The following is a 72089-nucleotide window of genomic DNA, read 5'->3' as shown; positions in this document are numbered from 1 at the left end:
ATTAAGTTTAATGCATGTTATTAGTTGCCAGTTAGTAGGTGATTTCATGCAGGGTCACTACAGTGTAGATCAAAGCTTTCGATCTTGGCCGTTCGGAACGTGGCATGCATGAAAGTATCGAAGCTTTCGATCGTGCTCTATAAATAAGGGAAAAATTTCTCATTTTCAAATCATTCAAAATCCTCTCTTCTCCCATAATGGCTCGATTTTAAGGGCTTTGGGACTCTTTTATAAAGATTTGGAGTAGATAGTAATATTTTTATTAATAACGGATAGTGTCCGTAATAGTAGATAAGCAGCGGAGTTTTGACGAGGTGTCTAGAGGTCGTAACAGTGCTGTGCCCAAGCCCTGGGGAATTCGACATCAACGGGCTGACGACGGACGAAGGTATATCTCTAGATGTTTATAGAAAATAGGGAGTATGCTATAGTTTAATTAAGGCTTTTAGAGCATGTTAGATGTTGCATGATTATTATGAATTGTAGTGTTGCATGTGCAATTCATTTTGAGCTTGGATCTCCTTCGAGATAAGCCAGTGATATAGGATGCTCAGCCCTTGATTAGGACGTTTTGACACTGAGAGTCACCATGACCGACGGATCTATCGGACTCTAGTGCTATAGGGATATTTGGCCCATGTCCAATTAGGAGTGAGTGGTTGCATCCAGTGGTTTGATTCCACGAGATTATAGCTCATATCCTAGGCACCAGTCTGAGTGGATTTTCGATTCGTTACCCATATATGATACCCGTTCATTACATTGCATACATCATATTTGTATGTTCACCCATACTAGCGTACTGAGCATTTTATGCTCACGTTAAGTTATTTTTTGTTGTCTGGACACCCCATTCGATGGCGAAGTTGCAAGTAGTTCTCCTAAGGATTTGGAGATTAGGTCGTGACCAAAGGAAGGATTGAAGGATTAGCCATTAAGTTCAATCTTACTGGTATTAAATTATTTAATTTTCCGCATTTACTTTGATTATGATTCTTATTGTATAATTTCATTTCTAAGTCTCTAATTAGTAGGTGATTCGGGATAGGGTCACTATATTTATGGTATCAGATCATCCAATAAGATTCTTTGGACATAGTATTGACATTAGGCGTTATCCTTGTATATTAAAAGTTGGATACAATGACGATAGCAGTAAAAAGAGTTGGAATAGCAGGGTACTTAGGCTTTCCCAAGAATGTCTTTGCTGAGATTGGCATCAGAGTTTTGCCTTATGTGGATCCCAACACGATGGAGCTGGAAGAGAAGATCTAGATTTAAACTTCAGGTATTTCTCGGGATCTATTGGAAAGTGGGAAGACATAATCTTTTAGATTCCCTAACATCCATAGATACACCTAAAGACTCTCCACAAGTAGTTGAAGAGATTTTCAGAAGATCCTGCCAATAGAATGCCTCATGAAGCTTTGGACATCTCTAGTAGGATAACATATTTTAGATCTTATGAACAATAAGTCTGCTGACATGCTTGTATTGATACTTTCGTGTATGCCAGACAGGAAACTTCACGTTCAAGATCAGAAGACGGAATGCAAGATTTCCGCATATAGTCAAATTGTAAGATTTTTGTATTTGGGTTTTAATATTGTATTAAGAATTGTTGTAAATAGTATTTCAGTTTTAAGCATTTGAATCAGATGTATTAATTATTACAAACATTTTGATCTATCAGTTATATCATTGTACATCTTCTGGTGTAATGTAGTAGTTGAATATTATGATTACATGGGATTGTAATAAAGGATTGTTTAGAACCTGAATTTTTGGTTTAAGCATTGTAATCTTTGGATTTTCTTGATTTTATTCTAAGTGATTAGTGATCAGATATTCAAATGCAAGAGAATTAATTGTATAACATTTGTATAATTGGGTTAGATTATACATGTTTTCAGTCAAATAGTTCTAGATACATTTCCTAGAATATTCTCTTGGGTCATTGACTTTTCCATGAATAATGTTTTTTATCAGGGAAGAATTATACCAAGTATTGTGGAATGTATGAATTAGCTAGATGAAAAGGAAGCGCAACCCTATGTCGGCATTACTCTGGAAACCTTTCGTGTTTCAGGGGGAAGGCATATATGGGGGAGACTACCTTAGCCTAGTAATTCTATAGCAGTCACAGAGATAATTTGACAAGTTGAATACTTTTATAAGGAATGAGTATTGTATGACTTCGTCAGAGATACAGTTTGAGGTTTTATGCTGTCATAATAGTCAAGAATGAATATTCCTCGTAAAACGATCATTCTGAACAGATTGGTTATGTAAATTTTCAGTTGATAAGTTCTAGAATGATCTGAGGAGTTTACTGATTTTAAGTAATTCTGGGAGCGATGTATTTCAACAGGGGATTTGGTCATACCACTTTTAGTATGATTGATGAGACGGTTTTTCTAGACCAGTAGATGTTTGACTTGAACTTGTGACAGATCTTGTCAAGATACGATGATAAGTTATACCAAGTGTTGTAGGATGTAAGGACATGTTTCTAGACGTTGAAGATGTGCGATCCTATGCCAACATGTATTATGGAAGCCTTTCGTTTTTCAGAGTTCTGATTTATTCTCAATCAATACATGCTTCCAATCAATTCAGATAACCAAGTAAGCATGTAGTTCTTAAATCTATAAATCAGATCAAATTAAACATGCTTTAAGAATAAATAAATCAATCAAAAGGACTCGATATACCCCGCTCGCTCACTTCTATTTCAGTCCAAGAACTAACTTCACTCTGATACCACCTGTTGTGGGGCCTTGGGTTGCCAATCTCAAGCTTAAGGCAATTAGTAAATAAACATGATTAATGGACCAAGGATCAGAAGTAATCAAAACAAGAATTTTTTTTTCAAGATGAGGTGCGCTCGAGCGGCATTTTTTTGCCGCTCGGGCGCCCCAAAATGTCCAACCTTTGGGTTGGAAGAAATGGGGTTGCGCTCAAGCTGCTGTTTTCTGCAGCTCGGGCGCTGCCCTGGGCAGATTCGGGCCCTGTTTTCCTGCAGCTAAACCTTGACCCTTTGATCTCTTCAAATCCTTGATATTCAAGAAAACAATTCATACATATATACATCAAGTTCTAAACAAGTTACAAATCTTTGATACACCAAACTAGTAGCTTAAAATCCAACAAAACATCAGTATAAGGTGTCCAACAAGTTCTTCAACTACAACAACTCATATGTTTTCTAACATGCTTGACAAGGATTTAAATCTCATCATTTCCGCTACAAACCTGAGTCCACACTTTTATCTCGATCATCTTCTCTCAGGGTTGTCTTTGACCCGTTCCAGCCCTTCCTATTGCCATGCACACATACAAACAAGACAACAGCCGGAAACATCTGGTGAGAATACAATTCTCAGTATAAAGGACATAACATGCAAGATTAACAAATATCGACTTCAATATATAAGAAATAACTTGCATAATTCGTAAACAAACATCATTCATTGAGATTTAAAGTCGCTTCATGCCTCAAGATTTGTATACAACCTTGGTTTTTGAGATTTAAAGCCTCTGTAGGCCTCAAGACTCATATCTAATCTTGGTTAGAGATTTTAAGCCGCTCAAGGCCTCAAAATTCACATTTTGAACCTTGGATGGATCCATACTCGATAGTACATCTCCGATACGACAACAAAGATAATCAATATAATCAAAGATCCACTACCTGTGATGGATGAACAATTCTAGTTCTAAAACAAGAACATATAACAAACAAGTATGTGATTTTTCTTCGGGAATACTCAAGAAATCATCGATCTCGAGTATCATATCCCTTTCAATCGATGTCATCTTATACCTTCTCATTTCTTCTCGGTTCTTGAAGGATTCAAATCTGAAATATATTGTCAAGAACACATATATCACAATTTATTCAAACTCACAACTCAATCTTCATTCAACCTTCACAATCAAATCAACTTCAAACCTAGCTCAACTTCTTCTTTGGTTTGAAGGCTAAACTCTCGAGTCGTCAAGATTCAACATAATCTGAAATAAAGTGATCATAAGCTCGATATATTTGCAATGCATTCAATCATGTTCAGCTCAATCAACAAGATATCAAATCAGCTTCAATTCATAAACCGACGGCGTAGCGACTGAAAATCGGTAACCGAAACGATATCAAACACAATCTAATATACTTCAAACCAACATATATCAGAAATATATCATTAAAATCTCAACATATCATCAACATATAGGTTCAAACACATCTGTACAATCATAATAAATACAAACAATCTCCGTTCTTCGATCCGGTTTCGAATATATAAGATATAAAAACTCAAGAACACCAATTCATGCTCGAATTCTGAATTTTCCCAACATAATTTCGAAATAAAAGAATAATAGAGAAACTTACGTCACTTCAAAGCTCTCAAAGAGAGGATTCAAAAACTATATTCGAAATTGAAATCGACCGGATCAAAAGATATCGAGGTTTGAATGTCCAATTCAAGGAAGAAGATGGTGCTCTCGGTTCTTACTCTGAAATTCTGAAGGAAATATGTATATACACGTGAAAGGCTGAATAATCAAATGGTTTAAAAGATATATTCAAGCCAAATTGCAATTTAGTCCATGAAACTTCAAAAATTGAAAAAAAAACATCGGCCCTCGTTTTAATTCAATTTCAATCCTAAATAATTTCAGAATATTAGAATTAAAATCTAAACTCTAAAATTCAAAAATTAAATATACTCGGATTAAAATTAAATAATCTCGAATTAAATCAAATAATTCGGGCCTTACAAATACTACCCGGGAAAGTCAAATGCAGCTGCAGATGCCTTGAGATGAAAGATTTGTTCTTTATCTCTTTCTACTATCGGTGTTTCTCAGTTGATCGATGATTGTTGCACTTCTGGTTTGGAGTTTGAAATAGATAGGAGGACTATCAGAGTGTTTTCTATTCAAGCTGAACAAGAGTTGTTTTTGAAGATCAAGGAAGCACAGAAGTTTGATCTGAGCATCCAGATTTCGGTAGAGAAAGTCAGATTAGGGCATCAGTCTGAATTTCAGGTCAGGGATGATGTTTTGTTGGTGAATAATTGTATTGTTGTGCCCAATGTTTCGGAGTTGAGGCAGTGTATTCTTTGAGAGACACATTGCAGTCGGTTCAGTATTCATCCTGGAGGTCGGAAGAAGTAAAACGATCTGAAGAATCAATTCTGGTGGAAAAAGATGAAGAGCGATGTCACGAGATTTGTATCCCGATGTTTGAACTGTCAATAGGTGAAAGCAGAGAGGAAGCGACCGGGTGGTCTGTTGCACAGTTTATCTGTTCCTAAATGGAAGTGGGATCACATTTCGATGGATTTCGTCATGAAGCTACCGCGATCTGTTTGAGCATGCGATGCTATTTGGGTAGTGATAGAGAGATTGATGAAGTCTTCTTGCTTTATTCTGTATAGGATGATGTATCGTCACGATCAGATGGCTGAGTTGTATGTTAGCAACGTTGTGAGATTGAATGATGTGCCGAAGTCAATAGTTTCAGACCAAGACCCTAGATTCAGTTCGCACTTTTAGCACAGTCTTCAAGAGGCACTTGGTACTCGATTGCATCTGAGTACAACATATCATCCTCAGATCGACGGACAGTCAGAGTGGACTATCCAGACTTTAGAGTATATGCTTCGAGCAGTAGTGCTAGACTTTGGCACTAGTTGGCAGGATTATTTGCCTCTCGTCGAGTTTTCTTACAACAACAGTTATCAAGCAAGTATCGGTATGACACCTTTTGAAGCTTTGTACGGTAAAAAGTGTTGATCTTCTTTGTTTTGGGACAATGTGTCCAAGTCACCTGATTTGGGGTCGGATATGCTTCGAGATATGGCAGAGCATGTAAAAAATCATTCAGACGAGAATGAAGTCATCTCAAAATAGACAGGAGAAGTATGCGAATATCAGACGCAGACCTCTTAGTTTCGATCAGGGAGACCGAGTATTCTTGAAGATTTCTCCTTTCAGAGGCACTGTTAGATTTGGAAAGAGAGCAAAGTTATCTCCGAGATTCATCGGACCGTATGAGATTCTCGAGAAGTTAGGTGATCTTGCCTACAGACTTGCACTTCATCCATCTTTATCTGGTATTCACGATGTTTTTCATGTCTCTATGTTGTGGAAATATCATCCAGATCCTTCTCATATTCTTCAGCTTGACGAGGCCGAGCTTGACGAGACTCTAAGCTACTTTTAGCGACCGATTCAGATCCTTGACCGAAAGGAGAAGCAGCTCAGAACCAAGTCGATTCATTTGGTGAAAGTTCGGTGGAGCCATCACGGAGTCGAAGAGGCGACATGGGAGACAGAGTCTGATATGTGACAGCGGTTTCCAGAGTTATTCGGATGACGTGAGTTCTTCTTACTGTCTTAAGTTTTTAATTCTATCTTATGTGATTGATTCTTATTGATTTCGAGGACGAAATCTCTTCTTAGAGGGGGAGAATTGTAACGCCCCAAATTTATCTTAATTGAGTTTATTTGAGATAATCGGATATTATAGAATTCAAGAGCCGATTTGATTTTGATCAGGGTCTATTTTGCAATTTTTGGAATTTTTAGGGACTAAAGTGCAAAATTGAGATGTTATATTATCTTGAGTCTTGAATTGGTCTTCTTCACTCCTCCTCCTCCTCCAACACTCCATCCACCATTGTAGAAGGGAGAAATGATTCTTCAAGCTTTTCTTCTTCGGTTTCCGGTCGATCCGTTCGTTAGAATTTAATTTCGAAGGAAGATTCGTGATCCCGGTAGCAAGAACTTCGTTCTATCGTAAGTATTTCTCCGATCAGTTATACTTCAATTTTTCGATGTTGTTAGAATCGAATGAGTTTTGGTTATGATGTTCTTGAACTAGTTCTTATCGTTTATTCTCAATCGGTTTTGAAAAAGAGCATCATTCGGAATTGTTATGATTTTTGGAAGCCTATTTCGAAAAGTGAAGTTTTGTGATGTGTTGGATTTGAATCAATATTTTTGTTTTGGTATTGGTTTGAGTTGATTGCGATATTATACTGTTGTCTATGTTTCCGATTTGATCAGAATATAGCCGTTATGCCGCTGGTTTGAGTTTTGGAATTTTGATTCGTTTGAAATGATGAACCTTTGGAAGTTGGGTTTGATTGTCGTTGTTGATATTCTTTTTCCTCCGTACAGATTCGTTTGAAGTTGTTGAGCCCAGAGTTAGCAGAAGTCGATCGTCGAAGAGTTAGACGAAGAGCGGTAAAGAGGTTTACCTTGAGAGTTTGTTTTAGTGGTTATGTGGTTTTTGATATAACCTCCTTTTGTAGAGTATCCAGAGTTGGAGCTTTTGAATCGAAAGGTACAAACAGACATCGTTTAGGCGGGATAGAACACTCAAGACAGATGGTTCTTGATTTTTCCCTAAATCACATACTTGCATCAATACTGGTTCTAGAGTGGGGAACTTTTATTTTGTGTTTGAACTCTTGTTATTATTTTAATTATGGTTTAATGCTTGTGTTTCTATATGCATTCATCTCGAACCAAATCTTTGATTTCAGCGGGCTGTACAACCCTTTTTGTTTAGACGTTTTGGGGGCTGTATTGCGAGTGGCCTGGGTTGCAGAAGTTCACCTAGAGTCAGCATACTTCTTATAGTCGCACCAAATTCTAGAGGAGGGAGATACGTGGAACCACCTTGATCGGGAGAGTCGGTGAGTTGTTACGTGATCTCATCCTCGGGATCCCAAAAGAATAGCAGAAATTCCTTGTTTATCAGAGTTGATATCCCGGTTTTAAAGACATGCATTTCATTCGTATCAACAATTATTATGTTGTCTTTATAACATGTTATTGATATATTACTTGTTATTTCTTGTCATGTTGCTTTTACTGGAAATATCATTCTCACCGGAGTTATCCGGCTGTTGCTTTGTTTTGTATGTGTACTTGGCAACAGGTGGGGCAGGACCAAGTCAGAGATCGCATGGCTAGGTGGTTGAGTTGATAGAAGTGAGGACTTGGTATTTTAGAAGTCGAATATGTAGTTCGAACTTGTATGTATTTGTATTCGGATTGTAATAGCTAGAACCGATGCATGTTCTATCCTTTTGAGCAGTCGATCAACTCTAGTACTTCATGTATTGTATTTTGACAGCTTGGTGTTTCAATCCATGTTTATATTAGTTTGGTCTATGGTTATTGCACCTTCCCGAGCTTTAGGATTGCTTTCTGGAAGTTTTTAAAAGTGCAGGTCGAAGGGGAAGCGCGCCCGCGCCACCCCTGGGCGTGGAGGTTCGCATTTATGCAAACCAATCGCGCGGCCGCGCAGCCTTTTGGCGCGCCCGCGCGAAGGGTTTGCATAGATGCAAAACTCTCGCGCTTCGGTGGTGCGGCCGTGCGAGAGGTTCATTTTTTAAAAAAAAAAAATTTCTTTCCTGATTTCGGTTTAGATGATGTTTATGTTTTCTTTGTCGAGATTAGATGATTAGAATCAAGGTCCTCACACCAGTTATGCTAATATTCACCGCAGGCCACTTCAGTTCGAGTCTGGTAAATATGTTTTTCTACGAGTATCACCTTTTAGGAAGGTGATGAGGTTCGGTCAGAAAGGCATGTTGTCACCCCGTTTCATTGGCCTTTCCAGATACTGGAAAAGATTGGAGATGTTTCATATTGTTTGGCATTACCGCCATATCTTTCCAATATTCATGATGTCGTTCATGTGTCGTTGCTTCGACAGTATATAGTTGATAAGTCACATATTATCCAGCCTACTGATGTTCAGCTAGAGTCAGATCTATCGTATGTGAAAAGACCACTCTGTATCCTAGACAGGAAGGAGAAAGTTCTTCGGAACAAGACTATACCACTTGTGATGGTATAGTGGCAGCGCCGAGGCGTTGAAGAAGCAACTTGGGCAACAGAGAGCCACATGCGAGCAGAATATCCTGAGTTGTTTGCTTTGTACTTTTGATTACCACGTAAAGATGAAATTACAGTTGTTGTAATAAAACATGGTTTGATGTTTCATATTGTTATCTTAAATTATCTTTAGATTTTATTTCGCGGATGAAATATCTAAAGGTGGGAAGAATTTAGTAATTCGGATTTCATTTTAAGATAATAATATGTTAAACATGACTAAGAGTGAGTATTTAACCAATTCCAGAGATTAATTTGACTTCAGAATTAAGAATTGGGCTTCCAATGTTTGGGCCAGTTCAGACGATCCGAACTTAGCAGTTCGGGGGCTCCGATTGTGCCTTGTTGACTACGGAGTTAAGGGACGATCGGATGATTCGAACCAGGATCGGACGGTCTGAACTCCCTTATTCCAAGCAGGCAGGATTACTCAGTCATGGTTTTTGACAAGTGTCAAGCATAGGACACTTCGGACGATCTGAAGTGGAGATCGGACGGTCCGAACTCGACGTGTTTCACATGCAAGTTATGAGTTGGATCGGACGATCCGAACCCGATTTTGGAGGATTCGAACTTGATTGGAAATTTTCCTATAAATAAGGGTCTTCAGAATTCATTTTGAATTACGAATTCCCGAGTTTCCTTCTTCAATTATATAGTGTGAGATATACATTTGAGGGCCCTATCGGTTATTATAGAAGTTCTGGAATAACCAAGGTGTGGTTATAGTCATCCGGGACTAGCGACTCCAAAGGGCTTTCTACGGACGAAGGTATGGTCCGGGAATCTATTCAAGTTTTGGGAGTATTTATTAGCTTAGTTAAGGATTATAGAACTTTTGTAGTGATACGGTGAACTTTTGAATATAGGCTTGGAACCTAGGATCCTACTAGACTTGAACTAGCCTAGAGGTACGTACACATTGACTGAGATTTCCAGCGATTATACATGTTTATGTGTTGCATTTATTTGGCATTATTATATGGCATGATATATGATTTACTATTTTTCATATTCATATGTCATGTGCATATACACGTCGAGCCTATACCATGTTATACCTTGATTATAGAGCCGCTCAGCTCTATACTTGTTAGTCTGTCACTAAGAGTACCGCGACGGCGGGGACATGTATGTCTGACTACTCTAGTGTACTAGACGAGTGTGGTTGTACCCAGAGGTTGATCCGTGAGGTTAGAGCACTCATGTGGTGCTTGTACTGAGCATGACTTATCAGATGAACATTTTGAAAGAGTGGGTGCCCGGTGAGCCAACTTGTGGTTAAGGGCTTTAATGACTCTATGTATAAACAATCTTTTGTTTAATATAATTTACACTTTTATAATGGCATTTACTTTATCTTTTATCATATTATTATGTTGTGACATACTATAAGATGTTTAGATGAAGACCTTCAATATACTATAGTGTATGTAAGATGTGGTAGCACATGGGGATGGCTATCATGAAACACATCTTATAGTCACTGTATATGTTAAACAGTTCCTAGTCGATTGAGCCGTCCGTTAATAAGGATAAGGATCGCTCGAGATTGAGACTAGCATTTGCGATGTCGAGTACCACGCTTCATTGGTATGGAACATAGAGATGTTCAAAGCATGCAAATGGATATTCATATGATGAATGATCGAACTACCCTATCCGGACTTTCCAAGTTGTTATCACTTATTGAATAGATAAAGTCCGCGGTTTTGGTTGTACACCATTAGTCCTTATTACTTGAAACATCATTGAGACTCTATATGCTAGTACTGTGCTTTGACTCGTTTACCAACTCTATTAGGGTCATCAGTTGTCGGAATTGGGTACAGTTACGACACATATAAGAGTCGATGTTTTGTTGTCAAGGATTCATCACACACTTGCGAGTGTGGATATCCTATGCAATCTGAGGAGATATTAGTGTGACGAATCTCTGGTCAGAGTACATGATGTGTTTTAAGAAATGGTTTCTTAGTAGCACATGCGATGTCACTATTTGATCTTCAAGATGCATTGCATAGTTATCGAATCTCGAACGACTCTCGATTTACCAATGGTTGTTGATTCGATCGGGATATATGGATGAATGGACCGTACTGTACGCTAACAAAAATCTACTGGTTCTTGCAATGTTATCGAATCTCGAACGACTCTCGATTTACCAATGGTTGTTGATTCGATCGGGATATATGGATGAAGGGACCGTACTGTACGCTAACCAAAATCTACTGGTTCTTGCAGGCACTATCAGTGATACCTAGGGAATCATGGGGCGATGTTGCTAGACGCTCTTACCATGATTCGATGGGCAAGTCGGAAATTATTGTTCCGATTCACAAGGAGTTGTGAGCCCACGGCTAGCTGTATCCCTGAACCATTGAGTGTCACACAAGTAATGGATTTCTAATCCCCGTTGAGATAATTAAATTAAAAAGTTAAATTTAGTGAATAAAGAAGTAGGACTTCTTATTTAAAATTAGAGGGAGTAAGATTTCCTAAAATGACATATTGATGGACATTTTTGGAAACCACTGAATTCGGATTCAGAAAATTTGTCTTGACTTTAAAAGATGCAGAAATGGTTTTTGTGCACATTGGTGAAATTGGTTTATTGAGTCATGATGAATTTTATATTAATTTCTGAACATCGGGCTTTGCTTGTCAGGCTTGAACTTATGACTAATGGGCCCTAAGCTGTTAGCAGCCCATATTATAAATAAGTTATTGCAGTACAGAAATTGAGATAACTGGTCACAAAATTTTCGAAAACCCTAGTTTTTCTCTCTAGGTGTGGCCGCCCCCTCTCCTCTCTCTGTTCGAAAAATCCAGCCTGTGAATTTCGAATTTGCAATCTGGTTTAACGGATCAAATCTGTTAATTTTCTCTTCGTAGAAAATTCTGATAGATTTTCTAGTGCAGTCTATCAGAGGGATTAAATTTCCGTTCGTGGACCTGATTGAAGAAACGTTTGTTCATCAGTTCCTGGGATATACAACAAGAGCAGATTAATTTGTTGGTGTCCATAATCTCGCTTCGAGATTTTAAGGTAAAATTTATATTGTTTAAATTTTATGTTATTAATTTTAATCGTAGGAATTTGATACCCATATGGAATCGTTCCATATAAAATTTTAAAACTTCCGCTGCACCGGGTATCATTTTATTTTTCGATCCGAAGAACGACCGTGTTCCAATAGTGGTATCAGAGACAGGTTGTTCTCGGATTTTACGATTAAAATTTTATCGATTGTACAAAGCCTCGATTTTTCAGAAAAATAAAACAAAAAAAATTATTTTTGGGGCTGCCCGCTTCCCGAAGGCAGCGAACAGCGCCGCGCGCAGCCCTGCACGCAGCTTGGCTGCGCGCAGATGGGCTGCACGCAGCAGCCCTGCGCAAGCTAGGGCAAGCGTTGCCCTAGCCCGCGCAGCTGTGCCGCATAGAGCGGCCCAGCGGCTAGGCTGGATGAGTGCAGCCTAGCGACGGGCGGGCAGCCCGGGATTGTCCCGGGCTGCCCAGAATTTTTTTTTATTAAAAATAAATTTTTCCTTGAATTATGAATTCTAGCCCAAAATGGTTTTGGGCCCAGTTTTTGGCCCGATTGAAAATTGTTTCAGTTGGTCCACGAGACAATGGGTCAAAATTGTTTGAGCCCAAAATTTTTAAAAAAATTAATTTTTGGATAAATTTTGAATTTTCGAAATTTATAAATTTAATCCAATAAATTAAATCTATAAAATTAATAACTTTGGTACAATTGATAATAAAATATGATTTTATGTATAAAATTGGATTTTATATGTAAAATATGATTTTATGGATAAACTAGATAAAATAAGATTTTATGTATAAAATAAGATTTTATATATGAAATATGATTTTATCTATTTAAATTTATTGTCATTGCATGATATCCAATGAATTAATTTGAATTAAATATTATTGGATAAGGATGATCGATTGCCATGACCAATATTATAGGTGTATGTTAGGTTGTTTACATTTGGTTTTAATTGTTGTTGGATTTATTAATGGGCCTGGTTTATGACCGAATATGAATTGTCATATGTAATAAAAGTGGGCCTGGTTTATGGCCCGTTCCCACCCCTTAAATATGTATCCCCTGCTTGTCATCGAAATTTATTGTAAATTTTAGACTTAGTGGGAGATGAAGATTTTAAGACAAAGGTGGGCCCAGCAGACAATAAAGACCGAAAAAATGTAAATTGGAAGCTCAATGTAATAGGATTGCATTGCATACTTGCATATTACCTAGGATTGGACTTAGACTCGTGATTGGCAACCACGGGTCGATTAGTAATGGAATCGATCATCCTAAAATAATATATGATATTATTGTTGTATGCATGTTTAGACTAAATTGTATGAATCCCGCAAGCATATAAATTTTAAATAATGAGACAAATTTTCGAAATTAAAATCCCTCATTTTAAATATGATTTAAAATTGATATCAAGATAAACAAAAGGGCATTTAAATATTGTTTAAATGTTCCTACCTTCCATCAACGATCAATGTATGAGATGCTACCCGCGGATACGTTCCGGCTCATATTATTGGGTGGGCCCGTTCGTCGGAAAGTTGTACATTGGATCGACACATGTTGTAAGTTGGATGAAAATCCCATGGGATTGGCTCATATTATTGGGGATCCACATGGAGACCGTCCATCACAACTTAATATTGATGGGTCATCTTGACGTGTCACAATAAACGGCGTCATATTATTGGGCCCTTATTGGACATGAGGTAAAAAACATGGAGGTTGCTTTGGAAGCAATTGGGCTCTACCATTTGAAAATTATGGTTGGCTGATATTATTCGGGACTATAGTTTGTTAATTTGACTCCATGTTCCCACTAAAGAAAATGTTTCTCGTTTTCACTAGAGGGTAGTGAAATCGTTAAAATAGTGGGAGTGAGATTCATAAAATAAATTCGCCTTATTTTATGTCTTAGTAAATTAATTAAACAATCACTGATTATTGTCTGTTTCTTTTCAGTATTTCATTAAGATGAATTCGCACAATCCACTATTCTCTATTCTCGAACAAAACAAACTGACTGGTGCAAACTATACGGAATGGTTCCGTAAGTTGAAGATTGTCTTGACCTCGGAGAAGATGTTCTACGTGTTAGAAAAATCTCCTCCGAAGGAAGCACCAGCTGATATAAGTCCGAAAGAGTTGGCCAAACTTGATAAATGGTGGGACCATGATATCAAGGCCAAATGCTATATGCAAGCTTCGATGTCTGATGAACTCCAGAGGCGATTTGAGGATACCGTGAATGCTGCTGGCATTCACGCACAACTCAAGGAACTTTTTGGACGCTGACCTTCCCAAAAAATTTAAATTGCCCCACGTCGGGGAGTACGATGGTAAAGGCGATCCAGAGGAACATTTAGCAAGCTTCGAGAATGCAGCTCTGCTGCATAAATATTCGGATCCGATCAAGTGTAGGGCTTTTCTTACTACTCTCATAGGACCAGCCCAGCAATGGTTCAATACGTTACGCGCTGGGGAGATCAAGGAATTCAAGGATTTTAGCAAATCCTTTTTGCATCACTTTGCTAGTAGCAAAAAGCATCCTACCACTACTTTCAGTCTCTTTGCAATCAAACAACGGGAACATGAAAATTTGAGGGCATATATTCGAAGGTTTAGTGCCTTGGCTCTCGAGGTACCCATGGCTACCCCAGACCTGCTCATCAGCGCATTCATGCAAAGGCCGCCGGAGACGTATGAGGAATTACTTGCCCGAGCTGAGAAATATGTCAACATGGAAGAGATTCAGGTCTCGCGAGCAGCTGTGAAGAGGGAGCGACCAAAAAGTCCAAAGGGCAATAGGGTTCCGAGAAATGGGACAGGAATGGGACAACCATTCCGACCTGCTCTGTTGGGAGAATTCAGCTCTTTCACTCCCTTGCGCATGAGTAAAGTCCGAGCCCTCCAAATTTGTGATGATCGGAAGCTCACACAAAGGCCTCCATGGACTGAGAAGGGACCTCGGAACAGGGAGTCAGATAAATATTGTCTCTTTCATAATGAGTATGGGCATATTACTGAGAACTGTCGTCAATTAGATCAAGAGATTGAAAGAATAATACAACAACATGCTGAATTAAAAAATATATTGACCCGTCAAGAGGGATATCGCCCGAACAAGAGACAGCAAGAAAGACCGAGGCCAAGAGCCAGGACTGCTCCTCCCCATGAAGATTTCAATCACCCGAATCAGGGCCAGCCCGACGATGACCTAGCTCATCAAAGACCAGCTCCGCCGGCTAGAGGAATTATAAACATGATTTCTGGAGGCCCTACTGACGGAGATTCCAATCGAGCTAGGAAAACTAGCAGTAGAAAATTAATAAATATGGAGATTGGGAATCAAATCTTCCATACTGGCCCGACCCTCTCCTTTGGTCCAGAAGATTTGAAAGGGGTTCCAGCAACCATAACGATGCGCTGGTAATAAGGGCCACAGTCGCAAACTATGATGTAGCTCGGATATTCGTGGATTCAGGCAGTTCAGTCAATGTTTTATTCCAAGAAGCAATAAATCAAATGGATTTGGGACAGTACAAGATGGAGCCTGTGGTAACATCACTCTTTGGTTTCACGGGTCATGCCATCCGACCTGTTGGATTAGTCCATCTACCCTTAACTCTTGGAAAAAACAACACTCGCAAAACCCGAATTGTAAGTTTCATTATAGTGGACGCCCCATCCGCTTATAATGCTATACTAGGCAGACCTGCCATGACCACTTTCATGGCTGTGGCATCAGCTCTGCATCAGAAAATTAAATTCCCAGTGGGTAATGAGGTTGGGGAGGTACAAGGTGATCAAGTTATTTCGCGCAAGTGTTATGTGGAGGAGGTCAGAATAGAGCAAAAAGTAGCCAGGACTGATAACGTTGACCGACCTGGAATTTCTGGCATGGAAAAAATCAACTTGATAGAAGATACATCTGTCGCCACTGAAGAATTAATAATCTCCCCTCCTTTCGGGGTAGTAAAAATTGCTCGAACCCTGGAAACAGAGTTGAAGCGAACACTGTTGGAATGCTTACAAAAAAATAAAGACGTCTTTGCATGGTCAGTTTCAGACCTGGTAGGGGTCCATCGGGAAATATCAGAACACAAGCTCAATGTGATAAAAGGTTATCGCCCTATTATTCAAAAGAAACGACACTTCGGTCCTGAAAAGGATGCAGTAATAAAGGAGCAGGTGGACGAGTTACTCAAGGCGGGGCACATTGAAGAAATCCACTTCCCGACCTGGTTGTCCAACATAGTCCTAGTTCCAAAGTCTACGGGAAAATGGCGCATGTGTGTAGATTTTTGAGATTTGAATAAAGCATGCCCTAAAGATTGTTACCCCCTACCTAGAATCGATCAGCTGGTTGATTCGACTGCAGGGCATGAATTACTCAGTTTTTTGGATGCTTATCAGGGATATCACCAAATTCCCTTGGCAAAAGAGGACAAAGACAAAGTGAGTTTTTTCACATCAACTGGAACTTATTGCTATGTGGTCATGCCGTTTGGACTCAAAAATGCCGGGGCAACATATCAGAGACTAATGGACAAAGTGTTCGAGCAACAAATTGGGAAAAACATTGAGGTATACGTTGATGATATCCTGATCAAAACCCGAACGGCAGACCAGTTCATCACCGACCTGGCTCAGACATTCCAGACATTGAGAAATTATCAATTGAAGCTAAACCCTAGCAAGTGTACTTTTGGAGTCCGGGCTGGTAAATTCCTAGGTTATATGGTTACGAGAAGGGGAATTGAGGCAAATCCTGAAAAAGTCCAAGCTATCATTTCTATGAGCTCGCCCAGAAATGTACAGGAAGTACAAAGGCTAACAGGAAGAATTACCGCATTAGCCCGGTTTATAAGCAGATCAGCAGATAAAAGTTTATCCTTCTTCAAGGCATTGCGAAAGACCAAAAATTTCGAATGGAATGAGGAAAGTGAGAAGGCCTTCCAGGATTTGAAGACCTATTTAAAACAATTGCCCGTGCTGAATAAGCCTATTCCAGGGGAAGAGTTGTTCCTATATCTGGCAGTCACACCCCGAGCAGCCAGTTCAGTCCTGGTCAAGAAGGATGGGGCAAATCATCAGCCTGTTTATTTTGTGAGTCATGTCTTGAAGGGAGCCGAGCTCAATTATTTAACCCAAGAAAAACTTGCCTTAGCTCTGGTAATCACCGCAAGAAAATTACGGCCTTACTTCCTGTCACATCCCATCACCGTGCTCACCAATAGCGTCCTGGGAAAAATTGCAACTAATCCAGATGCATCAGGTAGACTGGTCAGATGGATCACAGAATTGAGTGAGTACGATCTCAAGTTTGAACCTCGAACAGCTATAAAAGCTCAAGCCCTGGATGACTTCTTGGCAGAGACAGTCCAGTTAGAACAAGAAGAGCTATGGAAGATTTTTGTAGATGGGTCATCATGTCAGTCAGGGAGCGGAGCTGGAATCGTGATCATCTCACCTTGGGGTGAAGAAACTAATATATCAATCAGATTGGACTTCAGAGCCTCTAACAATGAAGCAGAATATGAGGCATTGCTACTCGGACTTAAGGCAGCACGAAATTTGGGTATCTCCCGGGCTACTCTATATTCCGATTCCCAACTAGCTATTCAGCAGAGCAACGGAAAGTTTGAGATCAAAGATGATAAAATGAGGAAATATTCTAAGGCATTAGACACAGCTAAGGAAGGATTCACCGAGCTGAATTTAGAGCTAATCCCCCGAGCTGAGAACATCAAGGCCGACCATTTGGCTCGCCTAGCTAGTGCATTGAATGATCGGCCTGATCCCATTGTTGCAGGTCGGGAACTTGTGTCTCAGTTGGAGACTCTGGATGATATGCTAACTCAAGTACCAGAAGGGGATTGGAGATATGACATACACACATATCTGACTAAGAAGGAATTACCAAATGATAACAAAAAGGTCAAGAAAGTAAAAATAAGGGCTCTTCGCTTCGTCATGATCGATCAAATTTTGTTCAAGAGATCTTTCTCTCAGCCCTTGTTAAAGTGTTTAGGCCCTGACGAGGCAAATTACGTATTACGAGAAATTCATGAGGAATCTTGCGGAAGTCACCTGGGCAGTCTGGCCCTAGCTCGCAAAGCTCTTCTTGCTGGTTTCTTCTGGCCTACTATGCGCAAAGACTCCTCAGATCTGGTTCATTCGTGCTATAATTGCCAAAGACACGCTAACCTACAGTGGAGACCTGCAGAATACATGAAGGCAGTGGTGGCTGCTTGCCCTTTTGACCAATGGGGGATGGACATAGTAGGGCCATTCCCTGTTAGCACAGGACAAAGGAAATTCTTGTTGGTCGCAGTCGATTACTTTTCCAAATGGGTGGAGGCCGAACCCCTTGCAAAGATTACGGAGAACGAAGTGCTCAATTTTTTATGGAAAAATATAGTATGTCGCTTTGGGATCCCTCGCAGGCTAGTATCAGACAATGGGCGACAGTTCTGTGGATCTAAAGTCCGAGCATGGTGTCAAGAAATGAAGATTGAACAGGTTTTCACCTCTGTCGCGTATCCACAGGGGAATGGACAGGTCGAAGTTACCAATAGAACGATAGTCCAAGCTCTCAAGACACGACTGGATGCGGCTAAGGGCAAGTGGGCAGATGAGCTCCCTTCCGTATTGTGGTCCTACCGAACTACAACTCGGTCCGGTACAGGTGAAACCCCTTTCAGCATGGTATACGGGACTGAAGCTGTGCTCCCAGCAGAGATAGGGCAAGAGAGTGCAAGAATCATGGCGTATGGGGAAAACAATCAAGAATTACGAGCAATGGATCTAGATTTACTCGAAGAAAACAGGTCCCGAGCTGCAATTAGGCTAGCGGCCTATCGCAAACGAATGACTCAAGCATACAACAAAAGAGTATACCCCAAGGTTTTCCAAGAGGGAGACCTAGTTATGCGAAAAATACAACATCAAGGGGAACGAGGAAAGTTAGAAGCTAAGTATGAAGGCCCATTCAAAGTGATAGGAAAAGCCGGAGTAGCCGCATATTAGTTGGAAGATGCTCAAGGTAAAAAGGGAAAAAGGCCATGGAACGCGCAGCACTTGAAAAAATATTATCCCTAACAGCTCAGTTCGGGCCTCATCATGTTATCTATTTTTCACTAAACTAGCACTTAACCAGTTATTTATATTTTTGAAGTTTTCTTGTTTACATTAGGATCATTCCTGTCTAGTGTCAATTTTATTTTGGAAATATGGAGCTGAAAAGTTTTGGTCTGTTTTTTATAAAACAATTTTTTGAAACATACCTTGCAAAACCCAGGCAGGTCTGGCACTAAAAATCCACATCAGTGGTCTCAAAGCCCAGGCAGGTCTGGCACTCAAAATCCACATCAGTGGTCTCAAAGCCCAGGCAGGTCTGGCACTCAAAATCCACATCAGTGGTCTCAAAGCCCAGGCAGGTCTGGCACTCAAAATCCACATCAGTGGTCTCAAAGCCCAGGCAGGTCTGGCACTCAAAATCCACATCAGTGGTCTCAAAGCCCAGGCAGGTCTGGCACTCAAAATCCACATCAGTGGTCTCAAAGCCCAGGCAGGTCTGGCACTCAAAATCCACATCAGTGGTCTCAAAGCCCAGGCAGGTCTGGCACTCAAAATCCACATCAGTAGTCTCAAAGCCCAGGCAGGTCTGGCACTAAAAATCCACATCAGTGGTCTCAAAGCCCAGGCAGGTCTGGCACTCAAAATCCACATCAGTGGTCTCAAAGCCCAGGCAGGTCTGGCACTCAAAATCCACATCAGTGGTCTCAAAGCCCAGGCAGGTCTGGCACTCAAAATCCACATCAGTGGTCTCAAAGCCCAGACAGGTCTGGCACTTAAAATCCACATCAGTGGTCTCAAAGCCCAGGCAGGTCTGGCACTTAAAACCCATATTAGTATTAGAGCCTAATAGCTGAGCAGATCCAGCACATCAACTACTTCGGTAGTAAGCAGGTCTAGCATCAAAACAATTTCCATTAACGGTACTTAGAACTTAAAAGTTTAAATAGGGATCGATCTCAAGGGCTGAATTAAGGTTGAACAAATTCATTATCGCCCTGCTGTAATTAAGTCAGTTCGGGCATATATAGGCCGGGATTTCATAAACTTGCGTAAGTTTGCTCAGTTATTAAGTCAGTTTGGGCATATATAGGTCGGGACCTTATAAACTTGCATGATAAGTTTGGTTTCAGTTATTAAAACAGTCCGGGCACACGAAGATCGGGGCCTTAAAACAGTCGGACTTGGTAAAATTTCTTGCATTTTGTAAAGAAACCCAAACTAAAAAGAGAATAAGAAATAAACGTTCATTCATAGCAACAATGTATCAGCCCGACCTGGGCAATAACAAAAATTGATGACCACGCAGGGTATCATTCATATCATGTTTTTAGACAATTCAGAGCAAGAAGAAGAAATAATCAAGGGGTGGGGGCATCCTGTGGCCTCGAACTCTGGCCGGGACTTGTTGTTCTCTCCGGCTCGGCCTCCTCGGAATCCTCATCGGGCATGTCATCTAGGGCCTTGGAATAGTCCAGGAAAAGGGCGGGGTGCTCGGTCTCTGAATACCCGTTAGCCCTGAACTGGGCTAAGCACCCCTTAAAACCCTCGTCAAAAAAAGTAGCTGCCTTCTCAGCTACGGCGTTCGCAAAATCAACGGAATTCAAGAATTCTCTTTTCCCGACCTCCTTCGCAGCCTCAAGTTCCCGAGTCAGGGCCCGTACTTGGTTCTTTAATTCAATCTTGTCCACTTCCAGCTCGGCAGTCTTTTTATGAGCAGCCTCCAGAGCATCCCGTATGGATTCAGTCTCCACCCTCATCTCGGTCACCTTTTCATCATGATCAGCCTTCATTTCCCGGGTTTTTCGTGTGAGCTCAGAAATCCGAACAACGAAGGCCTCCTGGTTCAGGTTGTGTTCCTCCCGGTCTTTGAAAGCTCGGCTGGTGATCTCCCCTCCCCAAGCTAGAGCCTGTGAAAACATGAAGGTTAAAACCCAGCTCGGTACCTGACAGCTCCGTATACAAGGTAAGATCAAAAAATGCAATATACCTGCAGGGATGCAAGGGCGAAGTTCTGTTCAGCCTCCAAGGTAGGCACTCCTTGAAGGATTTTTAAATCAGAACGAGAAATCAGGTTCTGCATAATGCCGAGGCACCCTTGGGGCTCGGGCTTTGAGAAAAATGACATCTCTGGGACCCCGGGCTGATCTGGCATTCCTTGAGGTTCAGCGTCAGGTAAGGACCCGAACTCGATTATGGGTTCTTTGCCACGGGCTCTGGACGAGGAAAAAATGGACGGCTGCTCAAGCTCGGGAAGATTGGCGCTGGGCTTTTCCTTGGTTTTGGAAGCTTTCTTTTTTGACTGTTCAGGGGGAGGAGGTTCGGGATGAGTTCTGGCCTCACTGTCCTTTGTTTTCTTCCTCTTCAAGTTCTTTAGTGCAGCTCTGAAGTTGGCAGGCATAGCGGCAGATTTGATCCTGTCGTCTGAAAATGAAAAATGTATACATAGATAAAAATACGGTAAACCAAAGGCATAAGGGGAATCAGTCTAAGATAAGGATAGCACGGGTACAGGGGTACTACCTATATCCCCTTGGATCTCTACTCCCTTTCCACTGAAGCCATAATGACAGAGCAGATCCTCTTCAATCAGGCTCTCAATATCAAAGGTTTGCGCAGACATGGTATTGATAAAATTGGTAAAGTTATGAGTAGGTAAAGCTGGTAGTTCAGGACTGGTAAAGTTCATAGCCCAGTTAGACCGGCATTCCCATGGCTGGTTGGGGTTGATAAAAAAGTATCTGTTTGTCCAGCCTTTGTGGGAGCTAGGCTTACCCTTCAAAAAGGGGTATTCGGGTCGCATGGAAATATAGAAGCGGCCCGAGGCGGTTTTCTTAATTTGCAAGAAGTAAGTGAAATTTCCTATGTCTAAGGGAATTCGGAAGAAGCAGAAAAGTACACCTAATGATAGAATTGAACTAAACGAGTTCGGGGATAATTGACTCGGGCACACACAAAAGTATTGACATAAGTAGGAAATGCAGTTCGGGACTGGAAATCTTAAACCCATCTTGATTTGATCTAGGCTGAAGCTCAAGAAACTAGGAGGGGGTCTGTGAGCCCGATCTTTACGGCCCGGGATTATAAGATCGTAGGTATCGGCATTCCCAATTTCTCCCTAATGAAGGGACCTAGGTCTGGACTTAGATGGGAGGCCAGGACTTCATACCATTGTTTCCCTTTGGCAGATAATCGGGCCTCATCCGACCTGAGTTTGTGCAATCGTTTTAATTTTTCTATACGAGTCTCCGACAGATCCAGGTCTGAGCTTGGATTATCCGAGTCAGAGGACTCGGGGTTGTTAAGGGGAGAGCTGGGTGCGTCAACAAATTCTACTATTTCTATAATAGAGGTCTCATCTGGGGAAGACATGTTAACTAACCTAGTGAAAGGAAGACTTACAGGTGGAAAAGTTGAAGCTCGGTAAGAAAATAAGCAGGTCGGGAGCAAGTAGTCCGGGTCGGGGGAGCTCTTGAAATTTTGGCAGCGTGACAGTACAAAAATGAAAAGTAAAAAACAAAATTTTTACTGACCTATTTATAGAGGAGGTGAGATGATCTAAGCCGTCGATTAGTTTCTTGATCTACGGTTCGGGACGGGACAGGTCAGAGCCACTAAGGCTTCGGGAGATGAACCATCCTAAGACATCTGAGTCGTCCATTAAATGCACATCACGCGGATCTTGATCTGGACCGTTCAAAGAAACACATCTCGTGGATTCAATTCCGGGCTGTCTGTACAAAGCCTGTATAGCACGGGGTCATGACTGAGTAATTGGTCTAAACTCATTCTTCTTTTAGACCAGTTAGGGAGGTACTATTGTTACCCCGATAAAATATTTCTACCCGAGCCCGTTTATAACGGGTTTACCTAGCATAGCCCAAGGTGGTAGGGTCCAGTCCAGTCCAAAGCTATGTTGGGCTTCGTCATGACCTGGGCTGGTCATAAGGAGCCGAGCTCGGTTATGTTTCAATGGGCCGACCAGGGCTGGGCCCGGTATGCTGTACGCATCTCTTTTATAATTCGAGTGAGACTCTGATACATGTGGGATAAGTCTGGATCTTCTCAAATATTCACAAGATAGAGATAAACTTAAGAAGGGTCCAATAGATGAAGAGTCCTAGTCCAGGATGTGTTATAATTCTACTAGGTAACTTATTCTATTTTCTCCTATAAATACAGGTGCTGCTATGGTTTTATTCATTATTCATTACTCACTTTTACATTCACACACTCATATCTCTCAATTTTCGCATTAATCATACCCTCTGCCTTCAAGACACTGACTTAGGCATCGGAGGGGTCACGCCGAAAACACCTTCGACGTCCCTTTGACCTAGCTGTTGCTTGTGCAGTTCCGCCATACCCGACCCGACCTGCTCTATAAAGGAATTGGAGGATCCATTCTACCAGACCGAACCCGAGGTAAAATTCCGACATCATCAGATACAATAGTAATTAATTAGAGGTCAATTAATCATGTGAAAGAAATTTAAAAAAAAAAAAAAAGAGAGAAGAAGATATAATTGATTAATAACATAACCTAGACGTCGAAGATTGAAAATGTTTAAAACATAAATAAATTATCAAGGAAAAATACAAATTAAATAAAATTGAAATATCTAATAAGAAATAATAAAGAAACAAAAATGTAACAGCTCATAAAAGTTTTTTAAAAAAATTGGAATATGTATTTATTGACATAATTGGGTATATTTATATTCACATGAATATATGAGTTTCAAAATCTTTAACATGGACATCATCTTTAATCAATCGGATGCCTAATTGATAACAAATAAAATATTATCACGTGTGAAGCACGTATTCCTTACTAGTTTTCATAAAAATAGCAATTGGTACATTTTTTTTTTTTTTCAAAAAAAAGCATTGTTTCATTGGTTTTACATGAGGTTTTAGACGGTACGGTTTTAGGTTGCGCTTGGATGTAGTGATTTCAATTTGAAGGTGGATTTCAAATCAAATTCATTGATTTAAAATCTTCTATTTATTAAATTACTTACTTGGATGAACATAGAATTCAAAAGTGGATTTTAAATCCGTTAATTAGAAATATTTAGCTTTGCTAACAAATTTGAGAATTTCAAATCATAAATTTTTTTACTCTATTATTTTTTATATATTATGAAATTAAAACAAATATTATGATTACAAAATAACCATTTTCAATTTAAAATAAAATAAATTTATATTTTATTTGTTTAAATTGGATAAAATACTAAATTTATATAAATAAACATTCAACAAAATATTTCCTTCTTCACTTCGTTTCTTTAAGAATTATAATAAACAAAAAAAGGAAAAAAAATCATTGTACTGAAAAGTAAGGACACGAATACCAGTTTCATAATTTCTAACGAAAAGCAATTGTAACGAAAATGAAAGTAACAAGAGATTTCAAATGTCCGGCTTTAGGAATTGATTTCAAATCAGCTTGAAATTAAAGTGAGCCAAATCAGCTGATTTGAAATCCCAAATCATTCATTTTGTTATTTGCCAAACCATTAGAGTCATCCAAGCGGACCCTTAGCTTATTCATTCTTCATAGAAAATTTCAGTCATAGAAACACTTGGGATTTATTACTGGGACGTTTTAGCAACTTGCCAACAGTAGTATTTATTTTAAGGATGCAAAACATGAATTAAATCGAGCGCAGCTACGGTACTTATTCATTAGCTACAATGAAGTAAAGAATGAGAATCCACAAAAAAATTAAGGTATCAAAGTAGGCGATAACTAGGCAAATAACAAAATTCTACGACCAAACAGCTTTGCTGACTTCCTAGTTCCTCCTCCACATTCAAAGTGAACCTATCTAATGACTAATGTATCTATCTTCAAAGATCTTTGCCACCAAATGACGAATGCGAATCACTGTTGATGATTGGATTCATCTATAGCACATAAGCGTTCTGCATATAGGAAAAATACGAGCTTAACGTTAGTGAGGATATAACTACTTTTTTCGCATGAACACGAACACACAACAAGCAAATGAAAGGTGGTTTGTTTGAAATATTCTCATTTAACAGCCAGATGGATTTCATCCTGTAGATGTACAAAATAAACAAGTAGCAACATGCTCTTGACTGCATGAAGGAGTGGAGCAACGGTGACGATTGATGTGGTTTAAAGAACGTGAAAAAATAATTAGTTATGATAGGTAGAAGGCTGTCCTTCACCACCTAAAACTTTAGTAATAACTCTGCCGCCCACGAAATGTCAAAAACTGGAAATATGAAGATTTCCAAGTTATTAACAATGATAAATTGATTCAAACTTCTAACCCATTGACCAGTAACTGTCTCAAGATGTGTCTGAAACTGTGCCAATGGGATAGATATTTCACCAAATGTCCAACAAATGGGAAAGCGTAAAAAAGAACAGCCTGTAGGTTTTAGACCAACACATAATCATTAACAACAAATCATGGATAGAAAACATGTGTGACAAGAAAAATAAAAAAGTTAAAACAAGGAACATTACTTAGATATTCGTAGGCCAGGATCATTGAAGTCCCCCAAGCTGACATGCTGAAAAATCTTGGGCCCAATCCTCTATAAAATCCGGCCACGCCACCGTCAGCAAACAAATTTTTTACCACTTCTCTAACTGTCGGTTTTTTCTCATGCCCCATCACCTGGAGTACATCGAGTCAATGTTATAAAATCGAAAGACCTACTGGAATGTGGTCCCAAATTTATAAATAAATCTTTTAAAATAACATAATACCAACAGCCGAAAAATTTGAATATACTTGAAACCATGGGACTTTGCAGTGTAAGTTGAGGCATCAAAAAAAATTTGTTACAAACAGATAAATGACTATTAATGCAATGCATATATGAAATGACTTCAGAGTTATTCTGTAATGCCCAATAAAAAGTGCACAAAAAATGAGGAAACATTTAGAATCAGCAGAAGAAAAATGAATAATAATCTGAATACCTGTAACCGAGTTTTAATAGTGTCCAGTGGGGTTGTGATGCATGATGCAGTAGCACCAGCAAAAATACCTCCAGCAGCTTGAACCATTGCTATTTTTCCTTCACTTGGAGCAGCTCCAGCAGGTTCATCGACGTGACCTAAAAGCCTGGCAGGAACAAAATAAAAAAGGTAACCTAACAACCGGAAAAAATATCAAATATTTGGTGACCAAGACTTCCAAGGAGGAGGAGAACGTATGGAAAATGCTTATTCATACCGAAAGAAATATATTTACCACTCAGTTGGACCTTAATGTGTCATACAATGTAAAAGTAAACAACCGCAAAAATGGCATGATAACTAAAAAGTTATAAGACAGCAGTGATGTAGGAAGAACAAAATATTAAAGAGAACACTTTTACATAGTTTGGCTCAATTGAAGCACACTACTAGGAGAAGTAAATGATAAAAGAATTGACAACAAGATGTGACAGATTTTGGTATCCCAATCAAATGCCATCACTTACTAACACTCTAACCAAATTCAATCACTTACTAACACTCTCATTCCTGCATCTCTGGACATTCATTTGTAAAGCCACAAGCAATGTCTAAGCCATGGCAGAGAAATATTGATACGATGTTATACAAATTACTATGGGAAAAATATAAATAAGTTATTTGGCTCAACTAAAGATGCATCTCGATGTAAACATTGACAAATGTACAGGTTTAAGGGGGCCAAATTTTTGTGAGTCAAGTAATGACAAAAAGACATGTTTTTGCTGAACCTTTTGTGATATGTGAAGGTCGTTAGATATTCGCTGATCTTAACATTTTTCCAACTTGGGTGGATACAAATTCCTTGATTTCATTCCAGTTGATTCGATCTAAATGTGCCAATGGGAGTTCATGCACACAGTGATCCAAATCAAAACATGAATTCCCTCACATTAGTAGGGAAGGAAATATGGTGGCAGAAGCATTGGCGAATTGGGCATTTGATATTTCTTTGTAGAAGTTCCTAGGTCAGACATTTGTGCCATTTTAAAACTAAACACAATTGATTTTCCCTTCTTTCAACAAATGCTAATCCTTCTTGTTTTTTCTCTTCAATGAGAGGTTTTGGTCTAGTCTCTTCATGCATTTTTCATTTTGTTATTGTTATTTCTTGTTAGGGGTCAATCTCAAACTTTCGGTCTAGTGGTAAGTGGTGTTTCTTTAAAAAGAAAAGGCTATTATTATATCAGCAGAAATGCTCTATATCATTTTATAAGCAGTAGTTAGTGAAAACCCGTACATATATTTACAAGTATTCAGAAAGAACTTGCGCTCACTATTGACATTTGATGAAATGTCAGCTCTGTGCACTAAAATGATACCCTTAGCAAACTTTTGCAAACTCGTTTCATATAATAACTAGTGGCAGAAGAGATAAGCAATTCCTTATCTTTTCCTCATCTTTCGAAACAGTACTAGGAAGGAAATCGAGAGAAATTATGTTCATACATTTATAAGTTGACATGGAACCATACATGCAGTTTGAGAGCAATAAGGAATTGAACATTACTTTTTCATCCTCCACGGAAAACACTAGGCAGCTCAACTAAGAATTATGTACTTTAAATGTTACAAAATCACATAAAACACCATAAAACCTACAGATGAAGCATTCCCAAGAAGAAAACTTTGACGAAAATAAAGAATGAAGCTCGTTCAGTATTGATTCCGATAGATAGCAGTAAATGCTGAAATTCAAAGGCATACCTCCAGATTACGCGTTGGCTTGTACCATAACAAGCCCACCAGACAGCACTAGATGGCGAATAAGTCATAACAGAAAGACCAAATCCTCTATATAATCCTCGAATACCATCAGTTTTAATAACCTGACGAGTAACATCCAGGCCTCCCGTATATGTCGCATGGCCAGAATATCCTTGCACCATTAACCTTTGACTAACCTTCTCAGAAGATAACATTCATTTAATTTATGTTTCTTAATTGAAAATCTTGCAAGGAAAAAACATACCTTTTAAGTAAAATTAGCACGATTTGTTAGAAATTGACTAGACCTAACTCACCTCAAAAGCTAGCTCAAGAGGTGAGGGTTGTCCTTGTCTATATTAAGGACACCCAGGATATTTATTCAACCGATGTGGGACAAATTAAGACATCAACACACCCCTCGCACGTCCAGGAATGAAACGACTGGAACTTGGACACATTAACGGGTGGCCCAACTATGGGACGGGTGGACCCAATTATGGGCAGTCCAACACATAACGGTGGAACCTGGGCTCTGATACCATATTATAAATTCAGACTTGGACCTAACTCACCCTCAAAAGCTAGCTCAAGAGAAGAGATTTGTCATCGTCTGTATAAAGGGCTCACAGGTTATTTAGTCAACCGATGTGGGACACAAACTAAGACACCAACACACCCCTTTCACGCCCAGGAATGAAACGACTGGAGCGTGGAGATATTAACGGATAGCCAACTATGAGACGGATGAGGCCAAATATGGTATCAGAGCCCGGGTTCCACCGTTATGTGTTGGACGACCCATAGTTGGCCTCACCCGTCCCATAGTTGGCCACCCGTTAAGATCTCCACGCTCTAGTCGTTTCATTCCTGGGCGTGAGAGGGGTGTGTTGGTGTCTTAGTTTGTGTCCCACATCGGTTGGCTAAATAACCTAGGAGCCCTTTATATAGACAAGGGCAAACCTCTCCTTTTGAACTAACTTTTGAGGTGAGTTAGGTCCAAGTCAATTTCTAACACGATTGGGACAAGAAATATGCTGCCCCAGAAAATGTGTAAACAGATTTGTTTATGTTTCATTTCGATTTATACCATGTCAGTAACAACAGAAAGAGAACAAAAGAAATAGAAGAGATAGACAAAAAGAAAGATGTCAAAAAGCTTTTAAAAAAAGGTACATAGTTTATTTTCTGGTGTATTTCCAACGGATCCATATAATCAAAAGACAAACATTTCAGGTAATTAAGAATTGCTCCAAATATTTACCCTAACTGAAGTATAGATAGAAATATGATAGTAAAGAAAAAATCCCAGAAGAAGCATTCACAGCATACCACGTCAATTGGAACAAATACAGCTTGTGAACAGAGAGATGCCATCATTCCAGCTATCCCATTTGCTATGGCTGCTTGCACAGGCTCTGATAATTTAAAAGGTTCAACCATCTTGAAAGCCGACATTTTTGTTGTCTCTAATGCAGTGAGAAATATAATTCTGGCAGGAACTGCACCAGTGATGACAGTGCCAAAACCTTTATACAATCCAGGTATTCCATCAGTTTTTAATAAGCTTTTAATGACAGAAAATGCATTTCTTTCTACGGCATCATGTGATGCAACTTGCAGTCTAGTCTTCACAACTGAAATTGGATAAAGTCCCACTGTAAGTCCAGTAAAAATCCCAGCTCCAACAACGTACAACTTAGTTTTGTCAAGCCTGCAGGTAAGTTTATCATCAGTAGATTATTAAGATTCCAAAAATCTCAGACCGACAGCATAGCCAAATACTGGTTGTCACAGGTCGGCAACAAGAAACAAGGTAAATCAACAACCATGGACTTCAGACATGCATACTTTTAGTTTCCCCGTCCATCGCTGGGACTCCTAACATTCAGTTGAGTATTTTCCACGGAAGGACTGCATTCAGATTCATCTTGTATAGCAGGAGTAGAAATCATAAATGAATTAGTTAGAATATCGTCAAATATATTTTCTGGTTTTTTATTCCAATTCTCCATTTCAAAGCTATCGGAACACACATTTTCCTCGGTTTGAGCAAATTATATCCTCGAATTCTTTCTATGCATGTTTAGACAAGAAAAGTACCATCCTTCTCTAAAACCCCTAAAAAACTCGATGAAAATATCATGTTTCGGAACAAGGATTTGAATCACACATCATTCAAATGTAGCAAGGACCACTTCTCATGAAAGCAGAATGCAAATTAAGGTTTTGGCAATATCATGGTCAGGTTATTCTGTTTAGCAAATATTTTCTTCCTTTCGCATTCGCTGACCTAATCCATGTTGGGATATCAGGCAATTAGAGTGAAACTGGAAGCATATTAATATATATATAAATGAAAAATGAATGAGCAAAAACTGGAAGCATATTAATTCCCTTCCACATAAACAACATTTACAGGGAAGAAACGAATAATTTACAAGCTAATTTCATGGTCAATAATCTGAGTAAACCAAACCTAACTCCAGATAAATCATTTCTTGCGCGGCACATATTATAACTACATTCTGAAAGTACCGTTCAACTTTTTGACGCATCTATAAACGCAGATTATACCATATGCAAATTAACTTTAAAAACTTTATAAAAGTTATTCCAGTAAATGAAGATAACAAATCAACAAATAGCGGGTCCAAGAAGCTTACTCGTCCCAATTAATCTCGGTTTGACCGAATGATCGCGTATGAGTTCCCGCCGTATCCATCGAGCCCTAAAATTTTCTCACAATAAATGCTGAAAGACGAAAAATGCTAAAACAAATATGGTAAATCGTCATTTTTCCCGAAGAAATGAAGAGAAAATATGATCCCGACGAGTGTCTTCGTTGCAGGAAAGGTGTATTTTGTTTTTTATTATTTAATTAATAATTACTAGCTATTTTTCAGAAAACGTAAGATACAATAATAGTATTATTATATAAAAAGAGCGCCGAAATTTTTAATTTTTATTTATAAATTTATTATAATTCTTCATATTAAAGAATCCGATTAATAATATTTAATGTAGTATTTGCAACCTCTAAAAATAAGGTGATGAGTAAAGAAAAATAAAAGTTTTCAAATATATATAATACATTATTATGTAATTAAAAATCTATAATTAAGTACTCAAAAAAATCTATAATTACTAATTTTCAATTAATTTGGTTGAAACATATATTAATTTTTAATTATTATTTATGTAATTTTCTTGTTTGTGGTAAACATATTAAACTTTTATTTTTTAGATATTTAGTATATTTTTATTATATTGTGAATAAATATTCATAGGATTATTATTAAAAAGGTAAATTAGCCTAAAATCTCTCTCCTTACTTTCACTTTACAAATCAGTCCCCTTGTCAAAATATTTTATTAAGGGCTCCCTGCTGTCAATTTTTTTTAGTTTCAGCTCCCCCTGTCAGAATATTTTATTACGGGCTCCCCATTGTCAAATTTTTTTTAGTTTCAGCTCTCTCTATTAGAATATTTTATTAAGGGCTCCCACTAATATTTTTTTTTTTTTTAGTTTCACCTCCCCTTGTCAAAATTTCTTAATATATGTATAATGAACTTTAAATAGAATTATTAATTAAGAACATTAAATAAAAAACGAGACTCATTATCTTCAAGAAAATTTGAATTTTGGAAAATAAAAGAGAATATGACGGAAAAATCTTGGATCAATGAGCTTCTATTAATGGAAATTGTGGGCAACGACGACGATATTTTTCTTTTCAAAAGCATTGTTTTCTTTGGATGTAACGTTAAATTTTTTTTTAAAATTGAGCTTCATTTTTCATACTTGAGGTTTTTTGGGCTTACTTTTTGCATATTAGAATTCTTTTTATTTTTTTGTCATTTCTGTTTAATTTAGAATTTTGTCTTGATAGATTTGAGGATTTTATCGTGATTGTTTGAGTTTTTTTATGTGTGTGCAAAGATTGTGTTGGGTTGTTTTTTGATTAGTTCACCTTGTTTACTACCAAATATCTGTATTTTTTGTTCCCTTTCAAGCCACGTCTTGGTTAGATGGGGTGAGGAAAACAACTAATTTTCAAGTTAAATGTCATTTTTAGGCCAAATGTAAGGTCCAAAAAGTTCACTAGCTTAATCACGATTAATTAATTAAATTATATGATTTAATGCATGATATTTAAAATATTTAATTGATATGTTTAATTATATGCTTTATTTGAATGCCTGAATTTTATGTAATGTGATTTTTTTTAAAAAAGTTTTCAGGTTGGTATTTTATTTTGGGTCGTAGGGACGAGTCTAGCATTGGAACGAGTTATGAAAAGTATTTTAATTAAAGTTTAACTGGATGCAGTGTATCTTATTTATTGAGAAAATAAAATTTTTAAAAGATTTTTAAGTGTATTTAATGGACCGTGTTTGGAGCTCATTAGTCACAAGTTAAGATTTGAACGCTCTTTTTTTTTAAAAAAAATCTCTCTCGCTCAAACGCTCACCAAGGCTAGGGTTCTCCAAATCCTCAAGGCTAGATCATATTTCACCCAGGTTAATTCCAATCAAATGGTTCAGGCAGGTTTTTACTGTTTTGAAACCCATTCAAGAATATAGATATTTTCAAAGTAAAACCCTAGGTGCTTAATTTGACGATCTATGCATGTTCTTTTGAAAAACTTATGAATATGTTACTTGATTGTGATACGTGAAGCATTCCTGACGTGTCAGCTCAAGCTTATTGAGTATGAATGCTTTGAGGCAAGAAATCAGAATTTTTTTGGGAAAAGATGAAGTTTTTGATTCAAAATCTTTGAAGTTGTTAGGTTTTTTGGTAAGAACTATTTTGAATTGTTTATGGCGTTGAATGGGATTTTTATGTAAAAGTGTTCCAAAACATTGTAGGGTTTGAAAAAGTGCAGAAAAGAAGAAAAAGTTCAGAAATCAGCCGCGGTAGCGCGCCCGCCCTGCAAAAGCAGCGTGCCCGTGCACGGGCGCGCGACCTGCATTGCCCTGCACTCGGGCGGCGCGCCCGCGCTGCAAGAGCAGCGCGGCCGCACGTGGCAGGCGTGCCCGTGCCGCTGAATCTGCGCGGCCGCTTATAGGGCTCGGGAATTCCCACCCCACTTTACGTGTTTTGGGTCCTAAATATCATGTTAATGCTATTTTAATGTATTTTAATCATTTTTATGAATATTTATGAAAAAGTTTTAAGTTTAAAGGCCCGGGACAGACGGAATACCTCACGTGGATCGGTCAAGTTATGTATTGCATGTTTATGTGACTTTTCCTTGAAAACTAATTCCTCATGAGATGTTTTGAAGAATTTTAAGCATGTTAGTATCATGAGAAATTTTATAAGCATGATTTCATGATGTTACGAGATTTATGGCAATGACATGATATGATATGATATGATATGATAAGTTGAATGCTATGTTACATAGAAAAATATTTTGATGATTTATGAGTTTTGTGGTGATTATACGGGATATGCACTTCGGGGTGAGCTCCGGAGCGGCTATCCAAACATCGCTCATGGTAGCGCTTAGTCGTATCGCGCTCAAATTAACCCAACTCAGATTAACTAATTAAAATATAGTAGCGAAATTAGGGATCGTTCCCACGAGAAAAGTGAATTTAATTGTGTTATTAAAAATACTAAAATTAAATAAAAGGGGGGTTTTGAATTTTGAATTTAACTACTAATAAATGAAAGCAAATTAAAATAATTTCACCAACTAGCATGCAATATTAAGAGTATGAAAAATCAATAAATTTACAAGCCTTGGTATCGGTCGACTACACCCTTGAAGTTATTCACTCGATCATCGATTCTCTAAAAATAATTAATTCTCATTGAATATTCATCATTGAAAATTTAATTTCTATCTCACCTTAATTTAATTAATTAGACACCAGCGTTCTAATTTAACCCTTACCAATAAATAAATAAAGATACAAGAGATCAAGATTTAAATCTAAGGTAACCTTCAAACTAGTGAGATTAATTAATCTAGACAACACAGACACAAGGGGTTGTATTTAATCTAGTCAATCGTTGTTCCTAAGAATTAACAAATTCACAAGCAGAAAATATTAATCATAGTTTCTTCACAAATTAGAGGGATCAAACAATTATGAATTTGATATCTAATTTAGCTGTAGATTGTATTATAAAATCATAGGGTGATAAAACATACAAGCATAACAATCAATTCCAAACAACTTCTGATACTTAAATAAAAATAAAACCATGAAAATCAAAATCTCACGAAATAAATAAAACTTCAGGGGTTTGTCTTTCTCAATCAAAAATTAAAACTTAGCCACTAAAATTCATGAATTCCTAAAAAAAATTCAAGAAATAAAATTAAATCTAAGAACAAGAGAAGAAAAACCTAGCTGCCAAGAGTCTTCCTCTGTTCAACCCTCTAAAAACTGATTAATCAGATCTAAAAATCAAGATAGTATATTATAATTAAAGCTAGAGTCCTTCCCAAGAAAGTTTCCTTTTTAAATTAAATTTTCCCGAACTTCCGTCGCGCTCGATCGGTGGAAAGTAGCAGATCGAGCGTGAAGTACTCTGATCCACATCTTTTTTCTTTTCTCCTTGTGCCCGCTCAATCGGTGGAAAGTAGCAGATCGAGCGGGACATTCTATGCCCGAGACTCTGTATGCGTACACAGTAGCTCTCTTCATTAGCGCATTTGCGCAACAACAAATGCAATATCGCTTCCTCCTCAATCTCCAAGCGCAGTAGCGCTTCTCAAGGCGATAGAAAAAGTTGTTCGTTAGAGCTATAGCGCTTCATCAATCTTTTCTCTCTTTGGGTAGAGCTATTCGTTAGATCTATTGCTCTAAACAACAGCTCTACTTTTTTTCATCTTCTTTATTTGCTTCTTTTCTTCAATTCTTTTGCTCCATTTTTCTATTTTCCTATATCAATCACAAAAAATGATTAGGAACTATAAAATGAATTTAATCACTGCAAATACACCTAATCATACAAATTAACTTAAATAAATATAAGAAAATATAACCACATCAAACTCCCTCATACTTAAACCTTTGCTCGCCCTCGAGCAACACAAAACCAAAAATAAATTCGAGCTCATATCTCATAATGAAAAATAACCATGATTTACACATGTGTGCCTCAGAAATTAACTCAATTCATGATCAAGAAAGGCGTTAAAATGTTAACAACGGAACAAGTTCAATATCCAGACATTTCAACTAGAGATATAGCCCCGAACGTGTGTGTGTGTGTATGGTCATTAGCAAATGTCATGCACACTCCACAGATCTATTCATTGCGAAACCCCACAACAGCTCAAGTTGCACACACCAATCAAGTTGAACCTTTGAGAAATTTTTCTTTTTTTTAATTGCCGGATAATTACACCCGGTTATCCTTAACACCATACATTCTCCTCCATATTTAGCTCTTGGAATTTGTAGGATTAGAATTTCAATCCTCATTCAAATGCCTCTTCTCACCTTACTAACTCCTTTCTTTTTTTTTTTTTTTTTTTGATTCAGCTCAAAAGGGAGGTTGATAGGCTAGCGACTTCCTAAGACTGCCACAAGGCCCACACGACCTTCACTATGTCATATAGCTCTTGGAATTTGTAGGATTAGAATTTCAATCCTCATTCAAATGCCTCTTCTCACCTTACTAACTCCTTTCTTTTCTTTTTTTTTTCGATTCAGCTCAAAAAGGAGGTTGATAGGCTAGCGAATTCCTAAGACTGCCACAAGGCCCACACGACCTTCACTATGTCATATACAATTCACAAGCCATGACTCATGCGTGCTTAAAAATATTCAGCAACCATATCAAAGCTTAATTTGAATTGGAGATGAAAGTGTTCCAAGGTTAGCAAATCATCTATTTTCAAAAGCATGCATATCATCAACTAGATATCATCATGGGCTAGTGATTTTCAATAGTCATATTCATCACTAACTATGAGCTCTAAATTTTTTTTTTCAAAAACCGGCTAAATCCTCTAAATGACTGGCTAAGTCCTCTTCCCCATACTTAAAATCTTACATTGTCCCTAATGTAAGAAAAAATGCAAAACAAAAATAAAGAATAAAATTGAAAAGAAAATAATCCCCTTGGGTTGCCTCCCAAGCACCACTTCTGTTTACTGTCGTTGGCCCGACTGTATGCTTTCTCGTTTCTCATGGTGGTTCATATTTGGTTCTCTTGTCCACCTTCACCCACTTGAGAATTTTCACAGTCAATTTCGGTCTCTACTTTCTCTCCTTCGATTTCTTGGGGATTCCAATCTATTGATGATTTTTCTCTTTTCCCATTGGTATTCTTTTTGATCGATCTGGAGGAAGTTTTGGCTTAGTTTTACATGCCTGCAAATCAGAAAGAAAAATTTTAGCATTAGAATTCTCAGCAGGTCTTGCAACAATCTTCTTCATTTTATCCTCATTCATCAATTTCTTGTTTTCTTGTGACAAGTGATCATTGATATCAAGAGTGTTAACAACACTTTCACAATTAGGAATTTTCAGGGTATCAAAAATATTAAACTTAACAATCTACCCATCAAATTCCATAGTGAGAGTACCATTATTAACATCTATGACAGACTTTGAAGTTTTTAGAAATGGTCTTCCTAGCAAAATTGGACTGTTCAAATCATTAGTTTTCATGTCAAGCACATAAAAATCAGCAGGAAAGACCAATTTATCAACTTTCACAATAATATCCTCGAGCACACCCCTAGGATAAATAGTATACCTATCAGCCATCTGAATTACAATTACAGTTTCATTCAAGGGCCCTAGTTTTAAGGAAACATAAGTCGAATATGGCATTACATTAATTGATGCTCCTAAATATAGCATGGATGTTTCAAGCTGAATATCTCCTATCTTACAAGGAATCAAAAACATACCTGGATCCTTGCATTTTGCGGGTATCTTTTTCTAAATCACAGTAGAAACCTGTTCTCCTAATTCAACTTTTTGGCATCCCTTCAATTTTTGTTTTCTTTTCGCAGAACATAACTCTTTCAAAAATTTAGCATAACGAGGTACTTGCTTTATAGCATCTAACAAAGAAATATTTACCTCACATATACGAAAAGTATCATAAAGCTCCTTGATGCCTTCATCCTTTCTAGACTGTTTCAATGCTAGGGAAAAGGGGCTACGAGTTTATACTCTAAAAGGAGAGGAAACTTACCTTTTGGTGTGACCCTCTGAATTGGCTCATTTTCCTCCATCTTGGTTTCCTTGTCATCTTCATTTTTTACTAGTGCTTGTACCACTTCCTCTCGAACCTTGAACTCCCTTCCACTCCTTACAGTTATTGCACTCACATTTTCCTTCAGATTAGGCACTGTCTGAGATGGTAAACTGCTAGAATTTTGTGCCTCCATCCTGTTAGTTGCGGTTGCCAACTACCCCACCTGAGTGTTCAAGTTTTGGATACTTTCTCTAGTTTCCTGTTGAAAATTCAAAGTATTAGTGGCAAGATCCTTAACAATATTTTCTAAGAACTTACCAGGGGTTGGAATTTGAGGACGATGCGGTTGTGGAGGATATGGCGGCCTATATGCTTGATTATTTGGCTTCACATGAGGTGTAGGCTGGTTCATTGCAGGATTTCCATATCTGAGGTTTAGATGATCCTTCCAACCTGAATTGTATGTATTCAAGTAAGGATCATAATTTCTCTATGGTGGCCCTTAAAATACTCTTGTGGAATTAACTTGCTCGACCGTTTCCTCTTTAAGTGTGTGACACATGTCAGTTGCATGTCCCCTTGCAGTGAAAATTCTACATATCTTCACATTCTGTCCATTCCCTACATCCATTTGACGCATAAGAGAAGTCAGATCAATCAGTTGTTGTTCAAGGGAAGAAATATTTACCTCGTTATTCCTTCTGGGTGCTGGATCACTTTTGTTGGTGCCAAATTGCTGAGAATTGGCAGCCATATTCTCTATTAGGTTCTAAGCATCTCGTGGTGTCTTGTACACAAAAACTCCTCCACTGGCCGCGTCTACCATACTCCTGTCATGAGGCAACAAACCTTCATAGCAATATTGAATTAGAAGATTTTCACTTATCTGGTGTTGCGGACAGCTAGCACAGAGTTTTTTGAACCGCTCCCAATATTCATGAAGTGACTCTCTCATATACTGCTTGATGCCGTAAATATCCTTTCTCATGTTTGCCGCCCTCGAAACTGAAAGTATTTCTCTAGGAAAATCCTCTTCATCTCTGTCCAAGTAGTGATGGATCCAGGAGGTAAGTAGTATAGCCAATCCTTTGCAGCATTATTTAGAGAAAAAGAAAATGCTCTCAGCTAAATTTGTTCCTCCGTCACTCCATGGGGTTTCATGATTGTGAAAATCATGTGGAACTCCATCAGATGTTTGTTGAGATCCTCAACTGCAAGACCATGACAAGAAGGAAACGAGTGTATTAGCCCAGATTTTAACTCAAAAGTAGCATTAGCTTCTAAAGTAGGAAAGGTAATGCATAAGGGCTGTTGATTCAGATCGGGGGTTCCAAGCTGCCTCAAGCTTAGATTCGCATTTGCAGCCATCTCTTCTCTAGAATCTTCAATTCGAAATTCTTCTTCCTATTCTAATCTTCTTCGAGCCTCCTTCTTTCTTTTGTAGAATTTTCTCTCTATCTCTAAATCGTAGGAAAATTCTTCTTCAGAAGATTCACCTGTAAGCATTAACAAACCAGAGAAACACTAGAGAAAAAAATATAAATAAAATAAAAATAAAACACAAATAAATTAAAATCTTTTCCCGAAAACGGTTCCAAAATTTGGTAGCGCTTAGTCGTATTGCGTCCAAATTAACCCAACTCATATTAACTAATTAAAATGTAGTAGCGAGAGTAGGGATCGTTCCCACGAGGAAACTCAATTTAATTGTGTTCTTAAAAATACTGAAATTAAATAAAAGGGGGGTTTTGGATTTTGACTACTAATAAATGAAAGCAAATTAAAATAATTTCACCAACTAGCATGCAATATTAAGAGTATGAAAAATCAATAAATTAACAAGCCTTGGTATCGGTTGACTACACCCTTGAAGTTATTCACTCGATCATCGATTCTCTAAAAATAATTAATTCTCATTGAATATTCATCATTGGAAATTTAATTCCGATCTCACCTTAATTTTAGTTAATTAGACATCAGCGTTATAATTTAACCCTTACCAATAAATCAATCAAGATACAAGCGAACAAGATTTAAATCTAAGGTAGCCTTCAAACTAGTGAGATTAATGAATTTAGACAACACATACACAAGCGGTTGTATTTCATCTAGTCAATCGTTGTTCCTAAGAATTAACAAATTCACAAGCGGAAAATATTAATCATAGTTGCTTCACAAATTATAGGGATCAAACAATTACGGATTTAATATCTAATTTAACTGTAGATTGTATTATAAAGGCCCCGTTTGGTTTCAAAAGTCAGGCCAAAAAAGCACTTTTTTAAGTGCTTTTCAGTTAACAAGGTGTTTGGTTGACCAAAAAAGTGCTTAAATAAGCACTTTTTTAAGTCAAAATTAGAGCTTTTTCAAAAGCAAAAAATTGTAGCTTAAAAAAGTGCTTTTTTAAAAAAATGCCTACCAAATCCAAACGGGGCCAAAATCATAGGGTGATCAAGCCAATAATTAAACATACAAGCATAACAATCAATTCCAAACAACTCTTGATACTCAAATAAAAATTAAACCATGAAAATTAGAATCTCACGAAATAAATAAAACTTCAAGGGTTTGTCTTCCTCAACCAAGAATTAAATCTTAGCCACTAAAATTCATGAATTCCTAAGAAAAATTCAAGAAATAAAATTAAATCTAAGAACAAGAGAAGAAAACCTAGCTGCCAAGAGTCTTCCTCTGTTCAGCCCTCTAAAAACTGATTACTCAGATCTAAAAATCGAGATAATATATTATAGTTAAGGCTAGAGTCCTTCCCAAGAAAGTTTCCTTTTTAAATTAATTTTTCCCGAACTTTCGTCGCGCTCGATCGGTGGAAAGTAGCAGATCGAGCGCGAAGTACTCTGATCCATATCTTCTTCTTTTATCCTTTTGACCGCTTGATCGGTGGAAAGTAGCAGATCAAGCAGGACATTCTCTGCCCGAGACTCTATATGCATACACAGCAGCGCTCTTCATTAGCGCATTAGCGCAACAACAAGCGCAATAGCGCTTCCTCCTCAATCTCCAAGCGCAGTAGCGCTTCTCAAGGGCCCTATAAGTAGAGCTGTTTGTTAGAGCTATAACGCTTCATCAATCTCTTCTCTCTTTGGGTAAAGCTGTTGGTTAGAGCTCTAAACAGCAGCTCTACTTTTTTCCATCTTCTTTCTTTGCTTCTTTTCTTCAATTATTTTGCTCCATTTTTCTATTTTCATATATCAATCACAATCAATTATTAGGAACTACAAAATAAATTTAATCAATGAAAATACACCTAATCATACAAATTAACTTAAATAAATATAGGAAAATATAACCACATCAGCTCACGGGATGGTTATATGGGGTATGCACTTCGGGATGAGCTCCGGAGCGGCTATCCAAAGAATGAAAGTTATGGGTGTAATGCCACATGCTTATTGTACAATAGGAATCTATGAATGACTATTTATGACAGTTACCACAAATCACATACTTCATCACCCCCAAATTGTTATGTTATGGCTTCATTAAGATGCATTTATGGTACGTTTAGCATGAAAGCTTATGATAATGATTTCTCTTTTAAAGTCCAGAAAAAATCCTTTTATGCATTTTTCTTGCTGAGTCTTTAGACTCACTATACTTGTAACACCCGGTATTTTAAATACGTAAATCCGCATGCATAATTAGGATATTTAATTATTTAAATTTGTGATTTATGGGTTAAATAATTATGTGAATTAATTGTGCATGATTTAATTTATTTTTAAGCATTTAACCCATAATTAGTGATTTTTATGATTTTTAGTATTTTAATTATTTTATCGCGTAGACGGGACCGTGGACGGACGAGATGACAAATTTCTAGCCAATTAATTTCATGAGCCTTTTTAGAGCCCTAAAATATTATTTTGAGTTTTATTATCTCAAAATTTTTAGTATTTAATTTTATATAATTTTAGGAGTCCATTTTTATCCAAATTTAGCCATTTTAATGACTTTTAATTATTTTTAAAATTCCCTAAATTTGTAATTTCGGGATTTTTATATTATCTAGCTTAAGTTATCAGATTTTAACTTTTATTTAGAGTTTTAGAATTTTATGTTTTATATTTAAAACTTTTAATTATCCTAAAACCTATATTAATTAAAATAAAACCCCAAAACCTAATCTACTCAAACCCTTAACCGATTACCCATTCAGCTGCCTCCCTCTCCCCCATTATTCATCTTCTTCCTCGATCAGCAAGCCCTAGGAGGTTTCATAGCTCGATTTTCTTAAAGCTTCGAAGGTGTGTTCGTCCCGTCGTCCCGAAATCGTCCCACGCACGTTTTTCTCTTCAATTTTGGTGAAAGGCATGATTTTTCTTCCCTATTTTCGTACCTATCAGATATTAAAGTGTGTGCAATGTGTAGGCATCGAAATTTCAAAGTTTTTCAGAGAAAGATTTGATCTAGGTTGAAGACGCACGGTTCTTTGATGTTTTCATGATTCATGTTCACGTTTTGATGTCATGGGTGCGTTCTAACTGCTGGCTAGGGTCCTTAGGGTGTCCTAGGTGTGTCTGGACTCGAATGGCTCGAATGGCTCGAGCCAAACGAGCCCAGGGAAGCAACTGCTGCAGATCGGCCGAGGAGGGTCGCAGGTTAGGGTTCTGTGGAAGGGGCTTTGGGTTCGGTGCATGGGGCTGCATGGGGGCTGGGGCTGGGGCTGGGGCTGGTTAGGTCCGCCCAGACGTGGGCTACGTCTGGGCGGCGGCGCTCCGGCCAGGGGCGGCCGGAGCGGGCCGGCAGCAGCCACGGAGTGGCTGCTGCTCACGGCCGCAGCCGAGAAGAGGATAGGGCGTCGGGTTCTAGGGTTTCTGTTGGGTCCGGGTCGGGTCAGTAGGGTAGTGGGTCGGGTTAAGTTGGTCTGGGTCCGGGTTGGTGGGCAGGGTTCGAGTCTTTTTATTTTCAAAATATTTTATGAATTAATTTGTTTTTGGGCCAATTAATTAGAAATAAAATTATTTGGACTCCCAAATAATTTTATTTGGACTTTTAAAATTTTAATTAAGTTAGTCCATTAATTTTATGGGCTTTTGAGCCCATAAAAGTTATTGGGTCAGTCTTTGGGCTTTTAGGCCCATTGGGCCAGTTTAAGTTGTTATTGGGCCTAGAATGTTTTATGGGCTTTAAATTATTTTAATTGGGCTTAGAACAATTTTATTGGGCTTAAGTATGTTATTGGGCCAGATTTAAGTAATTGGGCTTGAGTGTTAGGGCCAGCAGTCCAGGACAATCCATGAGAAATTTGCATGTGTCCTGATTATATATTTAATTATTTTTATGCATTGAAGTTATTTTAATATTTATATGTTAGTAAGAAATTAAATTAAATATATATGAAGGACACACATTTTATTTAAGTACATGCATTCATGAAATAATTTTATGCATAATTAAATGTTTAAGGTTGAGCCATAATAAAATATTTTATGTTGGAAGTTGAAGTAGTGTGATAATTTAAGGGGGATTCGTCCCCATATGTGAACTATTGAAGGGCAGTTTACTGCCAATTTAAGAGGTGATTCGTCACCACCACGTACGTTGGTTTCCACGCTGATCAGTATTTAATGTATGATTTAAGGTTACACTACGGATACAACCATGCGATGTTAGAAATTTAACTGCTCAACAATATTTATGTATTATTTTATTTAAGTTAATTTAAGTTATGTTTATGCCATGATATTTTTTTAAGCATGCTCATTCACGTATATGTTATATATTAATATTTAATTGTTTTAAATTATTTTAAACCCTTGTTATGTTAGCATGTTGGGCCTCTAGGCTCACTATACTGGTATGGTGCAGGTGAGTTCGTAGAGGAGGATGTAGCTCCTACCGGCGGCGAGGACATATGAGCGGACATGCAGTGACCATCTTCGTAGCCTCCTGCGAAGAAGCAGTTTACAGGGCCGGCTAAGGGCCCGAATCCACAGCAGAGGCCACAGCAGCAGAGGCCGCAGCAGCAGAGGGGCGGGGCCCCTAATGCCATAGGTTATCCTACTTGCCCGAAGTGTCAGAAGATGCATTCGGGACCTTGTCTTTTGGGAGCAGGAGTTTGCTACCACTGTAGGGAGCCAGGGCATCAGATAGCTAACTGCCCGAGGAAGAAAAACACCGCTGGTAGAGTGTTTGTGATGCAGGCCGAGGAGGTAGATCCAGACACCTCCTTGATCACCGGTATATCTTACCCCTAGCATTTTAATAATTTTCCTTTGGTTAAAATTTCGTCTTTATTTTGGAATTGTTGTTATTTGGATTATTTAACTGCATGTTAGAATAGGAAGCATGTCTTACCTGTGATTAGAATTAAGAATTAGTAGTGACTCGTTGGGGAAAATTTAGTAGTGGTATGAAACTGTTGGGAATTTTCTGCGTGCAGGGAGAATTCTAGTTGGAGGCAACTCCACGTTTGCGTTGCTAGATTCAGGGGCTACGCATTCGTTTATCTCCCTGGAGTTTATCAGGCGGGTAGGCATCGCACCTGAGAGTAGTGACAGTGGGTATGATGTTACTATGCCGTCAGGGCAGATTATTTCTATCTCGAAGGTTATTCGAGGACTGGAGTTGGAGCTGCAGGGACACTCCATTCGAGCAGATGTGGTGGTTTTGCCATTGAGTGGATTCGATTTGATTTTGGGCATGGACTGGTTGACAGTCAATGGAGCTTCGATTGATTTTCGTCGGAGATCAGTGTCAGTGAGACCTACAGTAGGCGACCCGTTCACTTTTCATGCATCTCAGAGCAGCGATATTCCTCAGGTGATATCTCATATTCAGGCGAGGAAGTTGTTGAGACGGGGTTGCCAGGGGTTTCTAGCGAGCATCATCACGACTTCAGAGCCATCGAGCAGATCATTATCAGAGATAGAGGTGGTTCGTGATTTTCCGGATGTCTTTCCGGAGGATGTTGCAGGAATTCCACCAGTGAGAGATATGGAGTTCAGCATCGACTTGGTGCCAGACACCGTGCCTATCTCTAAGGCACCGTACAGACTTGCTCCTACCGAGATGAAAGAGTTGAAGGAGCAGATTCAGGAGTTGTTAGAGAAAGGCTTTGTTCGTCCTAGCTTTTCTCCGTGGCGAGCTCCGGTGTTATTTGTGAAGAAGAAGGATGGCAGTATCAGACTGTGCATCGATTACCGAGAGCTCAACAGGGTCACAGTGAAGAACAAGTATCCACTGCCGAGGATAGAGGATTTATTTGACCAGTTGCAGGGAGCTTCAGTGTTCTCCAAGATCGACCTGCGATCTGGTTATCATCAGTTGCGTGTTAGAGATGCAGATGTGTCCAAGACTGCTTTCAGGACACGATATGGGCATTACGAGTTCTTAGTGATGCCATTTGGGATGACCAATGCTCCAGCGGTTTTCATGGATCTCATGAACCGAGTCTTTCAGCCGTATTTAGATCAGTTCATCATAGTCTTTATTGATGATATTTTGATCTATTCTAGGAGCATCGAGGAGCATAGACAGCATCTTCAGACAGCCTTGCAGACTTTGAGGGAGCATCGGTTGTATGCCAAGTTCAGCAAGTGCGAGTTTTGACTTGAGCAGGTGGCATTTCTGGGCCACATTATTTCGAGAGATGGGATTGCAGTTGATCAGTCGAAGGTTGAGGCAGTGCAAAATTGGGGTATTCCGAAGAATGCTTCGGAGATTCGCAGTTTCTTGGGTTTGGCAGGATATTATAGGAAGTTCATCAAGGGTTTTTCCTCTATTGCAGTACCCTTGACTTCCTTGACCAAGAAGAATGCGAAGTTTATCTGGAGTTCAGACTGTCAGAGGAGTTTCGATCAGCTGAAGGAAGCACTCACTACTGCACCAGTGTTAGCAGTGACAGTACCACACGAGGAATTAGTGGTGTACACCGACGCGTCTAAACTAGGTTTAGGCGCAGTGCTTATGCAGTGTGGTAAGGTTATTGCATATGCGTCGAGGCAGCTGAAGGTGCATGAGCAGAATTATCCGACGCATGACTTGGAGTTAGTAGCAGTGGTTTTCGCTTTGAAAATCTGGAGGCACTATCTGTATGGAGAGAAGTGCAAGATTTTCACAGACCACAAGAGTCTCAAGTACTTCTTCACACAGAAGGAGTTGAACATGAGACAGCGCAGATGGTTGGAGTTGGTGAAGGACTATGACTGTGACATTAGCTACCATCCGGGTAAAGCTAATGTAGTGGCCGATGCTTTGAGTCGGAAGTCGTCAGTGGTATCATGTTTGACCGTACAGTTACCACTACAGAGAGAGATTCAGAGATTTGGCTTGGAGTGTTATCCGAGTGGCCATGCACCGAGCTTGTCAGTGTTGACGGTGCAGCCAGTTCTGCGAGATCGGATTAGGGAGGGACAGTCTACTGATGAGGAGTTGCAGAGATGGAGACAGAGAGATGAGGCTAGGGGTAACCTCTTGTATACAGTGGTGGATGGTATCGTTCAGTACCGTGGTAGGATGTGGGTACCGAACGTCGATCAGTTGAGAGCTGAGATTTTAGCAGAGGCTCACACATCTCCGTACTCCATTCACCCTGGAAGTACGAAGATGTACAAATATTTGCAGCTATTGTATTGGTGGCCCGGAATGAAGAGTGACATCGGGAGAGTGGTGTCAGAGTGCTTGACTTGTCAGCAAGTCAAGGCAGAGCATCAGCGTCCAGCAGGACTTCTTAGACCTCTTCCTATTCCGGAATGGAAATGGGAGAATATTACGATGGACTTTGTGGTTGGCTTACCGAGGAGTGCCAGAGGTTGCACAGCAATTTGGGTGATTGTGGATAAACTCACCAAGTCAGCTCATTTCCTGCCGGTGAGGACCACTTATTCTTTGACACAGTATGCAGAGCTTTACATCAGAGAGATTGTTAGACTGCATGGCATACCAGTGTCTATTGTGTCAGACAGAGATCCGAGATTCACATCTGCGTTTTGGAAGAGTCTGCACACAGCTTTGGGGACTAGGCTTTTGTTCAGCACAGCATTCCATCCCCAGACAGATGGTCAGTCTGAGAGGGTGATCCAGGTTCTCGAGGATCTTCTGAGAGCTTGTGTCATTGATTTTCGGGGCTCTTGGGAGACTAGACTGTCATTAGTGGAGTTTACCTATAACAACAGTTTTCAGTCGTCTATAGGTATGGCTCCTTATGCAGCTTTGTATGGGAGAAGATGCAGATCTCCTGTGCATTGGGATGAGATTGGTGAGCGGATTCTACTGGGTCCTGAGATTGTGCAGCAGACAGCTGACATTGTGACTCAGATTCGAGATCGGATGAGGACTGCTCAGAGTCGGCAGAAGAGTTATGCAGATGCCAGACAACGAGATTTGGAGTTCGCTGTAGGTGATCACGTATTCCTGAAGGTGTCACCTATGAAGGGGGTAGTGCGTTTTGGCCGGAGAGGCAAGCTTAATCCGAGGTATATAGGGCCATTCGAGATCTTGGAGAGAGTTGGCACGTTGGCCTACCGTTTAGCTCTACCACCGGGGCTAGCGGCAGTGCACAACGTTTTCCATGTATCCATGCTTCAGAGATATGTCTCTAACCCGTCGCATGTGTTGGATTTCGAGCTCTTGCAGTTGCCACCAGATCTAGTGTATGAGGAGAGGCCAGTGCGGATCTTGGCAAGGGAGGAGCGGAGGCTTAGGACGCGGGTCATACCGATGGTCAGAGTCCAGTGGCTGAATCACTCAGAGGAGGAAGCTACTTGGGAGACCGAGGCAGACATGAGGACTCGCTACCCGGAGTTGTTCGGTTAAGTACTTTAATTTCGAGGACGAAATTCAATTTAAGGGGGGAGAATTGTAACACCCGGTATTTTAAATACGTAAATCCGCATGCATAATTAGGATATTTAATTATTTAAATTTGTGATTAATGGGTTAAATAATTATGTGAATTAATTGTGCATGATTTAATTTATTTTTAAGCATTTAACCCATAATTAGTGATTTTTATGATTTTTAGTATTTTAATTATTTTATCGCGTAGACGGGACCGTGGAAGGACGAGATGACAACTTTCTAGCCAATTAATTTCATGAGCCTTTTTAGAGCCCTAAAATATTATTTTGAGTTTTATTATCTCAAATTTTTAGTATTTAATTTTATATAATTTTAGGAGTCCATTTTTATCCAAATTTAACCATTTTAATGACTTTTAATTATTTTTAAAATTCCCTAAATTTGTAATTTCGGGATTTTTATATTATCTAGCTTAAGTTACAGATTTTAACTTTTATTTAGAGTTTTAAAATTTTATGTTTTATATTTAAAACTTTTAATTATCCTAAAACCTATATTAATTAAAATAAAACCCCAAAACCTAATCTACCCAAACCCTTAACCGATTACCCATTCACCCGCCTCCCTCTCCCCCATTATTCATCTTCTTCCTCGATCAGCAAGCCCTAGGAGGTTCCATAGCTCGATTTTCTTAAAGCTTCGAAGGTGTGTTCGTCCCGTCGTCCCGAAATCGTCCCACGCACGTTTTTCTCTTCAATTTCGGTGAAAGGCATGATTTTTCTTCCCTATTTTCGTACCTATCAGATATTAAAGTGTGTGCAATGTGTAGGCATCGAAATTTCAAAGTTTTTCAGAGAAAGATTTGATCTAGGTTGAAGACGCACGGTTCTTTGATGTTTTCATGATTCATGTTCACGTTTTGATGCCATGGGTGCGTTCTAACTGCTGGCTAGGGTCCTTAGGGTGTCCTAGGTGTGTCTGGACTCGAATGGCTCGAATGGCTCGAGCCAAACGAGCCCAGGGAAGCAACTGCTGCAGATCGGCCAAGGAGGGTCGCAGGTTAGGGTTCTGTGGAAGGGGCTTCGGGTTCGGTGCATGGGGCTGCATGGGGGCTGGGGCTGGGTCAGGTCAGGTCCGCCCAGACGTGGGCTACGTCTGGGCAGCGGCGCTCCAGCCACGGGCGGCCGGAGCGGGCCGGCAGCCGAGAAGAGGATAGGGCGTCGGGTTCTAGGGTTTCTGTTGGGTTCGGGTCGGGTCTGTGGTCCGGGTCGGGTCAGTAGGGTAGTGGGTCGGGTTAAGTTGGTCCGGGTCCGGGTTGGTGGGCCGGGCTCGAGTCTTTTTATTTTCAAAATATTTTATGAATTAATTGGTTTTTGGGCCAATTAATTAGAAATAAAATTATTTGGACTCCCAAATAATTTTATTTGGACTTTTAAAATTTTAATTAAGTTAGTCCATTAATTTTATGGGCTTTTGAGCCCATAAAAGTTATTGGGCCAGTCTTTGGGCTTTTGGGACCATTGGGCCAGTTTAAGTTGTTATTGGGCCTAGAATGTTTTATGGGCTTTAAATTATTTTAATTGGGCTTAGAACAATTTTATTGGGCTTAAGTATGTTATTGGGCCAGATTTAAGTAATTGGGCTTGAGTGTTAGGGCCAGCAGTCCAGGACAATCCATGAAAAATTTGCATGTGTCCTGATTATATATTTAATTATTTTTATGCATTGAAGTTATTTTAATATTTATATGTTAGTAAGAAATTAAATTAAATATATATGAAGGACACACATTTTATTTAAGTACATGCATTCATGAAATAATTTTATGCATAATTAAATGTTTAAGGTTGAGCCATAATAAAATATTTTATGTTGGAAGTTGAAGTAGTGTGACAATTTAAGGGGGATTCGTCCCCATATGTGAACTATTGAAGGGCAGTTTACTGCCAATTTAAGAGGTGATTCGTCACCGCCACGTACGTTGGTTTCCACGCTGATCAGTATTTAATGTATGATTTAAGGTTACACTACGGATACAACCATGCGATGTTAGAAATTTAACTGCTCAACAATATTTATGTATTATGTTATTTAAGTTAATTTAAGTTATATTTATGCCATGATATTTTTTTAAGCATGCTCATTCACGTATATGTTATGTATTAATATTTAATTGTTTTAAATTATTTTAAACCCTTGTTATGTTAGCTTGTTGGGCCTCTAGGCTCACTACACTGGTATGGTGCAGGTGAGTTCGTAGAGGAAGATGTAGCTCCTACCGGCGGCGAGGACATATGAGCGGACATGCAGTGACCCCGTGACCGTGATAGATGTCTGAGTCACATTGCATGTTTTAATTATGTCAGCATGTTACACTTTTTAATTATTTTTCAGTGGTTGTGGTTTTGAATATTTTATTTGAATATTTTCAGTGCATGCAAATTTTACATCATTTTTCTTATGCAGTATTTTCATTTAAATGTTTGACTCAGATATTTATTTTATTTAAAGAATGAAATTTTTATTTAAGTTATTTATTTATTTATTTAATAATTATAGAGTTAGGGTTGTTTTAATACTTGAATGGTGTAGGTAACGAAGATGTTGATGCATTTATTGATGATTATGTGGGCGGACACGAAGAAGAGGCAGGGGTCGGTCCGGTGGGTGTGCGAAAGTTTTAAAATGAAAGTTGTCCAAACAATTTTAAGTTGATGAGAGGAGATCAAGTCTATTATTTCTTTTGATGGCCATTTTCGGCAAATTATTTTGAATGTTATCTTCCATTATTTTTTGTAATTTTATTACGCTTATTTAATAAACAAGTTTATGCTTCCGCAAAGTTTTTTTAATTTTCCACAAATTTTTATATCTTAAAAGTATATATGTTGAGTAACGCTCCAATAAGAATTGGGATGTTACAGCTTGGTATCAGAGCAGTTCGCTCTGGGCTTCATCGCACGCATGCATACTCGCCACGACCCTATGCTTCGTCTTCATGTCTGTAAGTTTTTATGTTATGGATTGTTTAAGATGCATGATAGTAGTTGCAATTTAAGAGTTATGCATGTTCAAGTATGATATTTATGTTTAAAAACGTAATTAAGTATGTGGACTATGTTGGACATCATGAAATGGCTAACTGTAGGAACCCGAATAATGAGTGCAATCAGAATAACCGGTTCCTGGTTGGGTTCGCGAATTTGTTGCAAGAGCAGAGTAGAGCCCAAGGAGAGATCTAGAACTTAATCCAAGCTCAAGCAGACGGCCGAAAAAACAATCATCCGCTAATAAATAACCCGATCTTTAAGCAATTTAAGGATCTAGGGCCACCGGAGTTCAAAGGAGGGGCTGATCCCATTGTAGCCGAGGAATAAGTGCAGTCAGTGGAGACCATTTTAGACTACATGCAGCTCATCGATGCTGATCATGTGAGGTGTGTTATCTTTATGTTCTGTGATGATGCACGGGTTTGGTGGCAAGGAGCCCGTTCTGCTGTGGATATGACTACGTTGACTTGGAACGAATTTAAAGAGGTTTTCTATGGAAAGTATTTTATGGTCAGCACCAGGATCAGACTTGCCAGAGAGTTTCTGGAGCTCCGTCAAGGGAGCATGTCCATTGCTAAATATGTGAAGAAGTTTGAGAGGGGGCGATACTTTGTGCCCATGATATCTGGTAATGCTACAGAGGAGTTGAAGCATTTCATGGAGGGACTGTGAAACGACCCTAACTCTACATTAAATTAAACTAAATAAAATACGGATTTTTCAAAATTTTCGGCATGACCTATCTATTCATATAACAAACCACCTGTCACAGACAACAAATTTAAAATGCAAACAACTACACTAAATAAACTAGACCGAGAAAATAACGAGAACCGGTGAAAAGATTCGACATTTCGAACATCAAAAGATTAAGCAATTACATATTTACATGCCCACAAATAATTCTATAAATCTTTACAATAACATTTATCCAATCAACAAAATAAAAAACTTCAAAGTGTTAAAATAAAACTTCTGCGGAAGACTAGCATAGGCCGGAGGAATGTGCCGTGCCCGCATCGCAGTCCACTCGATAGTCTTGCCCCTTGATCTCAATGAAATACTCCTCACCTGAAAACAATAAGTGTAGTGAGTCTCAAAAACTCAACAAGAATATGGGGTGGAGGGATAACGAGTATTACATAAATACAAGCACAACAGATTAAAAATATCTTGTAGTAAAATACTTTGTGCCCTTAACTTAAATAATTATTTCTAAATAAAAGGAGTGAACATGAATAAAACATATGCATGACTAAGTCGAACATAAATAACTGAATAAACTGAACTGAAACATAGTCATAAATATTTGAACTTAGATCCTTGGATTGTGACTCTGTGGTTTTCTATTATGATTATGGCTGCAGTGCACTATGCCGCAAGGAAGTCAGGATATTTCCCAACTCGTCTTGCCCTGTGGGTGGTAAGGGAAGCCAAGATTCCTCTCAACTCGTCCAAACCCATAAATTTGGTAAGGGAAGCTAAGACGTCTCTTAACTTGTCCAAACACATGAATATTTTAGTAAGGGAAGATAAGACGTCTCTTAAATCGTCCAAACACGTGATAAATGTAGTCACAATCATCTCACTTTGTTCGTAAAAATACTTTATTTCATTCTTGAATATGGGACTTAACATGCATATATAAATATGACGTACATGTAAATGTTTTTTAGATAATCATGCAAATGATTCCAACATGGATGACCGGGATGGTGATTTAGGGAGCAACCCAAAGGATGGGGATCTAAACCATAAATTGCACTTAGGACAACCCGAGCGATTCGCCCGTAAAACTTATAACTCACTCAATTCTTATTCAAAAAGGATTCCGCTTGAAACCAAAACTCCATGACACTTAGAATTAAGTAAGGAAATTATCCTCGGAGTATTATTCCTATCCAATCATTTTATAAAATTTATTTCCGGGCAGCAAGCCTATGACTTCAAAATTCTGCACCTATTCATTCATAAATCTAGAACTCGACCAAAACTTTACCGAATTGATTCCCGTTTGAAACGGAATAATCCTGACATCTAAGACAAGTTTCATACCCGATCCCATAACAAAATTCCACCTTTAACCCTGCCTTAGTCTTATATTTCCGGGCAGCTCAACATTTCAACAAAAATCTGCTCAAACCTACTTTTTGTTCCTAATCAAAACTCAACTATGAAACTCCCAAGTTCCAAGCTACTAGACTAGGATCAAGTCCAACCCTTAGGCTCATCCCAAGCCCCAAAATAACTCACCCAAACCCCTAGACTTAGCTCAGAAATTGGCAGCCTCTACACACCTCAAAACCAAGCCCAACCTCTAACCAAATTCAAAGCTTCTTCAAACTCCAAATCCCACTCTAATTTCAAGCCATCCTAAGCACTACCATGTGAACTACATTTCACCCATGGTAGTCCCTAATTCACCATCCAAATCATCACAACAAAACACCAAATATTCGAACCATGCCATGTAGAAAAATATGGAAAATAATTCGAACCATATGCCAACTAAAAATCTGAAAATTCGAACCAACATGCTTGGCTTATAAATCTGAAAATTTTGAACCCAAGTCATGTAAATAAATCTGGAGAATTTCGAACCAACAAGCTATGAAGGAAAAATCTGGAAAAAAAAATATTTGAACCAATGCTATAAAAATTTCAGGAATTTCGACCACCAAATGGAACGCTTGTTTCTGAAAATTTTCGAAAATACAAAGCAACATCCCAAGTCCAATAATCATTTCAAAACCTCAACTAGTAAACAAAATAAATCAAACATGAACATGAAGAAAAAAAACAAGAAACCTCTCGGCCAAATGCAAGAAAACCGAGACAAGGCATACGACATATAAATTTCGAAAGCTTCAAGATAAGCGACACACAATAAATACTAATCTACATGGTGAAGAAAAGAAGCCACATTCTTGCCTAAGCTAGAAAAATTCGAAGAACACAAAATCTCAATGAGCTATGGCCGAAATCGAATGGAAAGAAATGGAGTTGCTTCGAGCTGAAAATGAGCTGAAATCGAGCTCAAAGGTATTGGAAATCTCGACCAGCTTGCTTTGGAGTGATTTTTCGGAGAAGAAATGAAGATGGAGGCGGCGTGAGCTTGAGAATACGATGGTTTCTTCTATGGAGAAACAGAGCAATACCGTGAGTTGTGTGTGCGTGGGTGTGCGAGAGTTTGAGTGTGTGTTGAGAGTGAAAGTGTTGGTGGCTAGGGTTTAATTAAGTCCAAGTGTGGTAAGTATACGTGTAACTATAGAAAATGTGAGTGTATGTATTTTAGAAAAAAGTGCTACACACTTTTAAGAAGTGCTAGACCAAATATAACAACTTAGGAATTAAAAATCAACACTTTAAATATTTCGATGACACGAAAACGAGTAAAATATTTAAATATCAAGCAGAGCGATTTAAAATAATTTAAAATAACTAACTGCTAAACTAAGGCTATTTAAAATAAATAAGTTGGACACTCGAAAATATTTAAACAAATAAGCTAAACAGTTAAAATCATTTAAAAGAATAAACTAAACAATTAAAATCATTTAAAAGAATAAACTAAACAATTAATTAAAATCATTTAAATATGCAAGATTAAATCATTAAAATATTAAAAGAATTAAATTGCATAATAAAATCATTTTGACAAATAAACTTAAACAATTAAAAACATTAATTAAATATTTAGTACAATAAAATCATTGAATAAATAATAAAAATATTTTATTAACACATAATTCAAATAAGAAATTTAAATCAAATAAACTTAAAAATAATAATCCTAATATTTTTTAAATTTAATGCATGCGATTTAGTAGATTGGGTTTTAGATACTACAATTCCTTCCCCCCTTAAATGGAATTTCGTTCTCGAAATTCAAGACTTACTAACTAGGTTCGAATACCTTAGACCAGATCAACACTAAATTTTTTAACTTTGCACCCACAAGAGTTGGCCCAAATAAGCTTGCGCTGCGCACTCTGATGCTTACTGATATTTATATCATCAAGGATCTGACTAACTCTTATTGCAATATAAAATTTACAATTCTTACATCTTCCTAAGTGGTCTTATCCTCAATTTTATCACTCCTCAATTTATCTTCAATCTAAATTTATCAACTTAAAAACGTCCTCTTACCGCAACTGATAAGTTCTACAATCTACAAATTCTTAGGTCTTTAAGTTATCCAACAACTTACATTTTGCTAACCTTATTTCCTACGTCGGAATTTCAGGAAATTGAGTCCCTATAACCCCTAAATTAATTTATGTCAACCACAACGATAACTTAAAAACTTCCTAACAACGAAACTATGCTTATCGTCTATTTACCAATTAAACTTAACTCATATAATATACAACTTGAGCTCTTAAGAAATTCACAAGTCCTCAAATTAATTAGCGACTAAACTCTAAATTCTTCTAAATAGGACAGCTAAGGGACTATACAATTATACCTCGTTAGGCCTCAAGATATGATATGAATCTGACCCATTTCTATAAATAAATCTAATCTAAACCTTGATAAAAAAATATACCCATAACATATTGTTCGGTTCCAAGATATTATCTGATAGCATATAGAATCCAAATAGGTGAATAGACAGATCCCAAATATCCATTCACCAATTTATGTGTTCATTTTTAGTGTCATTGATTCTACCGCAAGTTCAACTCTTAATTAAAATTTTTCAATAAATTTATCCACCTCTTCTTGAAAGAGTGGGTGCCCGGTGAGCCAACTTGTGGCTAAGGGCTTTGATGACTCTATGTATAAACAATCTTTTGTTTAATATAATTTACACTTTTATAATGGCGTTTACTTTATCTTTTATCATATTATTATGTTGTGACATACTATAAGATGTTTAGATGAAGACCTTGAATATACTATAGTGTATGTAAGATGTGGTGGCACATGGGGATGGCTATCATCAAACACATCTTATAGTCACTGTATATTCTAAATAGTTCCTAGTCGATTGAGCCGTCAGTTAATAAGGATAAGGATCGCTCGAGATTGAGACTAGCATTTGCGATGCCGAGTACCACGTTTCATTGGTATGGAACATAGAGATGTTCAAAGCATGCAAATGGATATTCATACGATGAATGATCGAACTACCCTATCCGGACTTTCCAAGTGGTTATCACTTATCGAGTGGATAAAGTCCGCGGTTTTGGTTGTACACCATTAGTCCTTACTACTTGAAACATCATTGAGACTCTATATGCTAGTACTGTGCTTTGACTCGTTTACCGACTCTATTGGGGTCATCAGGTGTCGGGATTGGGTACAGTTACGACACATATAGGAGTCGATGCTTTGTTGTCAAGGATTCACCACATACTTGATAGTGTGGATATCCTATGCAATCTGAGGAGATATTAGTGTGACGAATCTCTGGCCAGAGTACATGATGTGTTTTAAGAAATGGTTTCTTAGTAGCACATGCGATGTCACTATTTGATCTTCAAGATGCATTGCATAGTTATCGAATCTCGAACGACTCTCGATTTACCAATGGTTGTTGATTCGATCAGGATATATGGTTGAAGGGACCGTACTGTACGCTAACCAAAATGTATTGGTTCTTGCAGGCACTATCAGTGATACCTAGGGAATCATGGGGCGATGTTGCTAGGAGCTCTTACCATGATTCGATGGGCAAGTCGGAAATTGTTGTTCCGAGTCACAAGGAGTTTTGAGCCCACGGCTAGCTGTATCCCTGAACCATTGAGGGTCACACAAGTAATGGATTTTTAATCCCCGTTGAGATAGTTAAATTTAATGAACAAAGAAGTAGGACTTCTTATATCAGAGTAGAGGAGTAAGATTTCCTAAAATGACATAGGGATGGGCATTTTTGGAAACCACTGAATTCGGATTCAGAAAATTTATCTTGACTTTAAAAGATGCAGAAATGGTTTCTGTGTACATTGGTGAAATTGGTTTATCAATCTGAGTCACGATGAATTTTATATTAATTTTTGAACATGCGGGCTTTGCTTGTCAGGCTTGAACCTATGACTAATGGGCCCTAAGCTGTTAGCAGCCCACATTATAAATAAGTTATTGCAGTACATAAATTACACAATAGAGGTCACAAAATATTTTCGAAAACCTTGGTTTTTCTAACAGTGTCCGCCGCCCCCTCCCTCTCTGTTCTGAAAAATCCAGCCTGTGAATTTTGAATTTGCAGTCAGGTTTAACGGATCAAATTCATTAATTCTCTTCGTAGAAACTTCTGATAGATTTTCTAGTGCAATCTATCAGAGGGATTCGAATTCTGTTCGTGGACATGATTGAAGAATTGTTCGTCCATCAGTTCCTGGGATATACAACAAGAACAGAGTAATCTGTTGGTGTCCATAATCTCGTTTCGAGATTCAAGGTAAAAATTTAATTGTTATTTAATTTTTACACGCACAATTTAATCGTAAAGTTTTGATACCCATGATATGGAATTGTTCCATATAAAATTTTTAAACTTTCGCTGCACCGGGTATCAATTCTGATTGATCTGATCACCGTTTTCCAACAGTGGTATCAGAGCCAGGTTGCTCAGATCAAGCGATTAAATTAATCAATTGTACAAAATTTTTTAAGCCTCGGTTTTTGAAACAAAATAAAAATTTAAAATTTTTGACGGGCAAAACACGGGCAGCGCACGGCGCTGCCCAGGGCAGCGATCGTCGCTGCCTAAGGGGCAGCGACGGGCTGCCCGGCCCGAGCCCCTTTTGGGGCGCGGGCTGCCCGGGATCGTCCCGGGCGGCCCGGGAAAATTAATTTTTATTTTTTTAATTAAAATTTTAATATGTTAAAATTCTATTTTTGGTCCGATCGAAAATTGTTTTTGATTGGTCCACGAGGCGTCGGATCGAATTGTTCGAGTCCGAAAATTTTAAAATTGATTTTTGGATAAATTTGAATTTTTGGAAAATTTATAGATTTTATCCGTTAAATCAGATTTTATGAAATTAATTATTTTTGGTACAATTGATGATAAGATATTGTGGGGCCTCGGGTTTCTAATCTCAAATCTTAAGGGCATTTAATGAATAAGCATCATTAAACTAATAAGGAAAGAAAGGATCTAAAAAAAAAAATTTTTTTTTTTTTTCAAAAAGGGGTGCGCCCCCGCCGCCAAAAACTACCGCGGGGGCGCCCCTGTTTTTTTCCAAAACAGTTGGCTAATCTCCAGGCTGCGCGCGAGCCGTCAAAAACTACCGCAGGGGCGCCTCCTGGAGCAGAAACTTGCCTTGTTCTTTGTCCGCAAATTTGATCCCTTCAACTCCTTCCAATTCATCTAACTCAAGTCCAAAACATGATATAAAAGATCCAAATCATGCATATTAATATAAACAAGGTCTCAAGAATCTATACATGTATTTATTACATCGCACAAGTCGCTAAAGAAACGATAAACGACATAATCTATCTCAAGTTTCATACATGTATTCCAAAACCCACAAGTTCTAAGGTTCCATGCTTCTACCATTCAAAACATCATCTACAACCCGAGTCCTCACGTGCTAGACTCTCTCCCAGCTGTCAATGACGTCGATGATCAGCTCCTGCCCTCTCTGTTTTCATGCACACATACAAAACAAGACGACAGCCGGATAAACTCCGGTGAGACATAATTCTCAGTATAACCAACATATCGAAAGCGTTAAATAAATCATAACGACTCTATTTAAAACTCAACTCAACAAATAGAGTACTCAATGCTTTAAAGACGAATTGATTCACATAACTTCGAAGCCATCAAGATTCATAAATGATCTTGACATGGATATCCATCTAACGAGTTCGTAAGCGACTCGCAAATAAGGTTAACAACAACCTTGGCATAGAATCAATTCAATATAACATCATATCAACTCGAATATAAAGATCCACTACCTGAGATGGATCAACAACACCACAATTAATTCAAAACATAAACAAGTATGTGATTTTTGCGGGCCAACTCAAAGATAATCGTTCTTGAGTTTCAAAGTCCCTACTTCACGATGTCGTCATTATACCTTCGTTTATATCGGTTCTGAACTCTTCAAATCTGCGAGATATAATCAAAATACATATATCAAACTTCATACCAATCTATCATTTCAGAAACGAGTCAAAACCATCAAGAATTCATCAATCAATCGCATTTCAAACCTCAACTCTTTCTTCGTTCGTTCAAGTCGGCGTCTTGTGTCGTTGGCCTTCCAAACTTGACTGAAACTGAACAATAAAAATACTATAACATTGATAACATCTCAATAACAACTTCAACTCAGAATTCGGCTATCAAAACAGTTCCAAAACTCGATTAAACGACGTAGCGATTTCAATTCGGTAACCGACGTAATCCCGACTTCGAAATCATTTCTCTTTTCAATATCATTCAAACTTATAGATATATTTCACAAACCAGCTGATATAACTCATTCAAATCTTCATTGAAATAGCTATAATCTACAATCATAAGCTGGAGATCATATTTGGACACAATAACATAAGCTCATCAATTCCGGTGTTGCATATTCAAACGATAGAACACCAAGCACAATTCCAAAATTTCAGAATCTGATCTTTGCCACATATCAATTTTGAAATCCATAAAACATAACATAAAACTTACACGAGATCGAAGCCCTCGTCATAAGGATTCCAGAACACTTTACGAAATCGAAATCGGACAACCGGTTCAAAAGTTATGGCAATTCGAAAATCAAACTTTCAAAGGCAAAATGAAGAAATCGAGCTCTGTTCTTATTTTTCTGAAAATCATACTTCATACACGTGCATAAGCTGAGTAATCAATTCAATATCTGATAACTTTGACTAAAATTGCACTTTAGTCCCTAGATTCTTCAATAATTGCAATTTGGTCCTCGGCCCCTATTTTAATTCAATTTCAATCCTAAATAATTTAAGAATATTAGAATTTAAATCAAAACTCTAAATATTCCCAAATTAAATATACTCGGATTAAAATTAAATAAATTCGGATTAATCTCTAATTAATCCCGGGCCTTACATTTCTCCCCCACTAAGACATGAGTTCGTCCTCGAATTCATAAACAGTATAGATATGCAGTCCATGCTCATAAGAATAAAGAATAACTGAAAACTGAATAAGAAATCACATCAGTGAAATAGATAAGGAAATCGTTGCTTCATATCTTCTTCGACTTCCCAAGTCGCTTCTTCAACTCCGTGTCGACTCCATTGAATCTTCACCAATGGAATGGTCTTCGTTCGGAGTTGCTTCGTCTTTCTATCAAGAACCTGAATTGGTTGCTTGAAATAACTAAGAGTGTCATCCAATTCAGCTTCATCGGAGTGAATCACATGAGATGCATCAGATATGTACTTCCTCAACATCGATACATGAAAGACATCATGTATTCCAGATAAAGACATAGGAAGAGCGAGTCGATAAGCTAGATTGCCTATCTTCTCGAGAATCTCATACGGCCCAATATACCTCGGAGATAATTTCCCTCGTTTACCAAATCGAACGGTGCCTCTGAACGGTGAAATCTTCAGAAACACTCTATCTCCCTGATCAAAAGATAACGGTCGTCGTCGTACATTCGCATATCTGGTCTGTCTGTGCTGTGCTATTCTCATTCTCTGCTATATCAGTTTCACTTTTTCAGTCATCTGTCTGATCATATCTGGCCCTAACTCAGGTACCTCAGAAACATCATCCCAATACAAAGGTGATCGACACTTCTTCCCATATAATGCTTCGAATGGTGCCATCTCTATACTCGTCTGATAACTGTTGTTATAAGAAAATTCCACGAGTGGTATAGAATTTTGCCATGTAACACCAAAATCAAGTACTACAGCTCTAAGCATATCCTCAAGCGTCTGAATAGTTCGTTCAGATTGACCGTCGGTTTGAGGATGGTAAGCAGTACTCAAATGTAAACGCGTACCTAGAGCTTCCTGTAGGCTATGCCAAAAGTGCGAAGTAAACCTCGGATCTCGGTCAGATACAATCGACTTTGGCACACCATGAAGTCTTACCACTTCTCGAATATAAAGATCCGCCATTTGATCATGACGATAAGTCATTCGATAAGGAATAAAGCACGCAGATTTCGTCAATCTGTCAATGATCACCCAAACAGCATCGCATCCTCGAGATGATCGTGGCAACTTCGTTACAAAGTCCATGGAAATGTGATCCCATTTCCATTCAGGAATTGATAAACTCTGTAATAAGCCACCCGGTTTCTTTCTTTCAGCCTTCACCTGTTGGCAATTCAAACATTTGGATACAAATTCAGTCACATCAGACTTCATTTGTTTCCACCAGTACTGACTCTTCAAGTCGTTGTACATCTTTCTGCCTCCAGGGTGAACACTAAAGCGACTACAATGGGCTTCTTTCAGAATATTCTGTCTCAAGTCTGCAATATTGGGAACAACTATTCGGTTATTCACATACAAGATATCATCGTCACTAAGCTTGTACTCAGACTGATGTCCTGATCTGATCATTTCAATCGATTTCTGTACATTCTGATCAGCTTTCTGTGCTTCTTTGATACGAATCAACAACTCTGGCTCAGCACTGATTGCATACACTCTCATCGGCCTTCTATCTGTCTCAAATACATACCCAGAAACACAACAATCCTCAATCAAATTAGATACACCGACAGTAGATAAAGATAGAGCACATACTTTTCTACTCAGGGCATCTGCTGCTGCGTTAGACTTTCCCGGATAGTGTTTGATTTCACAATCAAAATCCTTCAGTAAATCAAGCCATCGTTGTTGTCTCATATTCAATTCAGACTGTGAAAATAAATACTTCAGACTTTTATGATCAGAAAATATTTCAAACTTCTCGCCGTATAAATAATGTCTCCAGATCTTCAATGCAAAAACGATAGCAGCCAATTCAAGATCATGAATCGGATACCTAACCTCATGTGGTTTCAGTTGTCGAGAAGAATAAGCAACAACATGTCCTTTCTGCATTAAAATACATCCCAAACCCTCGTGAGAAGCATCACAATAAACAATAAAATCACCAGTACCTTTAGGGATTGTCAACACTGGCGCAGTAGTCAATCTCTTTTTCAGTTCAACAAAACTCCTTTCACATGCCTCAGACCAAACAAATGGTGCATTCTTCTGTGTAAGCTGTGTAATAGGCTTCGCTATAGATGAAAAATCTCGAATGAATCGACGATAATAACCAGCTAAGCCCATAAAACTTCGAATTTCTGGCACAGACGTCGGTCTTTGCCAACTGATCACAACTTCTACTTTGCTTGGATCCACTGATATACCATCTCCTGAAATTATATGGCCAAGAAACACGACTCGCTGCAACCAAAACTCACATTTGGATAACTTGGCATATAATTTTTCTTCCCGTAACGTTCTCAATACAATTCGGAGATGATCAGCATGTTCACACATATTCTTAGAATAAATCAAGATATCATCGATAAATATGATCACGAAATCATCTAGATATCTTTGAAATACCCTATTCATCAATCCCATAAAAACTGCTGGTGCATTCGTTAAACCAAAAGACATGACTATGAATTCATAATGGCCATACCTGGTTCTAAATGCAGTCTTAGGAATATCTTCGTCTCTAACCCTCAGTTGATGATATCCGGATCGCAAATCAATCTTCGAATATACTGACGATCCCTGCAATTGATCAAATAAATCATCGATACGAGGTAAAGGATAGCGATTCTTTACCGTTGCTTTGTTCAATTGCCGGTAGTCAATACATAGTCTCATCGATCCGTCCTTCTTTCTAGCAAACAATACTGGAGCACCCCAAGGAGAGATGCTCGGTCTGATATAACCCTTGGCCAACAAATCTTCAAGTTGGTCTTTCAATTCTTTCAATTCAATCGGTGCCATTCGGTACGGTGTTTTTGATATCGGTTGTGTACCTGGCATCAATTCAATACTGAAATCTACCTCTCTGTATGGTGGCAATCCTGGAATCTCATCAGGGAATAAATCTGCAAACTCGCTCACCACCGGTATATCAGTCAATTTCGGACTAGTCTTCAGTATATCGACTGCATAAATAAGGAATCCTTCTGCCCCTTTCTGTAACAAGTCAGTCATAGAAAGAACAGATATCAAAGGAATTCTAGCTCGTGATCCCTTACCATAAAATTTCCATTCATCAGTCATATCAGGTCTGAACTTCACAATCTTCTGAAAACAGTCTACTGTAGCTCTGTACTTGGTTAGCATATCAATACCGATTATGCAATCAAAATCAGACAAACCGAGTACAATACAATCAAGCTCAATCTCATGCCCCTCATACTGTAATATACAACTTCGTACAGACTTCACTGATACAATACCTCGACCCAGAGGAGATGAAATAGATACAACAGTAGCTAAGGGCTCAACAGGTAATGAATGCAATGCAACAAACTGCTCAGATATAAAAGTATGCGACGCACTAGTATCAAATAAGACATAAGCAGGATAACCATAAAGAGAACAGTTACCTGCAATCACATCATCTGGTGCCGCTTGTGCTTGCTCCTCAGTCAATGCAAACACCCTTGCTTGTTGCCTTGGAGGTTGATTCACCGTCTGACCTCCTCCTATACTCGGTGCTGCAGGCTGTGGTTGAAAAGAGTGAACAGAAGATGTAGATTGACCCACCGGTCTCGATGCTCCAGTACCCTGTGCACCCTCAGATCCTCGCTGTGGACACACTCTCGCAAAGTGTCCCATCTTGTTGCAAATGTGGCTGCTTCCAAACACACCTCGGCATTGTTCATCAGTATGGCGACCTCCACATTTGGTGCAATATACATCAGACTTCTGTCCAGCTCTAGAACTAGAAGAGCTACCACCACCTGATCTCTTGAACTGTTTGCTCTTACCCTTGAAGAAATTTTTCTTTCCACTGCTGCTACCTCCAGCTTCAAATCGAGGTGGCTGTGGAATTTGTTGCTGTTCCTGTTGTTGTCTCACTGGCTGTGGCACAAACTGTGCTCCTCGTTGTTTTAGTATCCCTGCTTCTGCACCCTTTGCTCGATTCAGAGCATCAGCAAAGGTATTCGGTCTTCCCGAATTCACCAGTGTAAACACATCAGGATTCAAGCCATTGATAAATTGATCGGCTTGAGCTTCGTCACTAACAGCGATATGTGGTGCAAACTTCAACAGGCTAGTGAATTTAGCGACATATTCTTCAATATTCAACTGTCCCTGTTGCAGACTTGCAAACTCTGCTCCCTTGTCCGTGCGATAAGACACAGGAAAGAAACGCTGATAGAAAGCAGTTCGAAATACAGACCAGGTAATAACAGTACCTTGGTTTTCCAGTGCTCTCTTCGTCGCTATCCACCAACTCTTGGCAAGGCCATGCAATTGATGAACTATCAGTCTCACACGACGATCATCTGTATAATCAATGGACTCAAATAACTGCTCAATATCTTCCAGACAGTTCCCACACTCTATAGCATTCTCTGTTCCTTGCAACTTCGGTGGTTTGAATGACTGAAATCGTTTCAAAAGTTTCTCCATCGGATTCGCATCACTAAACTCATCAGTAGACGTACTACCCTGTCCATGTTCAGACACTATCACTGGGACCTGTGCAGCATTTTTCTGTTCAGGCTGATTCGTAGCCAATGTCTGCCTAACTCTCGGTGCTGGTCGGGGAGGCATATCTGATAATCAAACAGATTAGTGTACAGTTCATCATATCATAACACATTTCTGTTTCAGTTCCTCAATGTCTTCTCAAAAGATCGAATCTGATTCAATCGTAGTATTACATGCTTCCAATAAATCAGATAACGGATAGCATGCAATTCTTAAAGCTGTAAATCAAGTCAGATAATAAACATGCTTCAAGAATACTTAAATCAGAATAAAAGACTCGATCTACCCCACTCATCTATTCTTAGTCCGAGAAACTTAACGCTTTGATACCACCTGTTGTGGGGCCTCGGGTTGCTAATCTCAAATCTTAAGGGCATTTAATGAATAAGCATCATTAAACTAATAAGGAAAGAAAGGATCTAAAAAAAAAAATTTTTTTTTTTTTTCAAAAAGGGGTGCGCCCCCGCCGCCAAAAACTACCGCGGGGGCGCCCCTGTTTTTTTCCAAAACAGTAGGCTAATCTCCAGGCTGCGCGCGAGCCGTCAAAAACTACCGCGGGGGTGCCTCCTGGAGCAGAAACTTGCCTTGTTCTTTGTCCGCAAATTTGATCTCTTCAACTCCTTCCAATTCATCAAACTCAAGTCCAAAACATGATATAAAAGATCCAAATCATGCATATTAATATAAACAAGGTCTCAAGCATCTATACATGTATTTATTACATCGCACAAGTCGCTAAAGAAACGATAAACGACATAATCTATCTCAAGTTTCATACATGTATTCCAAAACCCACAAGTTCTAAGGTTCCATGCTTCTACCATTCAAAACATCATCTACAACCCGAGTCCTCACGTGCTAGACTCTCTCCCAGCTGTCAATGACGTTGATGATCAGCTCCTGCCCTCTCTGTTGTCATGCACACATACAAAACAAGACAACAGCCGGATAAACTCCGGTGAGACATAATTCTCAGTATAACCAACATATCGAAAGCGTTAAATAAATCATAACGACTCTATTTAAAACTCAACTCAACAAATAGAGTACTCAACGCTTTAAAGACGAATTGATTCACATAACTTCGAAGCCATCAAGATTCATAAATGATCTTGACATGGATATCCATCTAACGAGTTCGTAACCGACTCGCAAATAAGGTTAACAGCAACCTTGGCATAGAATCAATTCAATATAACATCATATCAACTCGAATATAAAGATCCACTACCTGAGATGGATCAACAACACCACAATTAATTCAAAACATAAACAAGTATGTGATTTTTGCGGGCCAACTCAAAGATAATCGTTCTTGAGTTTCAAAGTCCCTACTTCACGATGTCGTCATTATACCTTCGTTTATATCGGTTCTGAACTCTTCAAATCTGCGAGATATAATCAAAATACATATATCAAACTTCATACCAATCTATCATTTCAGAAACGAGTCAAAACCATCAAGAATTCATCAATCAATCGCATTTCAAACCTCAACTCTTTCTTCGTTCGTTCAAGTCGGCGTCTTGTGTCGTTGGCCTTCCAAACTTGACTGAAACTGAACAATAAAAATACTATAACATTGATAACATCTCAATAATAACTTCAACTCAGAATTCGGCTATCAAAACAGTTCCAAAACTCGATTAAACGACGTAGCAATTTCAATTCGGTAACCGACGTAATCCCGACTTCGAAATCATTTCTCTTTTCAATATCATTCAAACTTATAGATATATTTCACAAACCAGCTGATATAACTCATTCAAATCTTCATTGAAATAGCTATAATCTACAATCATAAGCTGGAGATCATATTTGGACACAATAACATAAGCTCATCAATTCCGGTGTTGCATATTCAAACGATAGAACACCAAGCACAATTCCAAAATTTCAGAATCTGATCTTTGCCACATATCAATTTTGAAATCCATAAAACATAACATAAAACTTACACGAGATCGAAGCCCTCGTCATAAGGATTCCAGAACACTTTACGGAATCGAAATCAGACAACCGGTTCAAAAGTTATGGCAATTCGAAAATCAAACTTTCAAAGGCAAAATGAAGAAATCGAGCTCTGTTCTTATTTTTCTGAAAATCATACTTCATACACGTGCATAAGCTGAGTAATCAATTCAATATCTGATAACTTTGACTAAAATTGCACTTTAGTCCCTAGATTCTTCAATAATTGCAATTTGGTCCTCGGCCCCTATTTTAATTCAATTTCAATCCTAAATAATTTAAGAATATTAGAATTTAAATCAAAACTCTAAATATTCCCAAATTAAATATACTTGGATTAAAATTAAATAAATTCGGATTAATCTCTAATTAATCCCGGGCCTTACATTTCTCCCCCACTAAGACATGAGTTCGTCCTCGAATTCATAAACAGTATAGATATGCAGTCCATGCTCATAAGAATAAAGAATAACTGAAAACTGAATAAGAAATCACATCAGTGAAATAGATAAGGAAATCATTGCTTCATATCTTCTTCGACTTCCCAAGTCGCTTCTTCAACTCCGTGTCGACTCCATTGAATCTTCACCAATGGAATGGTCTTCGTTCGGAGTTGCTTCGTCTTTCTATCAAGAACCTGAATTGGTTGCTTGAAATAACTAAGAGTGTCATCCAATTCAGCTTCATCGGAGTGAATCACATGAGATGCATCAGATATGTACTTCCTCAACATCGATACATGAAAGACATCATGTATTCCAGATAAAGACATAGGAAGAGCGAGTCGATAAGCTAGATTGCCTATCTTCTCGAGAATCTCATACGGCCCAATATACCTCGGAGATAATTTCCCTCGTTTACCAAATCGAACGGTGCCTCTGAACGGTGAAATCTTCAGAAACACTCTATCTCCCTGATCAAAAGATAACGGTCGTCGTCGTACATTCGCATATCTGGTCTGTCTGTGCTGTGCTATTCTCATTCTCTGCTATATCAGTTTCACTTTTTCAGTCATCTGTCTGATCATATCTGGCCCTAACTCAGGTACCTCAGAAACATCATCCCAATACAAAGGTGATCGACACTTCTTCCCATATAATGCTTCGAATGGTGCCATCTCTATACTCGTCTGATAACTGTTGTTATAAGAAAATTCCACGAGTGGTATAGAATTTTGCCATGTAACACCAAAATCAAGTACTACAGCTCTAAGCATATCCTCAAGCGTCTGAATAGTTCGTTCAGATTGACCGTCGGTTTGAGGATGGTAAGCAGTACTCAAATGTAAACGCGTACCTAGAGCTTCCTGTAGGCTATGCCAAAAGTGCGAAGTAAACCTCGGATCTCGGTCAGATACAATCGACTTTGGCACACCATGAAGTCTTACCACTTCTCGAATATAAAGATCCGCCATTTGATCATGACGATAAGTCATTCGATAAGGAATAAAGCACGCAGATTTCGTCAATCTGTCAATGATCACCCAAACAGCATCGCATCCTCGAGATGATCGTGGCAACTTCGTTACAAAGTCCATGGAAATGTGATCCCATTTCCATTCAGGAATTGATAAACTCTGTAATAAGCCACCCGGTTTCTTTCTTTCAGCCTTCACCTGTTGGCAATTCAAACATTTGGATACAAATTCAGTCACATCAGACTTCATTTGTTTCCACCAGTACTGACTCTTCAAGTCGTTGTACATCTTTCTGCCTCCAGGGTGAACACTAAAGCGACTACAATGGGCTTCTTTCAGAATATTCTGTCTCAAGTCTGCAATATTGGGAACAACTATTCGGTTATTCACATACAAGATATCATCGTCACTAAGCTTGTACTCAGACTGATGTCCTGATCTGATCATTTCAATCGATTTCTGTACATTCTGATCAGCTTTCTGTGCTTCTTTGATACGAATCAACAACTCTGGCTCAGCACTGATTGCATACACTCTCATCGGCCTTCTATCTGTCTCAAATACATACCCAGAAACACAACAATCCTCAATCAAATTAGATACACCGACAGTAGATAAAGATAGAGCACATACTTTTCTACTTAGGGCATCTGCTGCTGCGTTAGACTTTCCCGGATAGTATTTGATTTCACAATCAAAATCCTTCAGTAAATCAAGCCATCGTTGTTGTCTCATATTCAATTCAGACTGTGAAAATAAATACTTCAGACTTTTATGATCAGAAAATATTTCAAACTTCTCGCCGTATAAATAATGTCTCTAGATCTTCAATGCAAAAACGATAGCAGCCAATTCAAGATCATGAATTGGATACCTAACCTCATGTGGTTTCAGTTGTCGAGAAGAATAAGCAACAACATGTCCTTTCTGCATTAAAATACATCCCAAACCCTCGTGAGAAGCATCACAATAAACAATAAAATCACCAGTACCTTTAGGGATTGTCAACACTGGCGCAGTAGTCAATCTCTTTTTCAGTTCAACAAAACTCCTTTCACATGCCTCAGACCAAACAAATGGTGCATTCTTCTGTGTAAGCTGTGTAATAGGCTTCGCTATAGATGAAAAATCTCGAATGAATCGACGATAATAACCAGCTAAGCCCATAAAACTTCGAATTTCTGGCACAGACGTCGGTCTTTGCCAACTGATCACAGCTTCTACTTTGCTTGGATCCACTGATATACCATCTCCTGAAATTATATGGCCAAGAAACACGACTCGCTGCAACCAAAACTCACATTTGGATAACTTGGCATATAATTTTTCTTTCCGTAACGTTCTCAATACAATTCGGAGATGATCAGCATGTTCACACATATTCTTAGAATAAATCAAGATATCATCGATAAATATGATCACGAAATCATCTAGATATCTTTGAAATACCCTATTCATCAATCCCATAAAAACTGCTGGTGCATTCGTTAGACCAAAAGACATGACTATGAATTCATAATGGCCATACCTGGTTCTAAATGCAGTCTTAGGAATATCTTCGTCTCTAACCCTCAGTTGATGATATCCGGATCGCAAATCAATCTTCGAATATACTAACGATCCCTGCAATTGATCAAATAAATCATCGATACGAGGTAAAGGATAGCGATTCTTTACCGTTGCTTTGTTCAATTGCCGGTAGTCAATACATAGTCTCATCGATCCGTCCTTCTTTCTAGCAAACAATACTGGAGCACCCCAAGGAGAGATGCTCGGTCTGATATAACCCTTGGCCAACAAATCTTCAAGTTGGTCTTTCAATTCTTTCAATTCAATCGGTGCCATTCGGTACGGTGTTTTTGATATCGGTTGTGTACCTGGCATCAATTCAATACTGAAATCTACCTCTCTGTATGGTGGCAATCCTGGAATCTCATCAGGGAATAAATCTGCAAACTCGCTCACCACCGGTATATCAGTCAATTTCGGACTAGTCTTCAGTATATCGACTGCATAAATAAGGAATCCTTCTGCCCCTTTCTGTAACAAGTCAGTCATAGAAAGAACAGATATCAAAGGAATTCTAGCTCGTGATCCCTTACCATAAAATTTCCATTCATCAGTCATATCAGGTCTGAACTTCACAATCTTCTGAAAACAGTCTACTGTAGCTCTGTACTTGGTTAGCATATCAATACCGATTATGCAATCAAAATCAGACAAACCGAGTACAATACAATCAAGCTCAATCTCATGCCCCTCATACTGTAATATACAACTTCGTACAGACTTCACTGATACAATACCTCGACCCAAAGGAGATGAAATAGATACAACAGTAGCTAAGGGCTCAACAGGTAATGAATGCAATGCAACAAACTGCTCAGATATAAAAGTATGCGATGCACCAGTATCAAATAAGACATAAGCAGGATAACCATAAAGAGAACAGTTACCTGCAATCACATCATCTGGTGCCGCTTGTGCTTGCTCCTCAGTCAATGCAAACACCCTTGCTTGTTGCCTTGGAGGTTGATTCACCGTCTGACCTCCTCCTATACTCGGTGCTGCAGGCTGTGGTTGAAAAGAGTGAACAGAAGATGTAGATTGACCCACCGGTCTCGATGCTCCAGTACCCTGTGCACCCTCAGATCCTCGCTGTGGACACACTCTCGCAAAGTGTCCCATCTTGTTGCAAATGTGGCAGCTTCCAAACACACCTCGGCATTGTTCATCAGTATGGCGACCTCCACATTTGGTGCAATATACATCAGACTTCTGTCCAGCTCTAGACTGTCGGGATCCACTAGAACTAGAAGAGCTACCACCACCTGATCTCTTGAACTGTTTGCTCTTACCCTTGAAGAAATTTTTCTTTCCACTGCTGCTACCTCCAGCTTCAAATCGAGGTGGCTGTGGAATTTGTTGTTGTTCCTGTGGTTGTCTCACTGGCTGTGGCACAAACTGTGCTCCTCGTTGTTTTAGTATCCCTGCTTCTGCACCCTTTGCTCGATTCAGAGCATCATCAAAGGTATTCGGTCTTCCCGAATTCACCAGTGTAAACACATCAGGATTCAAGCCATTGATAAATTGATCGGCTTGAGCTTCGTCACTAACAGCGATATGTGGTGCAAACTTCAACAGGCTAGTGAATTTAGCGACATATTCTTCAATATTCAACTGTCCCTGTTGCAGACTTGCAAACTCTGCTCCCTTGTCCTTGCGATAAGACACAGGAAAGAAACGCTGATAGAAAGCAGTTCGAAATACAGACCAGGTAATAACAGTACCTTGGTTTTCCAGTGCTCTCTTCGTCGCTATCCACCAACTCTTGGCAAGGCCATGCAATTGATGAATTATCAGTCTCACACGACGATCATCTGTATAATCAATGGACTCAAATAACTGCTCAATATCTTCCAGCCAGTTCTCACACTCTATAGCATTCTCTGTTCCTTGCAACTTCGGTGGTTTGAATGACTGGAATCGTTTCAAAAGTTTCTCCATCGGATTCGCATCACTAAACTCATCAGTAGACGTACTACCCTGTCCATGTTCAGACACTGCCACTGGGACCTGTGCAGCATTTGTCTGTTCAGGCTGATTCGTAGCCAATGTCTGCCTAACTCTCGGTGCTGGTCGGGGAGGCATATCTGATAATCAAACAGATTAGTGTATAGTTCATCATATCATAACACATTTCTGTTTCAGTTCCTCAATGTCTTCTCAAAAGATCGAATCTGATTCAATCGTAGTATTACATGCTTCCAATAAATCAGATAACGGATTGCATGAAATTCTTAAAGCTGTAAATCAAGTCAGATAATAAACATGCTTCAAGAATACTTAAATCAGAATAAAAGACTCGATCTACCCCACTCATCTATTCTTAGTCCGAGAAACTTAACGCTTTGATACCACCTGTTGTGGGGCCTCGGGTTGCTAATCTCAAATCTTAAGGGCATTTAATGAATAAGCATCATTAAACTAATAAGGAAAGAAAGGATCTAAAAAAAAAAAATTTTGTTTTTTTTTTCAAAAAGGGGTGCGCCCCCGCCGCCAAAAACTACCGCGGGGGCGCCCCTGTTTTTTTCCAAAATAGTAGGCTAATCTCCAGGCTACGCGCGAGCCGTTAAAAACTACCGCGGGGGCGCCTCCTGGAGCAGAAACTTGCCTTGTTCTTTGTCCGCAAATTTGATCCCTTCAACTCCTTCCAATTCATCAAACTCAAGTCCAAAACATGATATAAAAGATCCAAATCATGCATATTAATATAAACAAGGTCTCAAGCATCTATACATATATTTATTACATCGCACAAGTCGCTAAAGAAACGATAAACGACATAATCTATCTCAAGTTTCATACATGTATTCCAAAACCCACAAGTTCTAAGGTTCCATGCTTCTACCATTCAAAACATCATCTACAACCCGAGTCCTCATGTGCTAGACTCTCTCCCAGCTGTCAATGACGTCGATGATCAGCTCCTGCCCTCTCTGTTGTCATGCACACATACAAAACAAGACAACAGCCGGATAAACTCCGGTGAGACATAATTCTCAGTATAACCAACATATCGAAAGCGTTAAATAAATCATAACGACTCTATTTAAAACTCAACTCAACAAATAGAGTACTCAACGCTTTAAAGACGAATTGATTCACATAACTTTGAAGCCATCAAGATTCATAAATGATCTTGACATGGATATCCATCTAACGAGTTCGTAACCGACTCGCAAATAAGGTTAACAGCAACCTTGGCATAGAATCAATTCAATATAACATCATATCAACTCGAATATAAAGATCCACTACCTGAGATGGATCAACAACACCACAATTAATTCAAAACATAAACAAGTATGTGATTTTTGCGGGCCAACTCAAAGATAATCGTTCTTGAGTTTCAAAGTCCCTACTTCACGATGTCGTCATTATACCTTCGTTTATATCGGTTCTGAACTCTTCAAATCTGCGAGATATAATCAAAATACATATATCAAACTTCATACCAATCTATCATTTCAGAAACGAGTCAAAACCATCAAGAATTCATCAATCAATCGCATTTCAAACCTCAACTCTTTCTTCGTTCGTTCAAGTCGGCGTCTTGTGTCGTTGGCCTTCCAAACTTGACTGAAACTGAACAATAAAAATACTATAACATTGATAACATCTCAATAACAACTTCAACTCAGAATTCGGCTATCAAAACAGTTCCAAAACTCGATTAAACGACGTAGCGATTTCAATTCGGTAACCGACAT

The 72089-nt window shown here is 38.6% G+C and overlaps 1 protein-coding gene across 1 annotated transcript; it reads right to left on the bottom strand.

Annotated features, from left to right (window-relative positions):
* Positions 1 to 24691: 24691 nt before the first annotated feature.
* LOC140890645 (uncharacterized) lies at positions 24692 to 30653 on the bottom strand. Its single transcript, XM_073298580.1, has 6 exons — positions 30447 to 30653; positions 29113 to 29494; positions 27781 to 27977; positions 26035 to 26179; positions 25573 to 25726; positions 24692 to 24998 (listed from the first exon to the last, which is right to left on the bottom strand). The coding sequence occupies exons 1-6, from the start codon at positions 30503 to 30505 to the stop codon at positions 24958 to 24960; spliced, it is 978 nt and encodes a 325-aa protein (XP_073154681.1). The 5' UTR covers positions 30506 to 30653; the 3' UTR covers positions 24692 to 24957.
* Positions 30654 to 72089: the final 41436 nt, after the last annotated feature.

Source organism: Henckelia pumila, chromosome 3 (genome assembly GCF_033568475.1).
Source record: "Henckelia pumila isolate YLH828 chromosome 3, ASM3356847v2, whole genome shotgun sequence".
Lineage (NCBI taxonomy): Eukaryota > Viridiplantae > Streptophyta > Magnoliopsida > Lamiales > Gesneriaceae > Henckelia > Henckelia pumila.
This window is presented reverse-complemented; position numbering and strand designations above follow the sequence as displayed.

Excerpts from the sequence above, each read along its gene's own strand:
- LOC140890645 (XM_073298580.1), bottom strand. The coding sequence starts at position 30,505 with ATGGATACGGCGGGAACTCATACGCGATCATTCGGTCAAACCGAGATT. Across the intron at positions 29,495-30,446 it reads ACCGAGATTAATTGGGACGA|GCTTGACAAAACTAAGTTGT; the intron begins GTAAGCTTCTTG and ends ACTTACCTGCAG. Across the intron at positions 25,727-26,034 it reads CTATTAAAACTCGGTTACAG|GTGATGGGGCATGAGAAAAA; the intron begins GTATTCAGATTA and ends GATGTACTCCAG.